The sequence below is a fragment of the Megascapheus bottae genome, chromosome 3, assembly GCF_031878675.1.
Source record: "Megascapheus bottae isolate mThoBot1 chromosome 3, mThoBot2.hap1, whole genome shotgun sequence".
Classification (NCBI taxonomy): Eukaryota; Metazoa; Chordata; class Mammalia; order Rodentia; family Geomyidae; genus Megascapheus; species Megascapheus bottae.
Window position 1 is genome coordinate 21,691,809 of NC_143511.1, and position 72,089 is coordinate 21,763,897.

General features: G+C 36.2%; 1 protein-coding gene across 1 annotated transcript; it reads right to left on the minus strand.

The window, feature by feature from the left end:
• Positions 1-33,180: 33,180 nt before the first annotated feature.
• On the minus strand, positions 33,181-52,452 carry Anxa1 (annexin A1). The gene is made up of 13 exons (XM_090329632.1): positions 52,345-52,452; positions 46,332-46,411; positions 46,125-46,233; positions 45,534-45,628; positions 44,375-44,488; positions 42,808-42,898; positions 40,774-40,853; positions 40,134-40,190; positions 37,936-38,029; positions 37,066-37,161; positions 36,122-36,180; positions 34,693-34,815; positions 33,181-33,489 (listed from the first exon to the last, which is right to left on the minus strand). Exons 2-13 carry the CDS (start codon positions 46,395-46,397, stop codon positions 33,433-33,435), a joined length of 1,041 nt encoding a protein of 346 aa, XP_090185758.1. The 5' UTR covers positions 46,398-46,411; positions 52,345-52,452; the 3' UTR covers positions 33,181-33,432.
• Positions 52,453-72,089: the final 19,637 nt, after the last annotated feature.

Below are 72,089 nucleotides of genomic sequence, written 5' to 3' on the forward strand. Positions count from 1 at the left end.
TTAAAAAGAAAAGTGTGTCATTGAAAAAAAAAGATACCATTTTTAAGAAAATTTGTTATAGCCATGTACATATAGGGTAAGCCCCCTGTGGCTACCTGCCAAATGTTTTGACAGCCTCTGCCTTGTAAAAGAGGAGTGAAAAGGAATCTGCATAACTCGGATAAGAGGATGTTCTACATTGCAAGTGCTACAAGTGGTGACCTTTCTTCTAGTACAAATGACAAAGCACTTCACAAATAAAACCCTGCAATCCGAATAATCAGTCTGAAGTGATGAGGTGGAGACCAAAAGAAGGACAGACAAGAGCAGTGGGGAGTAGTTGGCAATGATAAAGAGCCACTTCAATCTAACAAAGAAAAAAAATGCAGCTATTAGATTAGCAGCTGTCTGCAACTACTGGTTTCTTCTCCATCTCCACATCTCCTACACTCTTTTATTTTTTTTCCAAATGTGTGAGTTTTTGGACAATACTGATTTTGACATTTCCCATAATATAGAATGGCTCAGAAATCATTACAATCAACAATCATTACAATCAACTCTGTGAAATGGCTGGAAGATGCTTAAATGCCTTTAGTGCCAGTCTCACTCGCTGAAGCTAACCTCAGACCATCTCTAGCTTCTGATTAAGCCACCACTTAATGCATTGTAGCTGTGACTTTGATTCACTAGGAAGAAAAAAAAAGAGGGGCAAAAGAAAAAGGGAAAAATTTAATGTTCAATATGAACCAAATGGCTTCCTTCCATGCGTCTATATTCTGCAACTTAAACACCAGCAATATTTTTACTAGTGGATCTGTTGATAAGATTTATTCTGAATTCAACATTAGCGGAAGGTTCTGTATGCATTATCATTGGCTTCTCAATCATAGTGGAGAAATAGATCAGAGTGATGCACCCATGTATATCTGTGATGGAAGAGTTAAAGGCTAATTTTTGAGATGGTCTGGGGAGTCTGTTTATCTCTAAGAGAGTGGTAAGTTGTCACTCAGTGCACCTGGGATTCACTGTCAGTCACTAAATAGTTGTTTAAAGTCAACATAGGTTATCATGGTTTGGATAAGTGGCCACCAAATGTCCATGTGCGGAATCTACTGGGAAAGATGGTAGAACCTAGAAGACATGGGAGAGAGTGGTACTCTTGGATGTACCCATGAGGGTGAGAGATGCTTCCTCTCTTCCCATGCTTCCTGGGTGCCATGAGCAAGCAGCATCTTCGAGCATGCACTCCTGTTATCACTGGCTGCTTTGCGACAGGTCTGAATGCAGGTGGCCAGCCAACAGTGGACTGAAACCTTTCCAACTACAAGTCAAGTTGAATTGTCCCTTCACGCTGTCCCAGTTAATTCCTCATAGTAACACAAGTTGACTAGCACTCAGGCCTTCTCTCTCATTTTCTCATCTACAAACTTACCAGCTTGAGTAATTAAATATATCAGAGATTATCTTATTCCAAATCTTCTATAATTTGTTCCTAAAACCCGGAGGAAATTAAAACAATGCTCATCAAACAAAGCATCTGTTTCTCAATTCCCAAGTCTCTTTTCTCCCTCTTGGAACTTGGATTGACAATTCATGATTACCTCTTGCTCATGGGTTCCAAGCAATAAAGGGATATGTCTTTTTTTTTGTGGGTCATGGGACTTGAACTCTGGGCCTGTGCACTATCCTTGGGCTCTTCAACTCAAAGTTACTGCCCTACCCTTTGAGCCACAGCCCCACTTCCAATTTTCCAATGATTAATTGGAGATAAGTCTCAGGGTCTTGAGTGCCCAGGCTGACTTTGAACCGAGATCCTCAGATCTCAGTCTCCTGAGTAGCTAGGATTACAGACATAAGCCACCCTGCCCAGCTGGATATGCATTTTCTAGACTTAGATATATAAAAATAGGTTTGATTCATGTATTTGTCATTTTTCATAGTATTAGGAAATGCCTAAGACAATATCTTCCAAGCAGGGAAGATTTATTGGCTCAAGATTTCAGAGGTTTTAGTCCCTTGTGGGTTTGCTTCACTGCTTATGGGCCTGTGGTGAGATAAACCATCATGGTAGCAGAAATATGAGGCCAGAGAGAACAGCTCATATCATGACACTTGAGAAGCAGAGAGCAAGACAAGCAAGGAACCTGGAGAATATATATATATATATATATATATATATATATTCTCTGAAGTTACGACCTCAATAACCTTCCACGAGGCCTCTCTTTCTATTAACCCATTCAGGCAAGATGAATAGATTAATGTACCACAGTCCATGGATGAAGTTAGTGCCTTCATGGTCAAGTTATCTTTGAATAGTTCCACCACCTGGAGACTTTTCGATAGTTCCACCAGAGTTCAACAAAGACTCTTCACTATTCCTACTCAAGCCACAACAATTTAAGATTTCCAAATTTAGTGAATACACATGCAGGATATGAGCAAAATTTGAATTTTAGATGAATAGCATGTGTTCTAAAAAATTCTGGGTACCATGAAATATTTCGGGGCACACTTACACTAAACCTCTTCTACTGATTAATGTAAATTTAAATTTAATTCAGCATTATATATTTTATCTAGTTACCATAGTTTTAATTTTCACAATCTCTCTTCTCCCAATGCAGACATCTTAGAAGACACTTGCAAAAGGGGCAGGATTAATAGTTGTAAGAAGATAGGATTTTTGGAAAGCAGGTAGAAGATAGCTTCTATGGAACATTAAATCAAACACAAACCAAGAGAAAAAATGGAGGATCTGTCTCTTTTCCTTCATTCCTCAATCTGAATAAAACGATATCAGCAAGATTAAAAAAATACAATAAATCAGATGCAAGAAAAAAGCCTAATATGCACATTACAGGAGATTGTTTTCCCTCTGGATAATATTCTTCAATAAAGAGGCCTGCCACTCTAAACAATTTGCTCTTCATCTGAACCCTGGGGCTGGGGCAGTCATTGAATGGACCAATTTATTAAGTGAAGAATGTTATTTTAATTTATCTTGCCCATCTTAGACACAATGGGAAAACTCAAATGCCTTCACAAAACATAGAGCAAATATCAACAAGTATTCCAGGAGCTTGAGGCAGTCAAAGAGCAGTACCAGAGAAAGCAAGCTTAGAACCAAAAGCAATCACATAACTCAATTGCCATCAGTGGCCTGGTGGAGGGGGCTGGCAGGGTAAGCACGGTGTTACAAGCTGAGGCTCAGAAAGCAATGCCTTAAGGACTGGTTCTTAGACATATTAACAGGGCTTACACACTGCTTCAGATTCAAGATGACACTGATTTTCCCTTGAGGTAGAGGGAGCGGTGGTCTGCAGTAATTTCTCTACCCAACAAAATCCTCCTAGAAAGGAACACAGCTACCTTCTGTTACTTCCAATAAATGAATACACTGGAGATTCAACTCGTATTGTAGGAAGGAAGACTAAAGTTTGAACCTATCTAGAATCTTGTCACAATCCATTGTTTGTTCCTCATGTAGGCCCCTTGATCTGCCTCTAAAATTGTCTACACCTCTTTTTTTTTCCCTTCTCTTTGAGGAAGAAATTTAAATATTAAACATTTGGCCAAACTATGAGTGTTAGAATTAGCACATGGATCCTATTTTTTCTACAAGTTAATTATTGTTGTGTAGTTTTTTCATAACAAATTACTTCCAGTTCATTTCATAGGATAAAGTGACCAAACCTTCAAAAGAAGTTTATTTCTCTTTGTACCATAAATTCCCATTGTCTAATAAAAGTTAGATACAAAATCATTTGGTTTTATATACTGAGCAAAGTATATTTAAGAGCTGAATCACTTTTCTATCAGCAAAATAACATATACCTGTAGGTAGCTAGTTAGTTATGACTTTTTGGTAGATGTTAGCTATTAGAAACTAGGGAAATTCTGGAAAAGCTACATAACTTGAGTGGAAAAAAATTAGAAAACCAGTATATTCGAGCTATTACTCAGAAAGGGGGTCTCTAAAGATAGACCTTTAAGGAAAAGATATAGTAAAAGAAAACTACACTGGGTCAGGAGTTTGGCCTAGTGATAGAGTGCTTGCCTAGTATACATAAAGCCCTGAATTAACTCTTTAGTAACACAAACACTGCAAAAGCCAAAAGTGGTGCTGTGGCTCAAGTGGTACAGCACCAGTCTTGAGAAATCTCAAGGACCATGCCAGACCCTGAATTCAAGCCCCTGGACTGGCAAAAAGAGAATAAAAGAAAAAGAAAACTAAATTATATTTTTCCTATACATTTAGACACCAAATTATTATCTGAATCGAGTCTCCACTGTAATTCCATTTGAAAGAATGATTGAAGTCACTTTTGAAAAACTGAGCAACACAAAAGAAAGCAAAACAAACAACAAAAACAACTAATTCTAATGAGTGATAAAGAAGATGACCAAGTTGATTCATAAAATCTTCTTTTCTGCAAGGCACTGATGGCTTATACCTGGACGTTTAGCTACTCAGGAGGTTGAGATCTGAAGAAAGTGGTTCAAAGCCAGACAGGGCAGAAAAGTCCTTGAGACTTTTATCTCTAGTTAACCACTAGAAAGCCAGAAGTCAAGCTTTGGTTTACAGTGGTAGAGTGCTAGTCTTGAACCAAAACAACAAAGTGAAACAAAGCAAAACAAAAAGCTCAGGGACAGTAGCCCAGCTTTAAGTTCAAGCCCCAAGACTAACTTGAAAAAAAAAAGGATTCTTCATTTCAATATAAGACTAAAAAGATCTGCTTTTTCATCTCCAGGTTCTGCCTTGAACTCCAAAGCAGTCCTGTACACCTGCTTGTTGCTTCTTAAACACACAGTCCATTCCATTCCAGACCTTTTATCTTGCTACACCCTCTGCTTGGAACGCCTTTCCTTTGAACTTTCCTACTCTTCTCATGCCTTTATCCAAAAACTTACTCCCTGCTGCACTATCTAAATGATATTATTTGTATATAAAATGACCCCAAAGGCTATTGACTCAAAAAAATGGTACTCATATAGTATCAAATTTGGTACTCTTTAGAGGTGATTGGTTCCTGTGAGTGCTAATCTCAATGGGCTTATCTACTGATGAATGCATCATTGACTGGACTATTAAGAGATTGATTTTAATGGAAGGATTAAGTCAGTAGAGGCATGACTCTGAAGGATTTATTTTGTCCCTAGGACTTTCTTCTCTTTTTATACCACCCCCTAGTAGCCAGGAGAGCACTATATCTTCTCTACCATGATGTTCTTTCTTACTTCAGACTCAGAAACATTGGGCTTACTGTGATCGAAATTAAATTATTTTTCCTTTAAACTGTTTATTACATTATTTTGTCTCATAGTGGAAACAATGTTGGATACAATGTTGAACCAGTTTTCTCCTTCTTCCACTCCAGCCTTGTTATTTGATTTTTATCATTCAATTAGATGGTTTAGCTCTCACTTTAGAGTCAGAAAGATACAATTATATGTCTTTCCTTTTAATCCAGCTCTTTGTCCTTTACTAGAGACACTAATTTTTTCTTTGCTGTCATCAACTTATCTTTCTAGGCCTTCTACTATTTTTTTCCCTTTCCTGATATTGTACATGCATTTTTAAATCAACAAAAACATTCAATGCTGTTTCTTTAAAAATAATAAATAATATTTCATTTTGTTTCCTAATTCTCTGAAGATGTTGCAGTTTTTAAGGTTTTACATTATTTTTACTGATTGAATATTTGCTTCCTGGAATTCATTATGTTGGTTGGTCTGTTTGATGTGTCTTTATATCAGTGGGCTCCTGAAAACACCTCCTTGGATTTGTGTTTAAGTTTCTAGAAATCTTGATTAGATTTTTAGCATTCATTGAGAATCCTAGATTTAAGCAGGGTGTCAGTGGCTTATGGCGATTATGGCTATTCAGGAGATAGAGATCTGAGGATAGTGGTTCAAAGCCACACTGGGAAAGAAAGTCCATGAGACTCTTAACTCCAATAAACCACTCAAAAACCAGAAGTGATGCTGTGCTTTAAGGTGGTAGAGCTTAGTCTTGGGCAAAAAGAGTTCAGGGACAGTGCCCAGGCCATGAGTTCAAGTTTAAGCCCCATAACTGACAAAAAAATCCGATTTGTCACTATACAGACCTCTTTGGTCTATTTAGGATAGGATCCATCCTAAAAAAAGTCTATGAATACCAATGAAAACAAAATTATGATAGGTGTCCAATTTGGCAATACTACATAAAGCATTATCCTATAGAAACAAGAGCTATATAATGAGTAAATATTGTTCTTAATGTACTATGTTATTTCTCATGCCTTTTGTTTTCCCTTGGTTATTCTCATATTGTTACAGTATTTTACCTTGTAATCTGGTAATATTATATATATATATATGTTTATTTATTTATTTATTTTAAACAGGAAAAGGAAAGGGGGGAAACAAGATGAGGGGAGGGGAGAGGTGAAGGGAAATGGGGACAAAAACATGAGAAGGGGTATAAATGTGTGTGAAGTAATTCTTCCTCTATCTGGCAAATATAACTGTAACCCCTCTATTAATTACAATAAAAAAATTTTAAAAGCAGTATCCAATATCCATACAATATGAACGGTTTAATGTTCAGACATTATTTTCTTTCCATCCAAAGATATAAATGATGTAAAGCTCCCAAATGTGGAAATATTACAGAAAGTTGTTTCCACTGCACTTCTTCCTTTCATAGACTCCAGGATATTATTCCTGTTTCAGAAATGGTAATATATAATAATAATGTTAGGATCAATGCTTCTCCAACTATGTCAATAAGAAATTAAATATTTGACACAGTTCATTTCAGGCAACATAATTTTAAATATTTTTGGCCATTATTATACTATTTTGAAGCTAAGGAACTTACAGCAGACATTACATGTAGTCTCCTTTTGTCATTATTTTACTAAAATGGCCAACTTTGACAAGAGTTAAGCTGTTATATACTTACAGCAAATTGCATTGTTTGGGAATTTATACTAAGGACCAACTCGAATCTTCAGCTAGTGAGCTGTGTCACTTTAGAAGTGACATTTCTTCAAGTTTCAGGCTACTTGTATATAAAAATGGACTAATGAGAACTCAATTATCAAAGCAAAGGCAAATACACTGCACATTTAGAAAAGCAACTGGCACATATGAAATTAAAGGCATCATATTGTTGCATTTATTTTATGCACTTATGACAAAGATGAGTTTGGTACTGCAGTTAAAATCCAGAAATGACAGGATTCCCTTACATGAGAATATTTTTGCTAATGTTGGCCTTTAAATTTTCACTTTTATTTTTTGCTGTTTTTCTCCATTTCATTTTCCATCGCCTTCTTTTAAGGTCCTGCTGTTGCTTGCATTATTCTGTAGAGCAGAGGATGTTAGTAGTATAGGTTTCTATTGTATTTTACTTTCAAAGATGTGTTCTCAGACCCAAAATGTAGAATTGAATTTCTCTTTTTTTGTATTGTCAACTTTTCTAAAAGCTTGATTTATTTAACTGTGCACACATGTATTGCAAGAACAAGGCTCTCGCAGTCTTCTTGAGATAATAGAGATCTTTCAACCTCTGCATAATTAACAGGAACTTGGCTGCTTGATATTTACTTATCCTATCGCTACCTCTGCAGCAATAGTGGAGGTAGGAAAGCTTAGGCATTCTGGAGATATTCATGAATTTTGCTGAGGGATTTGGGGTTCAGAGTTAATGGACCAACCCTGAATGCTTGTATCATTTTTCATCTGCTGGAGACAAATTATCATTCTCAATTCCCCCAAGACATCCATGTTGCTACTCTGGCTTCATCTCATGTTAGTAATAGAATAAAAAGCTTATCCTCTGCTTCTGAGAGGAGTGTTTGAGTTCCATTTTGCACATGGAACTCTCTTACCATCTTAGAGTTGGTACTGAAAATTTCTTACTATATTATTTTGATGTTTTTACTGAAGGAAGTAGGTGGCTCAAAATACAAACGCATTTTCATTCCTAAGATGGTTACAAAAATGCCACAGACTGGGGGGGGGGTTACAAAATAAACGTGTATTGTGTTGCACATCTGGATTTGGAAGTCTTCATAGACAAGTGTGATGGAGGGGCCACACTGCCTGAGAAGGCTGAGCTTCTCCTCTTCTAATAGATTCTTAGCTTGTGGTAAAATGACTCAAATTGTTTTTCGGTTCTGAGTGCCCCCTTTAGGTAAAGAAAACAATTGTCAGGGCATATCCTCTCAGTGTGATTTAAGAACTTCAACATGCAAACTGGAGGAAGGGAAGTCACAAATCCACACCTTACACAATTGAGTTCAAAGCTTCCTTTATTAATCAAGTACTCTCTTCTAAGAGTCTGTTTTCAAGATGAGTCTCTAATAGATGAATGCATTTCATAAGATGTTCAAGGATCTCAAAGAACATTAAGTGGTAAGAAATACCATAAGGAACACAGAAATGAAACATACACACACATGTTTATGTACTTATATATATATATATTGCATTACGATGCTTCTGTAAAAGTAGACAATATTATCCTTTCTAGTGGAATATCTGAGATCTACAAGGGTATGATATCAAAGTAATTCAACAACTAAACTGTGCAAAGCATTAGGTTCTTATGTACTATATGTATTAAAAAGCCACAGGCTCCTTGAGTCTATGAAAACTTCTAGACTATTTCCTGAATGAACACCTAAACTTGAGTATAAAATTATGACCCTACTAACATAAATTTGGATAAATTTTCAGCAACTGTTGAAACCTGACATATACATCATAAAAGATGGAATTTAGACTCATGCAGCATTGTACATTCCTGCAAAATTTAGAGTACTGAAAGCTCACCCTTGACCCTGCCAGAGAACTAACTGAGGACAATGAGTAATTAGATTTGGGAGGGGGTAAAAAAAACATTTTACATATAGTAAAGGAAACTTTATTTGGGAAACAATGTGCTTCATTGAACTATATTTCAGTACAGATTGGATTGCAAAAACAAAAACAAAAACATGTTTGTGCCTAACAGAGTTAGTCACAGAGCTGCTTCCCCAAAATTCTTTGTTAAATGATTAAAAATGATGTAATAAGAAATCCATATTTGTCCTGTTTCAATTTTTTGCCATAAGCACCATTTACTATTAATTCAGTTAGAACTAGTGACTAAGAAGAAATAAAGAAGGGAACAGTTGAAGAGAGAAGGGTAGGGGGAAAAGAAGAAGAAGAGAAAACAGGATAAAGGGGAGATAGCAATTTTCCTTTTCTCTTTAGCACACTAGCCTGCTTCTTGAGAGTTTGTCCTAATTAAAATGCATTTGCTCCCTTCGACAGACTTTGAAATGGCTTTCAAAAATTCAACACATGCACTTAATGTAAAATAAATGATTAGCTAAAAGAAGGAAAAAATCCGAGAGGCTGAGTCATGACAAGAAGTCTCAAATCCTATTGGCTTATTTTGATTGCATTTGCAATACCTGATGAAAATGTGCAAATCAGCCCGTCTGCATGAATCAGGCTTCCTGTTGATTGTGTGGCAGAGTTGCCAGGCACACAACACATTTGTTTTCCAGCACTGCATGATGAACTCACAGTGTTTTACCTCCAGGTCCGAAAGTCCTTAATTTGTTCTTTGAGGAACAGTCTGCTTTCATCAAGAGGCATGCTTTACTTGATCAAGCAAAGCTACAGAGAGTGGCATTAAAGAAACAGAATCTCAAGTTAAGATTAACAAGAGAGCATGTGCCCAGTATCCACAAAACCATAGCAATTGTTACCTTCAAATTTAACATATTAAGTTTTGATAGCATTCTCCAGGGAGAAGAAACAGAAGCAATGTGGGGTAAGAGGGATAATAATGATGAATTTATGCTGTTAATTAATAGCGATTGCATAAAGGAAGTAATCTTAATCACTGGGGAAGGTACAACACATTTTTTGTATATTTGTTTGTTTGTTGAGCCAGCACTATGGTTTGAAATCAGGGTCTTGAGCTCTTGCTTGACTTTTATTGGTCAAGATTGGCACTTTCCTATTGGAGCCATACCTTTGTTTTCAGGGTACAACATACTTAAAATAAACTTTTTGGTAGAATATCATTTTTTAAAAACCATTCTAATTTTGCTAAATCCACTTTACATGTGTAAGAGGACAAGAGTCATGTAGGCATGATAAGTATTGCTTTTCAAATTGGCAGTAAATTTCCATGCATTATTAGCCTGTTGCCAAAAACCGTGCTACTTCCACCACCTACAGGCATGACAGGTAGGCAAAAAAAATATGGCAGCTGCTCAACCTCTCTCTTCAGAGCCTCCATTCCAGAATGAATTAGTCTTGCCAGGTGATTGTGATGATGGTGAGATTCTGAGACTCGAATAAAGGGAAAATAAAAGCGGTCCATACTGTTCTCAGCATTGGGACAGGTGTTTAGAATATAAATATAGATCAGAATTAGAGGTTCACAAGGGAAGAGAATCAAGAAATGCAGAGAAAATCTGAAGACTGAGGAAGCATAAAGGGCTAACAACAACAAAAAAAGCAGATGACCTAATACCCAATTTAAACCCGGAAAGAGAACAGTGCATGTATAAACACCTTTACCATTGCACTAGATCTATCAACAATGTTGAACTATCAACATTGGGAAAAACTATCAAAGAGTGGAGAAGTGACCCTGGACTGAAGCAAAAAACCTACAGCAGAGATGTCAGGATAAACACTCATGGTGACTCTTAAGGTCAAAAACAAGAGAAAGGGTAGCAATTCACCTTAAGTAATTCACCTTCTATCTGCAAATATAATGTAACCCTTCTATTAAATATAATAAGAAATATATTCTAAAAAAGAAAAAAAAGGTCAGAAATTGAGATCACCATCTGAGCTGACATTAAGAGATACAGTGGGGCCCAGAAGAGATCCACTGCAGACTCTCTCTCTGTGTCTCTTTCTGTCTCTATCTATTCTCTTTTCCTTTTCCTCTCTGTCTCTATTTGAATTCATATCATTTTCTCTCTCTATTTGTGAGTATGGGTATGCTTATCATTTATTATGTAGAAATAACTAAATGAGAATTTGAATCTAAATCTCAAATTCAGGTGCCTAACATTTCTTTTTTAAGTTTCTTCAGATGTAAACATTGCCTACTCTTGCCAGAACCACAGTGTGCTCCACTGCCAAGGGGATTTTTTTCTCCTTTCTACCCTACAAAGCAGTTCTGACAGCCAACTTCAAGACTATGAAAGGCATTGGTAGATAACCCCAGTTTTTACTTACTGTAATATGAGCAGTGACAGTGGGCTTGCATACATCTCTGGACTCACTAGGTGCTCACTCTCATGAACTGTTTTTTTTTTCTCTCTCTCATAACCACTCTGCAAACGGATTTACTGATCCCATTGAAGAACAGTAAAACAAAACCCTCAGAAGCTGAGTTCCAAAATCGCACACAGCCAAGGAAACACTTCCCTGAGAGCAATGATTCTTTCCCATACAGACATTCATTTCAACCACAAAAGCAGAAGTCAGCGAATCTGCAACAGCCTTAGTTTCTCCTACTCCATTTTTGCTTCTGATCAGAGGGAGGTGATATGGTCCAGGGTTAGTAATTCAGTCTTTCTATAAGCAAATTAAAAGGCCATTTAACAAAATGAATACCAGCCAGCTGCAACATGACTTGACTGCCAGGGTGAGGAGAGGATGGAGAACCATGAGAGGGGCCTGGATGAACAGAAAGAGGAATAATGTATGCGTGCACTAATAAGATTTAGTTCACAGACACAGAAATGGGATTGGAATACATGACAAGGCAGTTAAGAGAAGGGGCAGAGAGGAAAGGAAGAAGTAGTGGAAAGGATGACACTGATGCAGCTGCTGTGTACACACAGATGCATATGCTCAATTGTAACCCCTTGGTATAATTCCTTGAAGATAATAGTACATGAGATAAATAGTATTTTTTAGAAAAGAAAACATCTAGAGGTATGATATTGGACTCAGACTAAGAAGGGATTATGTATGAAAGTTGCAAACAGAGCTCCACGCATGCTGGGCAATTCCTTGGCACAACATTTTTTAATCAGAAATTATAGATTCATAATATGCTAATGAACATTCACACACACAGTATGCCCTAGAAAGACTCTGTGGAGAAAAACACTACACTTCCATTCAGTTCTGAGCAATCTACCAAGTGAGATCATACCTTGGTTCAGCTCATCATACATCAAATGGCATTGTATTAAAATTAGCTTCCTTTTTCTTTCTCTTTTTTCTTCTTTCCTTCCTTCCTTCCTTCCTTCCTTCCTTCCTTCCTTCCTTCCTTCTTTCCTTCTCTCCTCCTCTCTTTTATTTCCTTCCTTTCTTTCTTTCTCTGGGCCCATCTTAGGGTTTGAACTCAGGACCTGTGTATTATCACTGAGCTTTACTTGCTCAAGGATAACATTCTACCACTTGATTCATAGCTTCTTTTCCAATATTTTTAGTAGTTAATTGGAGATAAGAGTCTCAAAAACTTTCATACCCAGTCTAGCCTCAAATCATGATTCTCAGATCTCAGCTCCCTGAGTAGCTGAGTAGCTAGGATTATAGATGTGAGCAAACAACATTTGCCTGGAGAATTAGCTTTCTTTAAAAGACATACACATATACACCAATTATAAACAGTATTTCAAATTGCATAATATAAAATCATAGCCAGAGAAGAATGGGATCTTTATACAAGATTGTGAAGCTCACCCCCTCCCCAAATGTAAGTATATGCAAAAGCTCAACAAATCACAATAAATTAGGGAAATTTCATTCTTGCTTAAGTTCACAGTCAATCACAACTTTTTGGGAATGCCAGTTCCCAGAGGACATGCAATCAATAATGATTACTAGGATAATAAGCACATAACACCCTCTCAATACATGCTATAGCCAGGTTGATGTCCTATTCAGAGTAACAGCTGTAACTGTCAATGGGGTTTACATAAGTGTGTGTGTGTGTGTGTGTTGCGGTGGGGGGGACAACTATCTAGTCTAGTCTCTCTAGTCCTTCTTCCCCAGAGTAATAGCAGTTCAAAAGAATACATCAAACTATTCACTATTACTATTTCACTAATTGCCACCCTATGTTACTTTGTCAAGTGATGGGAGAAAACCCCAAACTAGTAAAGGATTGACCACTGTTAGCATGGGCCTCCCCACTCCTTCTAGTACCCCCTACAGAGCAGCAGTATGATCTTGGTGCAGTGTGATCACCTTTTCCTTTTCCATCTTTCTCTTTCTAGTATTAAAATAGATTGAGTTACTTGTCAACTTGAATCTATACAACCGGTCCCCTGTTTCTCATCCGTCCTTCGGAGGAAATCATTTTGTGTCAGGCTAACACATGGGGCACTAATGTCCATGTGGATCTAGAGGTATGTCTTGTCTACAAGATCACCCAGAAATAGAGTTTTTACTGCAAATAGTATGTTGCAGTTCCCTTTATCTGTACAAGAGACATTTGAAAGAATCCCAGTAGATGCCTTGCAATCAAAGCACAAACACACACACACACACACACACACACACACACACACATGCACACATGCTAGCTTCTATTTATATATACTAATTTTCCCTTGTAAGTGTATCCTTAGGATTAGTTCTTTTCTATAAATTAGATATAATTTGAGAGTTATAGCAAGAGAATACAGAATAGTAGAACAATTATAAAAATAGACTGAAATAAATTTTCTGACATTAATACTCTTGAATCGAAACCTATTATTAAGTAAACTAAGGTAAACAAAGGCTATTATATGAAGAAATCTGGTAACCAACATGGCTACCAAGGGACTGATAGGCAGGAAATATGTATCATGGATACACTGGACAAGGAGATGATGCTTTGTATCTAAGTGGAATAGAGCAGAAAAGAATGCATAAAAGTGTTTTGAATAACACACACCTGTGTGCTAGTAAAAATTTATAATTGTTTTTTACTTCTGAAATGATAAGTTTAACATCTGTATAGCTGAAACCATGGGAAGCAAAACTTCAGATAAGCATAGAGAACTACTTGCATGTGTAGAGATGGGAGCCTTTCTGAAAATGGGAGAGCACCACCTAGCAAGCACAAAGCCCTGAGTTCAAGCAATAAGAAAAAACAAATCAAGGAAGTGGTAAGTCCACTTGATTTACTGAATAATGTTTTGCCAGGTTATTCATGGTTGATCACATGTAATTCAGTTATGTAAGTAGAGAGGTAGACTATAGATACCTACAACACACATGCATGCATGCATGCATGCATACATACATGCACACATACATACATACACAAATATATAAAATCCACATTCAAATTCCACTTCATTTACCTATAGACAGCAAGAAAATGGATCTATACTTATGAATGCAAATACACACACACACACACACACACACACATACACACACACAGGCACACACAAAGCTGGCATTGCCCTTGTGCAATAAATATCACATGTGCTTTCAATGTGTTACTGGTTAAGTAATTGGAAAGTGAAGATGAAGATTTCATTGCAATATATTCTGTATCCATACATCATTACTAAAGAACAAGAATTCAGTTAGACAAGAATAGTTGATACTGTATTACTATTTTAATGATCTTTTTGATAATAGTACAAAAATCATCATCCTATTTGACTAGTGGAGGGATGTAAGATAGCACAAACCCTCCATAGTTTCTATTTTCTGGTAGTATTTCTAAAAGGAAAGAGATTCAGAATCTTATCTGTTTGTGTAACTCTGGGGATTTAATTTTGTATGTTGTGGATGCACTAAGTAAAAGCGAAGTAGCTTGAATTAATGATAGTGCTGAAGTCAATGTTATCTTACTTCCTGAGTGTTCAGTTCCTCACACTAGACTAATAAAATGTTGCCTAGAAGCAGTCATTAGAGAAAGTACTAAATAAGAATGTAAATAAGAATGAGTCACAATTTGTAGTGTATTGATTGTTTTAAGGGAATATTTCAAAGTACAATTTACATAAACTAATTAAAGAGAACCCCAACCAACTTCTTTATAACGATAAAATCAAGCCACAGGCTCCAAAAACTAGGGACTAGTAGTCAAACAAAAGTTTGTAGGAATTTACATAAAAATGTGTCATTATGATAAATGCTCTACTTTCTCGAGTCTAGTACAGTATGTGTTCTACCAGTTTGGAGAGATAAGAGAAACAGAGTCAATTCTCTACATGTAGATATAGATACATAACTATACTTTGTTAGTACTTAGCACAGAAGACATAAATGAATTTTGTGTAACTGCTCCTGCTCACTAGAGTCTGCAAGAATCTTACAAAGCTTGAAACTTAGAACTTCACACACAAAGAAAAAACAACACCAACATGCTAATCACACAAAAAAATGATCCCTCTGGAAATAAAATGAAGTAATAATAAATTGTCATGCCAATTTTAAATATATTTGGATTTGTGGAAGACAAAATTGACTTAATAGACAAATACTTTTGACAATTATGTTCATATGAGAGTTACAGCCTGATGCATAGATTCCTAGTAGGCTAGAGATGAAAAGCAAATTAATCCAGAACCAAAACGGAATCTTACTTATCAGATATCATGGCAGGTAAGGCTTAGAAATAAGGGTGTATCCATTCCAGGGTATTAATAATAAAGACTAAAACCATCATTAAATTTTAGGAAACAATGAACTTGAGTTCTGTAATGAGCCACGTCCCATGCAGACAGCAATAGGTGGTAAGAGCTGTGATTACATTGATTCCAGATAATTGACTGCTGATTCTATGGAAGTAGTTTGTGAACTCATATAAGAAGACAGGTTTCTGCACTAGAATTAACTCCAAATGGAACAAAGACCTCAAGGTAAAAGCTGACACACTGAAAACTTTACAAGAAGGAATAGGAGATACACTAGGCCTCCTTGGCACAGGTCGAAACTTTCTTAATAAGGACCAAGAATCACAACAAATCAGAGAAAGGCTGGATAAGTGGGACTGCATTAAATTGCAGAGCTTTTGTATGGCAAAGGACATAGCTAGTAAATTAATTAGGAAGCCTACAGAATGGAAAAAGATCTTCAGCAACCATACAACAGACAAAGGCCTCATATCTAAAATATATCAACAACTCAAAAAATTGAATCACTCCAAAACTAATCTCCAAAGTAACAAACATCCCATTAAAACATGGGCCAATGACTTAAAGAGAGTCTTCTCTGAAGAAGAAATAAAAATGGCCTATAGACACATGAGGAAATGCTCAACATCTCTGGTCATAAAAGAAATGCAAATCAAAACAACTCTAAGATTCCACCTCACTCCAGTTAGAAAGGCCAGGATCAAGAAAACTAACAACAACCGGGATGTGGCCCGGACGGATCACTACTACACTGTTGGTGGGAGTGCAAACTCATTAAACCACTATGGACAGCAATATGGAAGTTCCTCAAAAGGCTAAACATAGAGCTCCCCTATGACCCAGCAATTCCACTACTAGGCATTTACCCAATTGTCCAGAATCAAGGACATACTAAATCCACTAGCATAATGATGTTCATTGCAGCACTATTTATCATAGCAAAGATATGGAACCAACTCAGATATCCCTCAGTTGATGAGTGAATCAACAAGATGTGGTATTTGTACACAATGGAATTCTATGGTGCTGTCAGAAAGAATGACATAACCCCATTTGTTAGGAAATGGAAAGACTTAGAAAAAATCATATTAAGTGAAGTAAGCCAGACTCAAAGAAACATAGGCTCAATGGTTTCCCTCATTTGTCATAATCAGTAGAAACCTTGGGCTCTGCTAGCAGAGATTTGCAATAGAGCAAAACCTAGATACATAAGACCATATAGTATGACGCTAAATGAAAGGACCTTTAGGATATAGAAAGAAAAGCCATATAATGAGTGATTGTTGTCCTTAATGTACTATGTTATCTCTCACCTCTTTTGCTGTCCCTTGGTTATCTCATATTGTTACAGTATCTCACTTTGTTATCTGATATAATGGATATATTTGTATTGGTTATTGAAATTGGATAGGAAAGGGGGAAAACAAGATGAGGGGTGCATGTCGGGGGGAGGGAAATGGGGACCAAGACATGAGAAAGGGTATCAATGTATGTGAAGTAATGCACATTCTATCTGGCAAATATAATGTAACCCTTCTATTAATTACAATAAAAAATATATGGAAAAAAAGAAGACAGGTTTCTTGTTTTGTTTTATTTCCAGTAAGAATCAACTCTGTATTTTTAGTTAGTAAAACTCACTAACTTATTTGGTTATTTATTTTTACTAGCAACAAAATTCCTCCACTTTGATTTCTTGATAATTTTTAACATAAGCCTCAGAGAATCAAACTGTACTCAGCCTCCAGGCCCACAACACCAAAGACACAATAAGTAATATAATTAGCTCTGTCTGATAAATATTCAGAAGTTGGATCTCCAGGAGAATAGGCTACCTGGATTGTTTCTCTAAAAGGATTTGGTCAAATGATTTTGGTTGCTCTATGATTTTTCCTTACTGAGAAAGAACCGCAGTTGCTACCATAGCAAATTCTATTTCTATCTTCTTGTTCACCAATGTTACAGAATCATCAGTAAAAATGATATGTGATATTGTGGGCAAATAATATCATCGGCTGGAATGAATTCAAATGCAATGAGTAGAACCAAGGAGGAAAGTGTGAAAACCTATTCAATGGAGCTAGTCAATGGACTTCTGCTGAGATGGAAAAGAAGGAAGTCAGGCTATATTAACATGAACTCTGGTCAGATTGCCAGTGACATGGATGCTTGAGTTACGGAGGAGTGTTTGAGTCTACCAGCCCTTTTGAAACTGATATTTAACGAAGCTTTCTGAAAACATCACATATGGTATGTATCAACCTATGACACGTGGCCAACAACAATGCACACAAATTTAACTTGGGAAGTCAGATATAAAGGGCCTATGAAGCTATTAACGATGTGCGCTATTTCACTGTAGCAACAATCTACAAGTAATTAGGCACGATATGGTCAGTGGATAGTTTTACCACCACTATGGCTGAGGTCATAAGTTAAGTCCAGAGATTTAAAGGATGGAAGGGGATGATGTAGGTGTTGGAAAGTGCTGGAAAGAGGTCTTCTAATCGACTTGATATCTATGTAACATTAGTTACATAGATATGAGAAGTCCCATAGAATATGAAGCTCATGACTGTTATGGGAGGTGTTTTCCCTGAAGAAAGAAGTCAACAGAGGCTATGGGAGTTATGTCACCCAACAGAATTGGTTACAGTCAGTAACAGCCTGGCAGGAAGCACAGAGAGTGATGATGTCCATGCTACAATTAAAGTCTTTCCATCAAGAGACTTCTGTCCTCCTCGAAACAGTCACAATGAGAAAGTCTGTAAGAGTGTACCACATTACAATTTGAAACTGAGATGTATTCCAAAGTCTCCCCCTTCCCTCTTCCTCCCTCTCTTCCTGCCTCCCTCCCTTCCTTCCTCCCTCTCTCTGTCTCTCTGTCTCTCTGTCTCTGTCTCTTTCTGTCTCTCTCTTTGTCTCTCTCTGTGTCTCTCTTTCTCTGTCTCTCTCTGTCTCTGTCTCTCTCTGTCTCTGTCTCTGTCTCTGTGTGTGTGTGTGTGTGTGTGTGTGTGTGTGTGTGTGTGTGTGTGTGTTTTCCTGGGATATCATGAGATGAAGAGCCTCCTATACAACATACCTATTTTGCCATGAGTTCTGTCTGTCTGATCACAAGCCTAGAAATTAGATACAAGAGAATCAAGTGACCCCTGAAAAAGAGGAGTCAAATAAAATGTTCCTTCCTTAATTTCATCAAGTATTTCATTGCAGCAATACAAATTTCATCAACACACAGAGATACTGACTGCAAAACACAAAACAACTCAAAACCTAAAAGCAAACAACAAAAAGAAAAAAATGTGCTAAAGACAATTACCATTATGGCTTAGAAAATGAGCTTAGCATTAAATAAGAGATAATAATAACAAGTATGGCCAGTTGATTTTAAAAGGAACAAGGAGAATACTGCATCTAAAACATGAAGTCCAAGTAGTTATTACACTCTGCTCTGAAAGGAGCTCCCATTTCTGGAGAGATTTTAAGTGAATTTTCATATTGGGCTGAAGCATTCAGTTCTAGAGCATGCTATCTCTAATCTTATGTTGCCCAGGGGAACTTTCTGTGATGAGATAAGCGCTTTGTGTCTGTTATGTCCACTCTGCTAATCTCACTTGGGCACAGAGTACTTGAAATGTGAAACTGAGAAAGTGAACTTTCACTATATTTAATTTAAATTAATCAAAAGTTAAATTCAAATGATCACACAAAGCAAGAAACAAAAATATCAAACAGTACAACTCTAGAGAACAGGGAATTATGATAAATTTTAAGCAAGGAATGCCAAAAGAAAACCTGGGTTATTAAATTCATAAATTGGTAATAGTATTTAGGGAATTGATGCTGTATTGAATTTATAGTTGACTTAGGGGAATTGATACAGTTAAAATAATGCTCTTCCTATCTGGAGCATGCTGAATTGATGAGTTTTCTAAGGATGTTTAATGCTTATACTTCTTTCAACAGGCTGTTGTATATGTATAACAATGGAGTTCATTGTAATAATAAAAAGTGCAGAAACACAAAGTTCACCAAAATGTAAAGTGGATGGAGAATCATAATGCAGTAAAAGGGAAAGAATGGTAGCTGTCTCACCGATTATGAATAATGTGAGATAAATAAAGTGAGACACATAATGAAGCACTTAGGAAAGATACAAGAGCAGCTTAAGAAGTGTGGTGTGTCTAAGATAGCACAACAATCCAAGCAGAGATGTAAGCGCTGGCTTCTAGGCACAGGAAAGTCTTAGAAATGTTTTCCTTTGCAAATCAGCACAATGTTTTCCTCTGTGGAAAGAAGGCCTCTGGGTGCTACATGAGTGATTTCTAAGGTGATTATTAGTCTGGTTATTTGTCAGGCCCTTCATAATCATTCATTGAGCTGGGAGTGAATATTTTACATACTCTCCAAAATGTGCATCACAGTAACATCAGAATAAGGTTAACAGAAAATATATACAAAGTAAGACATAATTGAAAATCATCCCAATTAAAATAGAGGTGACATCTGTAATATAGGTAGAGGAGAGGTGGATAGATAGATAGATAGATAGATAGATAGATAGAAGATAGATAGATGCAAATTTCCTGTAGCTCGTCCTATTCAAGAAACACAGCCAGAGTGCCTCAAAAGGCTAAACACAGAACTCCCCTATGACCCAGCAATTCCATTACTTGGCATTTACCCAACCATCCAGAATCTAGGGCATACTAAATCCACTAGCACAACAATGTTCATTGCAGCATTATTCACCATAGCAAATATATGGAACCAACCTAGATGTCCCTCAGTTGATGAGTGGATCAACAAGTTGTGGTATTTGTACACAATGGAATTCTATGCTGCTGTCAGAAAAAACGACATTGACCCATTTGTTAGAAAATGGAAAGACTTAGAAAAAATCATATTAAGTGAAGTAAGCCAGACTCAAAGGAACTTAGGCTCAATGGTTTCCCTCATTTGTCATAACCAGTAGAAACCTTGGGCTCTACTAACAGAGATCTGCAATAGAGCAAAACCTTGATACATAAGGCCATATAGTATGAAGCTAATTGAAAGGACCTCCAGGATATTGAAACAAAAGCCATATAACGAATGATTGTTGTCCTTAATGTACTATGTTATCTCTCATCTCCTTTGCTGTCCCTTGGTTATCTCATATTGTTACAGTACCTCACTTTGTTATCTGATATATTGAATTTATTTGTATTTGATTATTAGAAATTTGATAGGGAATGGGGGAAAACCAAGATGGGGTGGGGGGGGAGGGTAATGGGTACCAAGACATGACATGCGAAAGGGTATCAATGTATGTGAATTAATGCACCTTCTATATGGCAAATATCATGTAACCCTTTTATTAATTACAATAAAAAAATAAAAAAAGAAACACAGCCAGGTTCTTTCCTCCAAACCACTAAATCTAGGCTCACTTTGTGACTTATTTTAAATCCAAAATATTAAACCTACTTTTCATTTATATATCTCAGAATATGTCCTATGCATCATTGCACAACAAAAAGAAAACCTTACATTCATCTGCTTAAAAATGTTTTTTTTTTCCTTACAGGAATCCATAGTATCTCTCGATTCATTCCTGTACCACCGTTAATAAACTAAGATTTCCTGGTTAGGAGTCAACAGCCAAAGGCTGAGGCACCAGGGAACAGCAGTCACAGGAGGCAACTTGAAATCTCTTTATTCCCCTGCCCCCACTAATGGGTTTATGATGATTAAGTTGGAAAAGGCTCCCCAGAAAGGTGATGTTTTGACAAAATGAGCTTGGTTGTTTGCAGCAGTTCTGTAGTGGGGGCCTTGTGTGTCTCTCAGTAATGCAGATAGAACTTCATGATATATTTAAATCCTTTTTCCGCAAACATTTCCCTGATTTGTTGCCAGGCCGTCACTGAATTTAGTAATCCAGACAGATTACCAGAGGGGGCCTATTTTTAGGGTCCTTCTGTTGCTGTGGCAGGAGCAGCTGATCGGATTATGTGTCTATCCTACCCATGTAAAATGCATTGAGGCTTCAAGAGAAACCTTCACTCCACTCCTGTAATTACAATGTCAGGCTCGTGGCTGGATATTTCTCTCTGAATTTATTTTGCAGCTCCGTTGTGGCCGATTCATTATTTAACTCATGAGATGGTGTGTTGTCTTTTAACTTCGCTCTGTGCCTTTGAAACAAGCTCAGTATTGTGGGTATGGGTATGCTGGGCTGGGGGGGTTGGTGGGGGGTGTAAGCTGGACTACAGTCATGCCTGCTGTGGGTCACAGATGACATACATAATTTCTCTGATTCTCAGGGCAGAAAAATAAGTAACCTAGGCTTTGCTTTCTCCACTAAACAACAATACCTCCACCTAGTGGCTACCGTGAATTAATCGTGCTATTATTTCTTCACTCATTATCGTGACACATGAGCAGTGCTTATATATTTTCCTCAAGATGTAATCTTTGTTTCACCTTCACAATGGAAATGTTTCATTCATCAAATCACCCTGGACCCATTCTGTAATCTTTACAAGTGAACAATGCCACACCACCACCAACCACTTGGTTCATATGAAGATAGAGTTGCCTGATATCTAGATGCACAAAATGTGTCTCTCCAAATTATTTGATGAGTTTCTTTTTTTTTCTTTTTCTTTTTTTTTTTACAATGAGGAAGGCAGATAGAAATTGTAATAAAATATCAAGTTGAATTAATCTTGTCTGGAAAGCCTTTGCCTTTGTCTGAAAAGTAAATTACCCAACAAACTTCTCTTGGGGGCTGGGAGTTTGGCCTAGTGGTAGAGTGCTTGCCTACCATGCATGAAGACCCAGTTCTATTCCTCAGTATCACCTACATAGAAAAAAGCCAGAAGTGGTGCTGAGGCTCAAGTGGTAGAGTCCTAGCCTTGAAAAAGCCCAAAGATAGTATTCAGGCCCTGAGTTCAAGGCCCCGGACTGGCATAAAAATCAAAACAAAACAAATCAAACAAAAAAACAAACACTTCTCTTGTCCCACACAAGGATCTTTCATAAATTTTATACCTGTGTCATCCAAGTAAGATTGCACATATTATACTCAGTTAATCAAGTTAACTTTTTTTCCTTAAAGAAGCAAAGGATAAAGCAGAATGTTAAACGTTTCCCTGAGGGAGGAGGTTTTTGTTGTTGTTGGTGGTGGTGGTGGTTTTCTCTATCATAACATTGCAACTTCAATCTAAAGGCTCTGGCAATATGAAGTCAGTCATTTTAAGCACTTTTGCAAACATTCTCAATTAAACCGCTGTTTAATTCAAGGAGGACGATGGTTTTAAATAAGGTTCCAGCTCATAACCAGCTTTACAGCTTGCCCAAAGAAATCTGTTTACATTGATGCAAACGCAATCAGAAACAAGGCAGTGCAGGTGACCCCCTAAACACAGTTGCCACCAGGGGGCAGCACGAGCATAGGCTCAACAAGCTTTGCAGCCAAGTCTGAACCCTAGCTTTGTGGTGTCAGGGGAATGTGGGATTTCCAACTGCCAATCAATCAAGCATGTGTAAAGCCTTTTGCTTGTTCGTTCTTTCTTTCTTTCTTTCTTTCTTTCTTTCTTTCTTTCTTTCTTTCTTTCTTTCTTTCTTTCTTTCTTTCTTTCTTTCTTTTTGGGAAGTGCTGTTTTGGCATCTGACTGCTTAAGAATTTCAATGACTCTGTAGCCTTGCTAAATCTTTTCTCCAGCTCATACCAAAGTCCAGTGAGTGGCTTGTTGTCCCCACCTTCCTTTCCTGTGTCCCTCGCTTCCCTTTTCTTTTCCAGCTTTCTGTTTCGCCTCCGCTTTTCATCTTTCTTTCTTCCTTATATTTCCTTTATCCACATTTCAGTCTCTTTCTTGTCTTTCCTTTTCCCCGCCCATCAGTCTCCCAATTCTCTTTCTTGTCTCCTTACACTAATACCGCTAGCAACAAAAACAGCACCAACTGGGTTACAATGAAAAATAATTGCGTTTAAAAAAACGTGACAGAGCCAGTGGCTCCGGTCTGTTATATACCTAGGATGCTGAGATCTGAAGATCAAGGTTTGAAGCTAGCCAAGGGCACACCAATCCCAGAGACTTTTATCTCTAAGTATAAGCAATAAGATAGACCTGGAAGTGCTACTCAAGTAGTAGAGCACCAGTCTTGTGCATAAAAACCAAGTGAGAGAACAGGCCCTGGATTCAAGCCTCGGAACCTCTACTACACCTTAAAAAAAAAATACTATTCAATGTTTTAACAAAACTGGATGTAAAAACTGTGGCAGAAAAAAGAAAATATTAAAATTGGAATATCTGAAGTAAGGATATACTGGGGAATTGCAATTATTACAGAAGCTCCAAATAATGGTACAATTAAGAAACTTTTATGGGAAATAGTGGCGTCATACAGATTAAGAATGGTAGCCTCTTTATCTTTTCATATATAATTTCTGGAGTTAACCAACTAGTAGATAGATCATGTGCTTAGCAGGAAATATAGGGTCTATGTAACAGAATAATGTGAATTTTTCATGTGCATTAATGCCAAGAATAAATGTAAAGAGAATATGTAATTTCCTGATAGAGTGTACATCTTCAGAATCCCTGAATGGTTAAGACTTAAAGATTCAGAGTAACTAAATAATTACGTCAATCCATATGACATCAGTAGGCACATCAACAGTAAGTTGTACCTTGGCAATTTAGTTTTCAGGGACCTTCTTATTTCTCCCTACTGTGTCAAATAGACCTAGCTCCATGCTAATTGTCATAGCATTCAGAAATATCTGTATTTTTAAGGTGACTTTAAACAAAATAAAACCAAGAGCCCAATGGTAGAATACTGCAAGAGAAAAATTTTATCATATTTAAAAGCAAGAAGCAGTCCCTGAGAATGCTTTGATTCCACATTGTTATGTTCTACATACAGTAATTGATTCTGACTGCTAGTTACAGCTGTTAAAACTCAGTAGCGTGCTGGTCTGATGACTGGTAATCCATGTCTGCAGTTTTAAGACCCAGTTGCCAAATTAAGGACAATCTCAAGTTCAAGAACAGCCTGGTGACTACACTGTGAGACCGTATACCAGAAAAACAAATACCACAATGTTTTCTTTGGCTTGTTTTTATCCTCAAGTGTAATCAACCTCACCACCTTTCTTTTTGCTGTCAGTAGAAAGGAGGAGACTGGTTTGTGGTCAATAAGCTTTTCAGTTTCTCACAGGCTTATTTTCCTTGACAGCCTCCAAGTTCACTTTCATAGGGGAAGGGCAGATGCAAAGAACAGTGCTGGTTTACCCTAAATTAAGTGGACAATAGCTGAGTAAAGTTGGGGGTCTGTCAGTCAATGCTCACACATTAGCTTGAAAGGGCATCAGACAGCAAATAGGAGATGATACCACAGCCCAACCACCCGATCCTAGCTAATAATGCCATTTAGAAAGCATTCCAAGGACACAGAACTTGGGGGATGGGAGGGAAAGAAGAAGAAAGATTGGATCATGTACCTGGAAAAAAATAAAAAATAAATTTCACCGAAGGAGAGTTATAGAACACAACTAAGGGAAAGAACCATAAATGGTTAGCTGTGTTTTTTTTAAATTATTAATAAGATCACTACTAGTTTTTTGAGACCATTCCAACATTCCAGTATTAATGAAAGTGAAGAAGAGAGCACTAGAATAGAGGCATATACTCTTTTAGGAAATATGGAAAGAATAGAACAGGAGTGCTTCATGTGATTTATAAAACATTGGGCTTCATTGATCATATGCAATGAAATAGACAGTGGTAGCCTTCCCCTCTTTTCCATAAAATTAAGAAGTAAGTGAAATAATTACTCTATATTTCCATACTTTATTTCTAATACATGCTTTTCACAGAATTTTAAACACATTTAAAAGTTTAGTTACATTAAAAATCTGTGTGTCTCTAGGAAAACCTTACAAAGATTCAGAATAGTCTTTTTAGTTCTATCCCACTTCAGGATATAAATTGAACAGTCCATTCATTTAAGGGAGAGTTTTAAAATACTGCCACTAGATGACAGCAATGCTCAAAAATTGGAGAAAATCAGAGACAAACATTTTCTATCCCGAGTAAACATTTTAAAATAAATTATGAAATTAGATGCTTGAAATAAACATAGATAGGACATTATTGAAGTTTAGAGATGACATATGTATGAAAAACATCTACTGGCATACCAATAGTACTTATAACATCAATTCTCTTGAGAAAATAATGGAAATATTGAAGCCAAAGAGTTAAAAATCAAAATTAATTGAATGGCTTTTTGTAGTACAGTTGAACCCCCTATGATGTCCTTTGAACAAATTTTCAAGTTTTATATACCAATATGAAAATCATCCCCAAAATATCATGACTCAATTCTGGGCTTTCTGTCAGAACATAAGAAGGTTCTCCAAGGAGTGATAATATGGGGGTTCTGTTTTTATTTAGTTATTTGGTATTCTTCATTGTAACACTGTCTTTGCCTTTCTGGTACAATTGTTCAGAATAAGAAAAAAATATTAAGATGGTACATAAATGATCTCACATAATAATTGTATGTTAATTCATGTAATGGCAGTTTTACATTTTACTAAAAAATAAGTACAGTTCTTCGTGTGTGTGTGTGTGTGTGTGTGTGTGTGTGCGTGCCAGCATTTTATTTTTAAAAGGCTGCAGCACTCATTGCTATCAAAGATGAATGCAATAATTGGATACTGGAGTTGTTGCCTGTGCAATATAAACAGCACCACAAGAGCATTTTGGTCAGGGGAAGCCAGAATGCACCATGGATGTGCATTCCATACCAAAGAAGAACCCTGGAAGTAGGCTTCATGCTGAGTGCAGGGGACCAGAAGCTCCTCCCCTCCCTGCCATTCACATGGTCTTCCCCTACACATCCTCCAAAACTCACCTGTTAGTTCCCAGCAGGGGCAATGTCCGCAGTACCTGCTGGTTCCAGAAGCCGTAGGAGTTCTCTTACTTTAGTGTTGTGTAATCCAGACCCTAATATTAATGGATCTTTTTCATAAATACAGCGAATGCATAATTGAGAGATGGCAAACTGCAAATGAACTGCTTAGGAAAATAAGGCTAGTGCTGTATGAAATGCCCTATACTATCAGAATTACGACTTCATTGCCAGCTACTGCGAAGATAAGTGCCACACAATTGTTTTCCACTAAACCCACCAAAGCAAAAACAAAGAAATGAAGAGAAACAGAGACAAGGAGTTTGGCCTAGTGGTAGAGTGCTCGACTAGCATGCATGAAAACCCAGGTTTGATCCTTTGGCACCACATAAATAGAAAATGGCAGAAGTTGTACTGTATCTCAAATAGTAAAACTATAACCTTAAGAAAGCCCAAGGACAGTGTTCAGGCCCTGAGTTCAAGCCCCAGGACTGGAACATGACCAACATAATATTCATTCTCTCTCTCTCTCTCTCTCTCTCTCTCTCTCTCTCTCTCTCTCTCTCTCTCTCTCTCTCTCTCTCTCTCTCTCTCTGTATATCTGTGTATATATATATATAGTGTGTGTGTGTGTGTGTGTGTGTGTGTGTGTACAAACAGAATAATGAAACCAGTAGAAATTATTTTAAGATGGGAAAGGAATTTAATAGGCTGTAAATTACAGGAAGAAAGACAAAAATAGAGATTTAAATGTGGAGAATCCAAAGGGAAGATATAAAGATGCTAGATAAACCAGGATACAGATATTTAGTGTATAAAAGCAAAAGTATTTGAAATTTATGACTAGTGTACATTCTTCCAACACAGAAGTTTTAAGGGGCACAGTGTCCATGAGAATGGAGCCACAATAATTGTTTCCAGTTAGAGGAAAGTGCCTAAAAGCTTATTTCCATTAGACTAGCCAAAACCAGTCTTTTTTGTTGTTGCTCCAGATGTGTAGTTTGTTGATGACTCAGCTTGAGACTAAGCCATGGAAACTAAGGCCCTCTTTGGCCTAACTCCCAGAGTCTAAAAATACAATGTCATGTTCTTTCGATAGATCACAAGATTTATTCCACTATTGCTCACAGCTAATTACAATAATAGCTACTTCTCTAAATCCCAATTTATGAGGTCCATATGGACTTAGTTACTCAGATAGGAAACCAATGGTATGTTGAAAACTATAAAGGAGAGTCTTGGTGGCTGATTAGTGAAAGAGGTTATGGATCATGCAGTGGTCTTTTATCTGTGGAATGTTCTAGAATCCTCCACCTGAAGCTCTGCCATGTGTGACTGAGAGGATTCATAAACAGCACAGAGCTCTAGCCACTCCACTCCTTTACCTATTTCTCCAGCTATAAGCATTGCTCATCACTGTTCCAGGCATCTTCAATTCCTTTTCTTCCTCCTCTTGGTAGCTCTAGACCCAGTCAGAGTCTTTCAAACATCCTTTGGTCCTATGTCTTGTTAGAGTTCTGGGTTCAATATAATTTGGCAGCAAGTCTTGATAAGTGAATGTATTCAAACGTGTTCATTTTTTTCTTGTCCCATAGTTAACATTATAATCCTGTTCCTTACATTGAATCCCTATAGTTCCCTGTGCACAGAAAGGGACAGTTATGGAAGGAGCTCTCCACTGCGTCACAGGCTGATGCTATTGAATTCAACCATCTGAACTGAGTCAAGAAGTGAAGAAGATAATTGATCACTGAGTTTACTACGTGGGCGAAACTGTGTGGCACTTATCTTTGCAGTAGCTGGCAATGAAGTCATAATTCTGATAGTACAGGGCATTTCATACAGCACTAGACTTATTTTTCTAAGCATGGATCATGATATATCTCCCCACGGTCGCAGCATCTGGGTCCTGAGATTGGTTGTTGTGCTCTCTGTGTACCCCATATCCATGAGCTCATTTCATTTTTATCATGATCATCCATATCTTCACTGCAACAGTGAACCCAGGGACACATCATGAGGTAAATGCTTAGGCCTAACCCACAGAGCCAGTGAGCGGTGAGACCACAATCTGAATCAGTCAGTGACCGACCTTACATGTAGGGTAAAGGTAAGAGTTCGTTGATCAGAAAGGAATTGATGACAGCAACTGCCAGAATTGCCAGAAAGGATGTTGTTTCCACATGAAAGCCAAAGAAGGGGTTGGAAGAGTGGTTCCTTTGGATACTAAGTCAATATTCAAAATCTTTACTGTTTAAACAGTAACTGCCTTTTGGGTTTCCAGTTACAAAAATTTCTCTATCTTCTTGTATTTTTGGCCCAGCCTCCAGCAGGTACACAACTTCAATATATACGTATCTTCTCACATCACTGAGACTTTGAGATAGACAATGCAGTTTGATGGTAAGAACTATCTTAAGTTTAATCACCACACATCTGTGTTGTCTTTGGCATCATTGTAGGTGGAAAATAAAATTTGATTTAATTAGTTAGCTTGGCCTAGGGATGCCAATGTCCTCAGTATGTAAAAACCACTGGCTTATTTTAAGAATTTACTCTTAGGTGGATTGATATTAGCTGTGCAATGATCAAGTTCCAGTCACTTCCACTCTTTTATGTCTAATTTGATAGACATTAAAACAGCAGGTGGTAGTATTATTCTAATCTTTTATCTGATGCAAGATCATCACTTTGGGACACTAATTGTTATCTTTGTGATTAATTAACAAATGGAAGAGGGATAATTGTAACTCAAACCTCTATCGCTGTACTATCATAATCCTATATCATAACAAATTATTAGCAAATGTTTCTTAATCTCCTGGCTAGCAATACTTTATGATGTTTACAGAGAAAAGCACTATGATTAATCGTAAGCTTTGCTTACAGAGAACAGTCTTCTGAGCTAAGAAGTGCTTTTGCCAAACCAATTGAACATAAAAATGTAATTCTTGCATGTGCTACATAGTACAGAGGTGTACAATGCTAAAAGGGCTTGTTGAGGAATTCAGTGTATGTCCTATAAAGTTAACAAGAATGCAATGAGATAAAATACTGTTTTGTATGAAGTAAAGAGTCCTTTAGGTCAAAGGGAGTGAGGAGGGAAATAGGAATTGCAGATGGTTGATGGGGTGATGTGTAGAAAGTACTAGAGCATGCTGCTCCTGAATAATGGAGAGCTGTGTGGAAACCAGACCATGTTAAATCTGTTTGCCTCCTTAAAAAAATCTATTCCTAAGAATAAATGGGACCCATTCAAAACATGTTAAACGTGTGTGTGTGTGTGTGTGTGTGTGTGTGTGTGTGTGTGTGTGTGTGTAGAGAGAGAGAGATAATGATATTAATGATCTGGTTTGATAATAATCAGACTTCATTAAGATGCTTGTTTTATTCTTACATTTTTGCTGTTATTTTAATACTTTGTTTGGGTCATTATAATTTAATGAAAATGAATGCAAAGAAATTTCTAGTCATAAGGGTATAGATCATTTAAACTCAATCCATCAGAAGTAAAAATTCTTTAAGTAGTTAAGTGACACCTCATCAGTTTTAACTGTCTTATAGAAATAATTGTGGTTGATTATGCGTTCACTTCTAATCATAATCATAAAATTAAACAGGAATTGTTAGGAACAGTAGTATGACCTAAGTATTATGGGCATGGCTATGATGAGTAACCTATTAAGGGTGGAAAAAAATGGGAGTGAAGTACAGGATATGGCTTACTGCTAGAGTGCTTGCCTAGGATGCATGAAGCCCTGGATTCCATTCCTCAGAACCACATACATAGACAAAGCTGGAAGTGGTGCTGTGGCACACATATGTGTGTGTGTGTGTGTGTGTGTGTGTGTGTGTGTGTGTGTGTATAATACTATAGTTAGCCATAGTACTTAGGGATATTTCATCACAGCTTTAGTTCTTTAAGCTTGTATTCTTCCCCCAAAATATAAGTGCAATGCTTTATTTGATTTTCCTAAATTAAGTATTGCATAAAGTAGGTAGAGTTCTATATGCTATGCTGCAATATATCATGAGAGAGTCTTGAGTATAGCCAACTAATCCTAAAACTAATGAAGTGTTTAATTCCTCTGAGCCTCAGTTTCCTTATATACAATTTAGAGAAAATATTCTCTCACATCTCTAAGACAACTACAGCTAACATCTGAAAGTCTTTCAAGATACTGCATGACTTCTGATTTTCCCAAGGACTCCAACAGAAGGGTTACTAATATATGTGTAATTTTTGAGCTCACATTTTAGATCCTATTTTACCTTTTTCATTGTATGAACATAGCTACAGAAAATAATGATGAGACAAAAAATACTTGTAGAAGAAGAGAAGACAGCTACTGAGTTATAGGAAAACTTAATGATAATGCTTCTGGATAGCATAAATATAATCCCAGGATTTAAGTAAAATAAAATATTTAAAAATTGCATATAAATAAAGTTAACTAGAGAGGGTAATTATTAGAATCTTCAAACTTTCCTTTTTTCCAATAAAAAGATTCTAGTGATCTATTTACCATAGCAAAGATATGGAACCAACCCAGATGCCCTTCAGTTGATGAGTGGATCAACAAGATGTGGAATTTATGCACAATGGAGTTCTATGCTGCTGTCAGAAAGAACGACATTGCCCCATTTGTAAGGAAGTGGAAAGACTTAGAAAAAATCATATGAAGTGAAGTAAGTCAGACTCAAAGGAACATAGGCTCAATGGTTTCCCTCATTTGTCATAATCAGTAAAACCTTGGGATCTCCTAGCAGAGATTTACAATAGAACAAAATGTAGATTCATAAGGACCTCCAGGATATAGAAAGAAAAGCCATATAATGAGTGATTGTTGTCCTTAATGTACTATGTTATCTCTCATCTCTTTTGCTGTCTCTTGGTTATCTCATATTGTTACAGTATTTCTTCTGGTTAGCTGATATATTGTGTATATGCGTATTTGGTTATTTGAAGTCGAATAGGGAAGGGAGGAAAACAAGACGAGGGGCTGGGGTGTGGGGAGAGAAATGAGGACCAAGACATAAGAAAGGGTATCAATGTATGTGAAGTAATGCACCTTCTATTTGGCGAATATAATGTAACCCTTCTATTAACTACAATAAAAAATATATAAAAAATTCCAGTGACCAAAAAGTCAGAATCAGTTTTCTAATATGCAGTCAGAAATGGGCATTGAGCCTGGGCAATGTCTAGAATATGTCTGAAGATCTGCATAGAGGGTTAGGAACACTTAGTTTTCTACTGTGTCCTCCATTTCTGGCTTATAAATTTCAACTTGACTTGTAGAAAATCATGGCCAGCATTGAGAAATGGACGTAGACTGGGATTTTATACATCAGTCAACCATTACGGTATGCATCAATCAGCATTGCTTGCCCTTCATTTTTAAATGCCATTAACACTTCACCCTTGACCTGAAGAGATAATTTCACCCTATGACATCTTCATGTGTCTTTGGGTGACCAAAATTGCCCCTGAATGAAGACCTGTGGCTAAAGTTATTTATGATTCGGTTTCCAGTCTAAACAGTGAGTAAGGGCAGAAATAGATTTTAGGAAGAAAAATAAAAATCTACAGAGAATAAATAAATTTGTCTCTACTTCTCTTTGGCCTTCTTTTCTTTATCTCTTTGGTACTGCTTGAATAAAGATGCTGCCTCGAACTCTGACAACCACTTTGTAAACATGAGGTGATAACCATCATGAGAAAAATGCCCAAACGTCTCAAATTTCGTTCTCTATCTTTCAGACTTACTGGGAATCAACAGAAGTAGTTTCCTGGATATTTTGTGAAAATAAAAATCCCATTTATTTAGATCTAAATACATATAAACAATAAGATATATAAGTACATATTGAGTACCACAGGCATAAAAATGTTAACTCACAAAATGGGTACAAACTTACTTAAAAAATGTATAACCATACTAGTTCAGGAAAGAAAGGATAAAAATAAACAATATAAACAATCAAAAAAAGGCTGTGACTTGAATAGTTTGTCAATGAGACACCAATGTATAAAATAAAAATAAATTGAATATTATTATAATTTAAAACACTCATTCTGTGAAATACTTTGTTTATGAAAAAGAACGCTATGTATGGAAAGAATGAACTTAACCAAAACCATATCTGATTTTCTAGATGATGGAAAGAATTCCAAGCTCAGCAATTTAAAAACATGAATAAAATACAAAATAGTGACAGAATCAAATGCTATCAAGAATGTAGACCATGTTTTTGATGAACAAGTAAAACATTTCTGTAACTGAAAAGCAGCATTTTGTTATTGTTATTTGGCTTTATTGGTGGTGGTAATGAGGGTTCTTTAGAAAAATGAGGCATGCAATTTTGAGTCATAATAATAACCCAAGTATGAGAAATTTTATTTTATGTCCATACTGGCCTATGCTATACAGAAGATTTTGACTGATAATACATATATAAGATATTCTATTGTTACACAGATCTACCCTCATGAAAATCTGTATTTAGAGGAAGAAACACTGATATGGTTTTCAACTTCTGTAAATACATCCTTTGATCTAGCATGTGAACTCTATGTCATTAAATATACGGAATTTTGGATCTCTACTCCAGGCCTTCATTTGAAACCAACTAAATTACACAGAAAAGAAAATCACAATAAAAGAACCACTACTCCAACTTTCTTGTAAAGAAAACCACTTTATTTTCAACTGCATAAACATCTTTCTCAAGTATTTTTTACCAGAACAATTTATGTATTTTATCATTTGTGTTATACATATTTAAAAAAAGACATCTCTACTACATAGTTGTGATATAAAATGATAGATAGGCTACAATATTATTTGTATTTATTTTTAAGAAAGCAGATGGTTATGTCTAATTCTGATGGAATACTTTCCTAATTATGGCTATGTACTCAAAGGAATGCTTAGCATCCTTCGCAGAGTGCCACCAGGATTTTCTCATAGTCTCCCTTGGTTTCATCCTGTTGGTACAAAAATACCCATCAATTAGTACTATGTAAAAGTATAGTCAATATATTGTTCTATAATAAAATAAATATCATAGTTGTAGAGTTAGTTACAGGTCAGCCATGCATCAATGTCTTAACTTTCTAGGATCTTTGACCAAAGAACTCTACATCTAATTTAAACAATACATACACAAGCAGGTTATATAGTTCTCTGAATTATGTTCAATGTTTGAAAAGTTATTTTCTGAATATGAAATAGAATACCACAGAACCAAATATAACAGAGCACAATCTAACCTTATATCTGAGAAAATATCTGACTCTTTCATGAGAAAGAAAATTATAGGCACAATTTTCTTACCTATTCTTGATTGATTTTAACTATTAAATACAAATAATGTAATTTAAGCAATTTATTTTTCAATAGGATCAAAATCCTTGACTTCTACGTTCCTTTCAAAACATAATTTTATAACTAATTTTAAATATGTTCCGTATTTCAAAATTATTTTTAGTGGTACAAAGTAAAATGTATACATGGTACTTTTAGTAACCAATTCCTTATCTTCTATTACTAATTGTACAAGGAGCCGCGATGTCTGTCTACAATGGAAGAAATTATTCTTTTTTTTTTTTTTTTGCCAGTCCTGGGCTTGGGCTCAGGGCCTGAGCACTGTCCTTGGACTTTCTCAAGGCTAGAGCTCTACCACTTGAGCCTCAGCACCACTTCCGGCTTTTTTTCTATGTATGTAGTACCGAGGAATCGAACCCGGGTCTTCATGCATGCTAGGCAAGCACTTTAACCACTAGGCCAAGCTCCCGGCCCCAAGAAATTATTCTTTAAAGAAATTCCAATGCATCTTACCAATGGGTACATAAAGTATTCATACTTAACATATACCAAATTATGATTATGTATTAGATACACTGGGTCAGATCTTTTGGTTTAAAGATGTTATAAAAAGAATCTTCATGGGCCAGGAGTTTGTCCTAATTGTAGAGTGCTGCCTAGAACACATGAAGCCCTGGGTTTGATTCCTTGGTTATCACATAAACAGAAAAATCCAGAAATGGTGCTGTGGCTCAAGTAGTAGAGAACTAGCCTTGAGAAAACTTGAAGACAGGGCCCAGGCCCTGAGTTCAAACCCCAGGACTGGAAAGAAGAAAACAATAATCTTCATTATTAAAAGCATAATTGTAAAAGTCACAACATACCAGAATGGCTTGGCAAAGGGAGATGCCATACATCTGCTGATAGTATGCCTTGATATCATTCATGTCAACTTCCGAGCGGGAAACCATGACCCTGATCAGTGTCTTATGACGGGTTCCGGCGCCCTGTCCAAAGCAAAACAGAGCTTACACTTAGAGAGAACCCCTCTCGCGGAAGAATAGGATTTTAAGGAGCTTTTCCACCCTTCTATATGTTCCTTCTAGAGAAACACACACACACACACACACACACACACACACACACACACACACACACACACACACACCAGCAATAGTAATTATGACTAGCGAGGTTTTTTTTTCTGAAATTGGCAATATGATCATTACTGCATCTAAATCACAACAGTATGTGGTATTTTATTCAGCTTATGATGAAAACCAATCATCATAGTAGGGCTTATAATGTGCTGCCTGATTCTATGACCTCTCCCCTGGTAACCTGGACACTCTTATTTATGTGTGCCATCTTTCAACCTTGCATATCCCTACTCTAACTAACCTCAGTCCTGTTCAGACTTCAGGTATTAAGTGAACTGACAGCAAGGCTCCATTGATTGCTGAGGTCTGGCGCAAATGGTCTTCCATACAATCAGACATGTATTGTTACCCACTGAAATGGCCCCCGAGACAACAACAGGCAAGGGAACAGCAAACAACCAGATTTGTCATTGATCTCAGGTATACAAGAACATGACTATCAGTTCATGATATCATTTATTAAATCGCAATCTGTCTTCTCTCTTTCTCCCTTTCCCCCTCTCTTTCTCACTCTCACATGTGTGCGTGCGCACACACACACACATTTTTCTCTCTCTCTCAAATCACACCCTAAAATGAGAATTTTGTCTCACTTTTCTCTCTTCCAAATTATAACCTAAAAAAAAAAAAACTTTTACCATCCTTCTTTAGGTGACTTGGATTTGAGTAAAACTTTTTTTTTGTGGGTCATGGGGCTTGAACTCAAGGCCTGGGTGCTGTCCCTGAGCCCTTCAGCTCAAAGCTACTGTCCTACCCCTTGAGCCATAGTCCCACTTCTCATTTTCTAGTGATTAATTGGAGATAAGAGTCTCAAGTTCTTTGTTCTTTAATGCCGAGGCTGGCTTTAAACCGTGATCCTTAGATCTCAGCCTCCTGAGTAGCTAGGATTATAGGTGTGAGCCTCCAACCCAGCTTGAGCAAATCTTATATCATGCAAAACTCATTTACATGCTCTCTTTATAGTCAAATCTATACATATTTAAAACATGTCATATATAACAGAAATATAATCTAATAGAGTAGTGTATTAACTCTTGCACTGTCTCGAGCATTGATTATAAGAGGAGGAAAAATGTGATTTCTAAACAACCATATGTTTTCCATATTATTCACAATTTCTGCTCTTAAGCAATGTGTGGAAATAGAAGGATACCTTCATTGCCTGATGTAGCTTCTCAGCAAAGAAGCATGGTGGGCTTGTGGCACATTTCACTGCAAGAGAGGCAGATTTTAGTCAGCATGCTCAGGACAGGAGAAAGATGCATTTGAAAGAAAAAGTGATTACAGAGTTTTGTCCACAGGCTTCTATCACCCCCTCCCAATATAGTATATTGGGTTTATTGGAAGGTTGACATGGTTTCCTAGCTATAGATTTTGAGTATTCTTTCTTCTATCAACTTATTTTTAGTGGCCTTAAACTCACATCAGCTTTAATAATCACTAAGCATACCTGGCAAAATGTAGGGAAAACAGAATGCATTAAAGGCCATGGAAATAAATGCTTGATTCAAGTTGTAGCAACTTTCTTTGAAAATCCTAGGAGAGAATAAACCTTAAATATAAATCAGTTGCCCCAACAAAATACTAGCAAGTGTATTAGTATAGCTACTTCTTATCTTGCTATTCAAAAGAAGCCCATAAGATGTTTTTTAGAAACATAGAACTCAGGATCCAGCACAGTCCTACTGAAAACGAATCCACCAGCTAACATGATCCCCAGTTTGGAAATTTTGGAAGCCAATCCAGACTTACTAAATCAGATTCCCCTGGACTTGCATAAGACCATTGACAAGTCGTAGACAGGAACTTGTAAGAGACCATTGTCTAGTTTTACATCCTGTGCTTTTAGTGACAATTCTGAATTGCTCAAGCATTCTACACAACTTGGAGCACATATTGCTTATCATCAGTAGATGTCAAGTAAACATATCCTGACATTAAGAAGGGGATGCGCTTTCTTTGCCAGTCTTACATAGTGCTTTTATTTGAAATATAGGGTTAATTTTGATTTGTTTAGTTCTGATTTTTATTAAGTAGAGGAAAATGCTGATAATATCATTTCTACTTAGACATTCTTCCAGTTGGGTGACTACCTACCAATGGCCGTGAGACATCTCTCAATGTCTCCTTTCAGCTCCAGGTCCAGGGCTTTATTCATGTCATGCTGACTGTACTTGGTGTACTTCTGAAACACTGAATATTTGATTCAAATGAAGACATGTAGGAAACATTGCATTCTTTAGCAAACTTCAGCAAATTCAGAGCAACTGACTAAACAGATACCTTTGGATAACTGACCTTCCAGCACCTGTTGGAACCTATTCACAAGATGCAAGATAATGTGGATCTTGTCCTAAGAATGCAACTCACCCAACTATTATGGTATTGTTACATCTTTAGACATGAATGTTTGCACAGGCAGTTACTGGGAATTGCATGTGCTTGATAACCATAACAATGACAACTATAGTACAATCATCATAAAAATGGATTTTTCTCCTATATGCATGTCCACAGAAAAATAAATTCTTTTATTATGAAATAATAAACCAAGTCATCATGACTGTACTATTGCTTTGGCTTCTAAAAAAAACCTTTTGTATAAAGGCAGAACTTTTCTTTGAAGGTTTGCGTCCTTATTTAAATACCTGCATATCCTTTTCTTCATTGAATTTGTCATGTTCTTTTGTTTTACTTCATTATAACTTCATCTATCCTACTCTGGATCTATCTCTTGGTCATATCTATCATAAATATTTTAGCAGAATAGAAATAGGAAAAACAAAAAAAAAGATATTTCATATGTCAGAGTAAAATATGTCTACTGTGGAATGGTGGCTGCAAAGTTGGACAAATGGTCAAATAGCAATCATGGATACCAATTAAAACTTTTTTTTCTTTCATTTGCTGTAAATAAAGAAAACACATCTCCCCAGGATCACCCTAGATTATCTTTTCCCTTGTTACCTCTGCGAAGATGGGGATAGCTTCTGGTAGTCAGAATGGTATTGAACACATTCACATCAGTCCCCTTTCTCCTCTCTCCTGCTTCATATAAGGCCTGTCCAAGAAATAAAGAAAAAAGAATTGATATATAGGCAGGAATTTCAGATCTCTTCTAAGAAATTCTAGACAATAGCTTTGAGCTTAAGACAATCAGGATAGGCTGTGCTAAGGTTTCAAGAATGTTACTCTTTTGTCAGACTTCCATGAAATCTCTCAATATACTGGTAATATTAGAACCTGGATAAAGGGTTGCAGAATTAGATTGTTTTTAAAAATATGCTCTATATCAAGACAACTTCTTCTTGAAATAGACTTTTTACTCCTTGTTATTCAAAAAGGTACTTATAAATCAATACTCCAACCACAAACTAGACCTGCCACTTTGATGTTATGGTTTCAAATTGCAACTTTGAGATTTAAAAGCTCTGTAATTTTAGGCAAATATTTTCACTTTACTAAACCACAGACCATACTCTCCTATAAATGAAAAAGATACTCTCTCTGCTTTGTAGTCAGAATTATGCTCTATTAATTCAGAAACACTGACATCAATCTTCTTCTATGGTCACATTGATTCATGAGCCCCATAAATATAAATTGACTGTATCAATCTGAGAAGTATATTTAGAAATGTCATAAGAAAGTGGAAATCAATTTTAAAGTGGGAAATTATTTGAATGCTAACTGTTGCTTTTTGATATATTGAATGATTGCTATTAAAATAATTAACATTTCATGGTACAAAATTAATTGGAAGCTAGGCACGGTGGCTCATGCTTGTAATCCTAGCTACTCAGGAGGCTGAGATCTGAGGACAAAGGTTGAAATTCAGCCAGGCACAAAAGGACCTGAAACTCTTATCGCCAATTAACCTCTAGAAAATGGGAAGTGGGGCTTGGCTCAAGGGTTGGGCAGTAGCCTTGAGCTGAAAAGCTCAGGGACAATGCCCAGCCCCAAGGGTAAAGCAGAAACCTTGAGCTGAAGAGCTCAGGAACAGTGCCCAGGCTGAGTTCAAGACCAATGACCCACAAAAAAATTATTGCACATTTAAACAAATTGATCTTATGATTGTACATTTAATCTTTCATAAAGGTCATTAACATCTGCTGTTTAAAAGACAACACTGATGTGGTGGACAAAAATGGCTCTTTTTTAGCTCATTTTAGTGCAATTAGGTAGAGAATTTGATCCCATGAGGAAAGCATAAGGCAGGTAATAATTGGATAATTTTTAAGACAAATTCTATTTCCTAAAATATTATGGTTTTTCAAATGTTGCTAGTGTATTGGCATATAAATAGTGGTCATATCCCTGAAATTATGAGCAGAAATATATTTGAAGTTGTTTAAATGCATTATAATTTACATCATTATTATTTGTATTAATATTTTAAAATATACACTCATGTCAGCAAAACCAGTCTAGTAATTACTGTTTAGGAGTATGTTAAATGTGTTTACAGTTTCAACTTCATTTAAAATCATTTCTTTTCTCAAATGGATGTGGTATATGCCTAATGCCAGCACTCAGGAGGCTGATGTAGGAAGGATCTTGAAGTGGAGACCAGCTTGAGCTACACATCTATCTAGTTGTGAAGTTAGCCTGGACTACATATCTTAAAAAATAAATAAGTAAAAACCAAAATAAAAATAAGATCAAACCACTCTTTTCTCTCTATTTTGTGTGTATATATATATAATTCAACATTTATGAAAACAAGAACAAAGATTGAAAAGAAAGAAAAAAAAGTAGAAAGAAGGAGGGAGGGAGAGAGGGAGGGAGGGACAGAGGGAGAAAGGGAGGGAGAGAGAGAGGGGAGAGAGAGAGAGAGAGAGAGAGAGAGAGAGAGAGAGAGAGAGAGAGAGAGAGAGAGGGCATGCAAACTTGATTCCTATGAAATTTCTTAAACTCTCATTTAATCTCTGCTGTAGGAATGAGGAAGTCAGTTGAAATCAATAAGGAATACATATTTTGCTCCTGAGCCCCAGAAAAAGCTGTGTGCATAGTGGACAGGAACTTAGTGTCACTAGGGAACAAAGATTAAGTAACCACTGTTTTCCCAGAGGATCTGAGATTTTAGTTCATGTAGAAGGCATCAAGTATTGAGCCCACAGAAGGGAAAACTTGTTTCTAGCAGTAGTTTCTGAGCTTTTGCTTACTCTGGCATCTGTATCAGCCAAGTCTTCATTAACACCCAAATCCTCACTTCGGTTACCCTGCAAAAAAAAAAATCCATCCTATTATGAGGTTTTCTGTAGTATGTATACACGTGGTTTACTTAATTCCTTAAGTATTAGACAACATTGTCTGAGGAAAAGTGCCAGGAGGAAACCTTGTCATTTGCAACCACATGGGTAGACCTGAAGGACATTATAGGAAGTGTAACAAGTCAGGAACAGAAGGAAACATCATGTGTTCTCATAGGTGAATCATAGAGGTAGTAGAGAGTACAGTGATGGTTAGGGGAGGGGCTGGAGGGAGAGTACAAAGTATAAAAAGCCTTCAAATGGGCAGGCTCTCATATCTAGCCAAGTGACCACAGTCAATAATAAATAATGTAGCACATATTTCTAACTAAGGGACAAAGGTTCAAATATCCCACTCTAGATATCAACAGGTAAGTAAGAAATGAATATGGAAGTTAGCTTGATTCATCAAATCTACATTATGTATGAAAGTTTACCAGAACAGTGGATTCCCAAAATTTAGACAGAGGGTTAACCATCCACTTCCAGAGAAAGCTCAAAGAAGTTTCCTCTTTATAAAAGGTGAGGCATTTCGTAAATACTTGACTTGTACCTTAGCAAGAGAAAGTAAAGCCTTCTGAAAGTCTCCAGATGTGTCAGACGCAATGTCTTTGGACAGATCTCTTTTCAGTTCTGAGGGGAAAAAAAGATTTTTCATAAACTCTTTTAAAAATGGCCTTTGAATAGGATAACAATAATTGGCATATTTGGATTAGCTTGCACTGTCAGAATGCTCAGTGGACCAAATAAATGATTTCTAAATATTGAAATCTTTATTTTTATAAAAAGGAGAAAAATTAGACCAGATGAAACTTTAGAGTAAAAAAAATCTATTTCTTTTAAGACAGTGGGAATAATCTGACTAGTACTATAAATGTAAACCTCTTTGGTAAAGCTTAGCTAATAATGATATCTGCTTAGTACATATTATCAAATCATTAATTCTCAAACTATTTCTGAGATATAATATGGAAAATTTAGGCAATACTACAAATAGACCCTTCACTTAAAATGATAAAACATAAATTACTTTTTTTGCCAGTCCTTGGACTTCAACTCAGGGCCTGGGCAATGTCCTTGGGCTTTCTTAAGGCTAGTGCTCTACCCTTGAGCCACAGTACCACTTCCAGCTTTTTCTGTGTATGTGGTACCAAGGAATTGAACCCAGGGCTTCTTGCATACTAGACAAGCACTCTTCTACTAGGCCACGCTCCCTTCCCCATAAATTTCTTTTAAAATTAAAATTATTTTACATAATGTTGATTTAATATTATGTGTTCACATGTTTAATTATGTCTGCACACAAAAAACTACATAAAAATACTGTACAGAAAAAATTAATCTTAATTTATAATGTCTTAGAGAAACAGAGTAACTTGTATTTGGCATAGTAGAAATAAGGATTTTTTTTAATTAGACAAAATAATAGTGCTCTTGTGATCATTATCTCTGATAAGTAGCTATCAGGTACATATTCATTGTAAGAATTGCAGAAAATGAAGATAAAAACTTTCTTATTTTTACTCCTTTACTAAGTTTCTGTGGGAACACTGCCCATGTGAGAACCAAGCAGAAAAGTCCTCCATAGGGGGACATTGGTTTGGTAAATCTAAAACGTTAAGAGCCGTGGGAAAGTAGAAAATAGCAAGAGTCTTACATTTATCATCTATGCAACTCTGAACATAACATTATATGGCATGTTTCTTTCACTCAATAGGTAAGCTTCCAAGACTCATTCTTCCCCACAGATCCAACTACAGATAAAAAGCAAGTTGTCATGTCTGCTCATACTGGTAAAGCAAAGGTTCCTATAAAGAATCACAGTACCTACTCCTCTTGTAAAATGAAAACACATGGTTGATAAAATCAATAGCAGAATTATAGAAAAGGTTTCCAGGAAAATTTTCAAGTCTCCATTCAGAATTTTCCCTTACCAAGACATGTGAGCATGGATTCTAAATGAGAATTTTCTAGTGAATCTCAAACTTTAGGGTGGTGTGGACTTAGTTCCTCATAATTAGTACCCAAATAAGTTGAATGTCGCCTGTTAAGTGTGTGTGTGCACTCAGTAGACAGGTTCAAACAGTAAAGAAACAATTTTCCAATGTTCCCATGATTAACATCTGCAATCACTTTTAGGAAAGAATATAATGCCAGGTGCTAATGGCTCACATCTGTAATGCTAGCTAGTGAAAAGGCCATGATCTGAGGATGGGTGATTCAAAGTAAGCCTGGGAAGAAAAGTCTGAGACTCTTATTTCCAATTAATCACTTAAAAAAAAATCTGGAAACAGAGCTATAGCTCAAGTGGTAGAGTGCCAGTTTTAAGCAAAAATAGCTCAGGGATAGCCTCTATGTCGGAAATTCAAGCACTAGCACAAATACTACGAGTACACAAAAAGGTAAATCTATTGGGAGGGGATGGGCTGAGGAAAATGGGTATAAAAACATGAGAAAGGGTATCAATGTGTGAGAATTAATGCATCTACTATCTGGCAAATATAACTGTAACTCCTCTATACAATACAATAAAAATATAATATTTTCTTCTCAATTAAAATTAAGACTATTGGGCATTATTAATTACCTTCTCTGTAGACTCTGTTGATTTCTCTGATTTCTTTGTTACTTCTAGATGCCAAAATTTCAATCAGAGTGTCTTCATCCGTTCCAAGTCCCTAAATTAAAAGCAATTAAAAATATATATAATCATCTTTGTTTAATACAAGAAATTAATTTTTGTACCATACATTTTGCAGAAATGTTTTAGTAACTTTGTCTGTAAATATATGTATAAATACTATTCACAAAAAATGTATTAATAATATATAATAATCACAAAATTTGTTATATCTGTCTACAATAAAACAGGTTTTTAGTCACTATCTGAGATAAGGTATCAAAAATGTATGTATTTAGAAGGTATGGGTGGTTGATGCCTATAGTCCTAGCTATAAAGATGGAGGCAAGCTCAGGCAGAAAAACTTATTTTTTGCCAATCTTGGGCTTGAACTCAGGGCTTGAGCACTGTCCTTTCTCAAGGCTAGAGCTCTACCACTTGAATCACAGCATCACTTCCAGCTTTTTCTATGTATGTGGTACCAAGGAATCGAACCCAGGTATTTGTGCATACTAGGCAAAGACTCTACCACTAGGCCAAACTCCAGGCCCCCAGACAGGAAAAATGTTTAAGACACCTGTTCAAGCAATATCTGGGTGTGGTGAAGCACCCATGTTACCCTTAGAAGAAAAGTTGATATTGGGAAGATTGTGTTTCGACACTAGCTTGGGCAGAAAATGATGAGATCCCATTTCTAAAGAAGCAAGCTATAACTTGGAACTGTGGGAAGTCTAAAGTAGGCAGGTGGTCAATAGAGCAAAACCTAGATATATAAGGGGATATAGGATGACACTAAATGAAAGGACCTCCAGGATATAGAAACAAAAGCCATATAATGAGTGATTGTTGTCCTTAATGTACTATGTTATCTCTCATCTCTTTTGCTGTCCCCTGGTTATCTCATATTATTACAGTATTTTACCTTATCTGATATATTGTATAAATGTTTATCTGGTTATTTGAAATAGGATAGGGAAGGGGGGAAAACAAGATGAGGGGCTGGGCTGGGGGGAGGAAAATGGGGACCAAGACATGAGAAAGGGTATCAAGGCTTATGAAGTAATCCACCTTCTATCTGGTGAATATAATGTAACCCTTCTATTAATTACAATAAAAATTATATGAAAAAATGAAGTAGGCAGGTTGGCATGTGTCTTGATGGTGAGAGTCCATCATAAAAATAAGCAGGAAAAGAGAGTTAGAGGTATGACTCAGATGGTCAAGCACAGTCTAGAAAATATGAGGCTCTGCATTCATGCTCCAGAACTAGAAGAAGAAGGAGATAAAGGAGAAGAAAGAAGAGGAGGAGGAAGAAGAAAAGGAGGAAGAAGCCAAGGCGATTTGACAGTGAAAATTACAAGGAAGATAAAAGTAGCAATATTAATATTTTTCATGTATCTGTTTTCATTCATTGAAGTATTAACTTATATGCATACATTCGCTTAATTGCCACTGACTGGCATGCTTGTCTAAGGCACAAGCAAACTTATATACATGATCTTGAGAGAAGACATTTGCCTAACAGTCATTTTACCTTCATGGCAGCACGCAGTTCATCAGCATCAAATTGGGCTGGAGTTTTTAGTAGGGCTAAAACAACTTCTTCAAGGTGACCCACAAGGGCTTTCTTCAGAACTTCATCCAGAGGCTGCAAAATGGATTAGAAACAGGACTCCTTGTAAGTTATGGGCTCTGTTACACAGCAACCTGGTATTATCTGATCTTTATGTCATGTTGCTACAGATTCTTAGGCCTAGCCATCTTTCATGGGCCTTTTCCCTTCACAGTGAAAAATATACCAGATATTTAGGAATGTCACCTTATTCATTTCGAAGAAATTTGATAAAATTTACTGAACCCACTGTTAACTTCTGAAGTACAAAGCTCAAACTGAAAGAAGCCATGTGTTAATAAAACAGTAGTAAAAAATACACTAAAAATTGTTTCTTAAGGTTTCAAGGCTCTGAGGTTTATACTCCCCAAATAAGCACAGTAATAAAAATATTACATTTAATTCTTTTTGAATTTCAATGACTAAAGGAAAGCTTACTCCCATGTGCTACAAATTATAACATAAAGATCACCTTTAAAAAATCACATTTATGGTACATTTACCTGCAAATAATAGAAACCAGAAATATAGAGTTGATTTTACATTTTAGCAGATTCCAAAACAGTGGTTTATAATGGTTTATAGTGGCTATAATGCAACATATTAGGAAGCAAATGGTTCAAGACGAAGCCCAGTCAAAAAACCAGAAACTCTATTTGAAAATAACTAAAGTAAATAAAAACAGGTTAACAAAGTAAGATGTGCTTACCTACCTAGGCTATAAGTTCAAATCTCAGTACCACTCAAACTCAAAAAGCAACTAAACTTTAGCAGAAAAATCATCTCAATCAAAACATATTCCTTCTTATCTTTAGTCATCTTGATGCTTATTGCACTGATACTGAAGAATTGTTTTCAGTACATAGATCTGAGAACTAGCAAGTATATGAAACCAGTAAATGTGCTAGAATTGGTTTGATTACAATACATGAATACCATAATTGGAGTCTTACAGATAATGGGGAAAAATAGAAACATATAACAAACCCTCCCTTCCACCCCTCAAAAAACCTAGTATGTTAGTTCTAAATCTATGTTATGGGTCATATATATGAATTTCTGAATTCACCACCACACCCACCTTTCCTTTTTCCTGAAGGTAAGCTGCCTTGATCTGCTGGCGCTGAGCGTTGTTCCTCTTAGTGAGAATATCGATGATGGATGCTTCATCCACACCTGGAAATTAGAATCTTTGGATTTATTGTATTTTTTCCCACCATCAACAACTGACATTAAAAGATTCATCATCCGGATAGCCTTCCTTAAGTTCTTAACAAACTAGGAAAGGAAGTCCTAAACTACTTTTCAAGCTGAAGCCCTTAGAAAGATATTCAATCCATTTCAAAGGCAAATGAAAAGCCCATGCATTGTTCCTGGGCTATAACTGCAGTGAATGATCAGAGGTCAGACCCTTAATGTGTTGATTCACTATTCAGTTTCTACTAGAGAAAAAAGAAAAATGGTTGTAGGAGTTCAGCTCCTACTGGCTCAAATTTCCCTTAAGAACTAAAAATAGAAATACATCTTTAATTGACAAAGATATCTCTTTATCTCTCCACATGGAAGATTCTTTCCATCTTTTTTTCCGTCTTCCAGGTCTGTTTTGTAATGTCTATTTGGATAATAACTTTGCAATATTCAGGAGCGAATTGTTTTAAGGAGACATGCTTACCTTTAACCATTATGGCTTTGTGCAAGGCCTCAACATCGGCAGATGGATTGAAGCTGGGGTAGGGTCTCACTGCTGACCCAGGACCACCTTTTGATGATTTCACACTATTCTATAAACAACAGAGACATAAATTAGTATCTTTCCACTTCTGTTGCTTTCTATTTTAAACTGCTAAATAATTCAATCACTTTGTCGTTCACTACTTACAACATACGCCTGTTCTTGAGTGTCCATAAACCAGGCCTGCTTGAGGAATTCTGATACCATTGCCATTTTGTAAAAAGTGTCTGGAATTTAAAGAAAAGAAAGAAAGAATAGATGCTTTAATTAAACATGCTCATTGTACATACACATATCCCCCTGTACCCACAAAACAAAGCATTACAGAATAACTTTGTCACTATTTCTTGGAATTATACTAAATACTGTAACAAAATCTGAATTTTATTTTTTTAAAAACTATCTTTCAAAAGAACTCAGGGCCTCCAAATAGAAACTGAGCTCTAAGGATCTTATCACTACTATAAGCCAGCACACAGGTTGAAGAGAGGATCAGGTGGCTCACCTCATATTCTAAATTTAAAGATCACTACCACATGCCAAGCACTGAGAGTGAAAAACCATGAAATATTATTTGCCTCCAAGAACCTAGATACTCTATGTGCACTCTATGAGAAAAACCACAAGAATGAGGAAACTCCTTAAAGGAAGTGCCAGATAAGCTGAGCCTCTCTTGAAATAACAAGTCAAAACTAGAAGCTGAAGAGAAGAAAACTGAGAGAAGTCGCGCAAGTCGCGCCTATTTGCAAAGCTGAAAAAAAAAGTTAACTGAAGAAAGAAATGTTGATAGAAGCAGAGGCAACAAGAAGTTTAAAGATATACCCAAATCTTTAGGGAAACATTAATAAGCTTCAAATATTAAAGCAACATTGTTCCACTTTTATTTCTGAAAGTTCATTTGTGCTGCATCCCAGAGAACAGCTAGGAGTTCAGCAAGACTGAAAAGTAGAGATCATTTAGTAACACATTAGACAATCTGTGTGCGATTAACCATGGCCTATATTAAAGAAATGGCTAGAGAAAAGGCATTCATATGTATAAATTAAAATAATCTGGGACAAATCACAGGACTAGATTGAGTCAAATCTCAAAATCCATTGATTTCTCCCCAAATAAAATTTCTCTGTCTCCTAGGGTAAATTTATTTTAGAACCTAGAGTAACTGATATCTGGCATCTTCACCTTTCTTCTTTTTTGGGCTACCTGAATATTAGTGCTGCCTGTGTGTCCTACACACACACCTAGAAAGGATTAACCTCTGGGTTGTTGATTTTTGTCTAATAAGAAGCTGTTGGACAAAATTTCAGTATTCACATATGCCTAGCAAAGAAACATAAAGGAAATGTCTCAAATTACTCTCATGGTTTGATGTTTTTCCTTAGTAGAGCATCTATAATTTTAAAACTTTAAGTGTATTAAAAATCAGTGTGGAAAGTGGGGCTGTGTCTCAAGTGATAGAGCAATAGCCTTAAGCTGAAGAGCTCAGAGACAGTACCCAGACCCACAGGTCAAGCCCCATGACCACGCCCCCCCCAGAAGAAAGAATAGCAAAAAAATCAATGTGTATCTGTTTTCTTCACCCACACCCATTATCCCCACCCCCAATGACCAGTGATCCTTGGAGAATATGCTTTTTACAGTCTTTGTTCAAATCTTGCTTGTTCTTGCAAGGTCTTGTTCAAGATCTCTCCTCACAGATCTTTTGTGATATGACACTGGAGATGATTAGCAGAAGCCCTGTGATGGCATGTAGAAAGACAGCCTCTCTCTCAGTTTAAATTCATGAGGAGTAAACTCATAAGGTGACTGATTCCTTCAGTGTGTTCAAATGTTTCAGTCCACGTCTGCTAAAAAACAACTGTAGTTCCAAGTACTGTGGTTAAATAGTTGCAGGAAATAATCTAAAACCAGAAACAATCTCCATTTAATTATCATGATTTTAATTACTCCTGTCATTTGTGAGAAGAACCATTATATTGTGCATTCACTAATACAGGATCTTCTCTCCAGAAATGGAAAAAGTTGAAATGATTTCTTAAGATAAAGTCATAATGTGCAATTCTGTACTTCCTATTACAGGCTAATTTGATGCAATGATTGTTGGCACATGGAATTTCATACGCAGTTGCTTCACTGGCATACCTCAAAGTTCACAATTCAAGCAATTTCAATTATTCACAACTTATACTGTGGTCTGTTCTTACTACTAATAAAGTAGGATCTTCAAAAATAAACAAAATATTTAAAATATTTTATTTTACTCCTTTGAAAATAGAACAAAACAGAGCTCATAGGCATTATCAAGTACAAGATCAAAAGTGAATCTATATTCCCAGATACTTAGGTGGTAGAGGCTAAAGTATCTCAAGTTCAAGACCAGAGTGGGCAAAGGTGCTGATGAGATCCTGCCTCAAAAACAAAAACGTAAGCGTGGTAGGGAGTACTTGCCTAGAAGGCCCTAGGAACATGGGGCATTCTGATAACCAGAAAAAAAAAAGACTGGGGAGGGAGTAAGGTAAATTCAAAATGAATTTAATGTAATTTACTATGTGTTGTTTGTTTACATCTCGCACTTAGTCAAGTTTAAAATACAAGGATTATGGCAAAATTGCTCTGAAGGGGAAAGATTTTATCCTGGCTTCTAGTTAAGTGCCCAAAGCTACTTATATGTATAAACAGAACTTCTGCCCAACTTTGACACACCTTATAAATTCAATACCAAAATGTATTTTGGCCAAGGTTTATTGCCTAGCTAGTTTAATCCTTAGACTCCAAATACAGTCCTGTGAGTTCACAGATTCTTTCCTTCTTTCTTTTATTGTAATGTTTAAAACTTAAAATTAGGATTGAACAGCATTTTCTATAATTGTAGCTCAACAAATGCTTCATTTCGTGCACATCGACCCTGAAATTCTGAATTACATCAACCAGTTGGAAGATGAATTGGGCCAGGCACACATGAGCACATCCATCTGGAATCTAACGTTATTCTATATGTTTTTTAACCAGTGGTTTCTTTACGGTCATGCACTATTTACCAGTCTTAATTTATCTGTCATTGAAATTTGGCATATCTTTATATTTATGTATTTGAAGAAAGTTCCTTTTGCTTCCCCATAGCTACCAACCTTGTGAAAGTTTAGTTCCAGAATTTATGACTGAGGAATCTCAGGTCTGTGCTCCACCATTACCTTCTTACTTACAATAATGGTGTTGCTATATTAATGGCAAAACACAACAATTTTTAAATCTGCATTGGATAACAGCAGAGTCACTCTACAGGAAACAGCCTTTGAACTTGTATCTTGGTTACTTGGTAGAGTTGTCACAACACTACTATGGGGGTAACCCAAACTCCTGATTCTTGCTTAGCACAATGGCTTCACCATTATTAATCTTATTTTTAATCTAGAATGAATGTAAGTCTCAGGTTCATTTCCAGCCAGTGGTATCAAGAATCATCTTCAGATTCCAAATTCCTTTACATTAGTGACAGAAAAAACAATGACAAGATCAACATTATTTCCAGCTACTCAATTTGAGAATAGAATTCATTCAGTCAACCCACGAAACCTGTGACAAACTGTACTGTATCCTTGGGCATGTGTTTTCAAATGTTTTATTCTTGTGCACAGTTTTATGTTAAATATATATCTCAGAAGCTATTCTTACAACAATAGTCAGTACAATGGATGGCTTTGAGAAACCACTGCATGAAAGGTAGCTTGTGGGTGTGTTGTTTTAGGCTTTTGGAGAGGGAGTTTCCAGGGCATGGAATGCATTTTCTTCCTCCACACCCTGTTGTCTTTTGCCTAACTGCTACTTCTCAGTAAGGATTTAGCTTAGAGGATTCCTAAAATCTCCATAAAAATCTTTCCCTGGATCCTCTGCACTGAACTGGGATACTTTCCAAGCATTTTGCCATTAGATGGTCCTTTCTTTCGATATTGGCACTTTTCAGGAGAGCAATACAAATAGCCTGTCCTCTGTGAACCTCTAATCTCAGGCAAAATTCAGGGCATTTAATACACTCATAGTAATATCAATTCACAAATACTGTTGCATTGTTAGCATTTTAAGAAACAAATATCTACTCACAAATATAAGACATAGATGTAAGAACGAACCTCACTTTTAATTTATTTCTTTCCTTTTATTTTCGTTCTTTCTTTTCTTTTTGTGTTCATTCTGAGGCTTGAACTCAGGGCCTACCCTTTTCTGCTCAAGGTTCTTGCTCTGTCACAAGTCTATTTCTAGCCCTTTTGGGTAATTGGAAATAAGAGACTCACAGACTACTTCTCACACTGACTGGAAGCTGCAATCCTCAGATCTCAACCTCCTCCTAGAACTATTATTAGGATTATTGGCTTGAGCCAACTATTGTTTAAACCAGCAATTAGAATTCAAGAAAGTAGCAAACTTGTCTTCATTTAGGAAATAAAAATGGTGGAATAAGTAGTACTTTCTTAAGATTCATATAGCTCTGAAGTGCAATTTCACCTCACTTCAAGGGGATGGAGGCACACAAAATAGTCTAATGAAGGAAGGCATAGATAAGTTGGATCTGTTAAGCATTTACACACACACACACACACACACACACACACACACACAAATCTGTCTAATTTCTAAGGAAATAGTTTCCTTGAAGAAATGTTGATTTTTTATCACCAAAACAGGTCCATTATTTTTACTCTAATTTTAAGACTGTAATAAATTAATGACTCTGGAGACAATTAAGAGCAATCAGCTCAGCCAGTTACTATCTCTTAAATCAGCCTTACATATGTTTTGATGGAAAAAATAGTTCGTAAGCAAGAAACTCTAGCTGGCTCATTAATAATGTAATTATAATTTTATCCACATCAGTCACATGTTGGGTTTCTTCCAGAAGTGGTTGGACCTGGGGCTAGGGTGGCAACATTATTTTTTGTGGGAGAGGCTATCTCTGAGTTAGAAGCCAGCATTTTACCACAGTCCACTCATTTGCAATGGGACTTTTCCTGACGGTTACCAAAATACCTTCCTGTGAACAGAGGAAGATAGGGGGACATTGGTCTTTTTCTCAATTCAAATATAATTTTAAGGGAAATCATAGCTAGAAGGACCACATTATATGACCTGTCACCAAAAGTTAGAAATTGACATGCCTCAACATGGGCTAACAGAAAAAGTCCTTGATTTTAAGCCAAGCATGGATATAAATCATGAACTCTTATTTTTTGCAAATATATCCAACACCAGTAAAACTATAGATTTGCTTTGTGCTTCATTTGCTAAGGAGTTTTACGATCATGAGCTCATTCAACAATCCAAGTGGAGTAGTTTTTTTTTTTTTTCTTCTTTCCAGTGGGCTCTGACATTCTCATGGGATAATTCATCTGACATCACCCATGAAATGTTTCCTTTCTCCACTGGGTTTTCAAACCAGCCCTGGAAAAGCCTGTCTGTGGCAGAGATTACAAGAAGAATGTGGTCACGCCCTGTTTTTGTGAAGTGAGTAACAAGTGGACCTTCTCAGTTGGCTGAGTAAACATAACATTAATTTCAAAGCATTAATTAAAAAGTGAGCAAATACTACCCTGAGGTATGAAATCTATTTACTTTTCTTTACAAGACAGGAAAATAAATTATGAACTTCCTGCTATTTTGAAACAAGCCTGCTTGGAAAGCAACTTTGACACCCATGTTTCTCCAGCTCCCTCTAAACAAACGTCCCCTAACAAAACCCCCCTAAAAACACCCCCTAATAAACTCCTCCTCAAGCACTCCTTCCCTAACAAGATACCTTGCAAAATACACATTCCAGGGAGGAGAAAAGGCAACACACATTCTTTGTAGGATACCAGAGGCTAAGCACATTCTTTTCCTTCTTAGCTAAGGTAATTCAACATCTGTGCAAAGAAATTAACTTAGTGTAAGTTTTGAAATTGCATTTCTTAACTCAAACAAAACATTAAAATTTGTGAGCCCTAACACATAAATACCTAGTGTGATGTTACTCATTGTCTCATCATTCATAAATCCTATAGAAGTAGTAGCTTTTAACTGTTACAAAACTTAACACACACACAAAACAAACTCAAAGAAAAGTTTCTACTGCTGTGAGAAATTTTTTCAAGACAAACAAAATTAGCTTAGAGGAAACATCAAGGCTTACCGTTTTATTTTCCAACCTTCTCACAAAGAACTCAAGAGAGGTTCTCTATTCTCAGAAGGTTTCAGTGTAGACGTGGAGCTCCAGATGTCTGGTTTTATAGGATTTGAACAGAGGCCACACCTAGCAACCAGAAGTTAGTAATTGGCTGCTTTTTGTTTGAAGTAACAAGCTCAGCTTTGTCCAGAAACAAAGTGAAACAAGCCTTGCAAAATTACTCACCAGCTCCACTATGTCTTGCTCAGCTGAGAGCAGAAAGGAAGTGGAAAAGAAAAAGATATTTTTTTTCTTTCCTCTCTTTCTTTTGCACTTTTAGTTCTAGAAGGTACAAAATGCAGTTTAGTTTTAATTTTACAGCGTTGTCTGCTCCCATCTATATACAATTATTGGCAATTTCCGCTCCATTGAGCAGATCAAAGAATTAAAAGGTCATTGACCTAAAAACTAAAAACTCATGAGGGGAAAAAACTTTAATAGGTTTAAATTCCAGCTCCATGTATAGAACTTGCTACCAGACTCTGGGCACCTACTTTCCTGAACTGTTAGTATATTCTTACAGGAGCAATATCATCTACTCTGTAGATTTCATTTGACAACTGTGAAATAACATGTATTTGTAAATGTTAACATTATACACTGATAGATAATTTTTTGTTTTTCTTTTACTGGAAATGTTTCTGCTTTCCAAATCTAGCTTTTATACCTCCGTAGAACTAAGCAATACACAGGAAGTGAAGTAAAATTTTCAACAAACCTAGTGCGAAAAGTTTGGCATTGTGAAATAAGCATTAGGAGATGGCCAATTTGCCTTATTTCTTCTGTATACACATCGTTTGTACTTATATTTTCATTTATAAATAGCAAATCCTTGACATTGTGGAGTAGTAGAACAATTTAAAAGAAGGGAGTAGAGCTATGGCTTGAAAGGATTAATGGATTAGCAATGATCACAAAATTAGTATCACATGAAAGTTCCCACCCCCTATAAGGAAGGGAAATTTATTTCCGTATTCTCAATAGTGATTCATTCTTATTCTTTAAAAATCCTTGCAAGTTAATGTGTGATGTATCCATCAATCTATGTACAAGTGTGAATTCTGTCACATCATGGCTCTGCTTATTTTGTGTTCTAAGAGCTTAATCTATATCCTCCTTCCTCATCTAGAGCTCAGGCAATTATATAGTTCAGGGTTATAAAAAGCCATAGAAATGTCCTCGTTAAACTTGAAATATTTATAAAGCATTTAAAACTTTCAATGTGGATTTCATAGAAGCCAATACACCCTTACCTAGGAAGCTTATTTAATACAGTTAAGAAAACAGCCATCGTCAGAAAAAAACATTGCCCCATTTGTAAGGAAATGGAAAGATTTAGAAAAAAATCATATTTAGTGAAGTAAGCCAGACTCAAAGGAGCATAGGCACAATGGTTTCCCTCATTTGTCATAATCAGTAGAAACCTTGGGCTCTCCTAGCAGAGATTTATAATAGGACAAAACCTGGATACATAAGGCCCTATAGTACGAAATGAAAGGACCTCCAGGATATAGAAACAGAAGCCATATAATGAGTGTTTGTTGTCCTTAATGTACTACATTATCTCTCATCTCTTTTGCTCTCTCTTGGCTATCTCATATTGTTACAGTATTTCACCTTGTTATCTGATATATTGCATATATGTGTATTTGGTTATTTGAAATCGGATAGGGAAGGGGGGAAACAAGATGAGGAGCGGCGTGGGGGGAAGGAAATGGGGACCAAGACATGAAAAAGAGCATCAATGTTTGTGAAGTAATGCACCTTCTATCTGGTGAGTATAATGTAACTCTTCTATTAATTACAATTAAAAATATCTGAAGAAAAAAATAGCTATCTTTATTATTGAAATTTGCTACATAAATTCTGAAAACAAAAATAAACTAGTCAGCATCTACTAATTAATTTGATGGGTATCTTTTCAAATTGATCTTGACAGATGTAAGCTTCTAATGCTTTATTTATGCTGCCAGCTGAAAAGGAAAGTGATAATTATACAAAATCTGGTTAGTTTTTTTTTTATTGTTTGAATTTATACTGCTAATTTTGGCAATGAATACTTTAGAGTCTGTCTACATAGTAACATTCAAAAATTAAGGAAAACTTCACTTTTTTAAATTAAAAATCATTTTATTAGTATATTTTAAATGCATATGGGATAGTGGTGATTATTTTAACATTTCTGTATATGCTTACATTATACTTTGACTAAATTCCTTCTCTCCAGCATTCTTCCTTACATTCCCTGCCCCTTCCCAAAGTGCTTTCAACGGGTTTCCTGATTCTAGTACTTACACATCTAGGAAGTATGCCAATTGTAGTTACCTTTCTTCACAATTTTCGTTTCCCTTCCCTGTCCCACTGGAAACCACCTTTGAACAGAACCCAGCTTATATTCCTGTCATTCATGTTTGTAAGTGTTTGAAGTCTTTTCACTGTGGTATTTCAAACATGCATATACAAACTTTTCTATTACTCTCTATAACTCCCTTGTATCTCTGTAAAAGGAGTATGGAGGGATGTCACAGCCCATCTACAGAGACATGGAACATTAAAAAATGTCCAAGTTGGATGGAATGAAGAAATGAGTCAAACATACAAAATGGATCAGCTTGAATGTAGATATAAAAACTGATTTCTCAAAAAAACTGAATTCTCCCCATATTCCTGGGTGCAAAACTCAAATCGTGGTTTGAGAAAGAGACAATCAGTCACTAGAATCCATGAGACTGTCTACAACAATTGATAATATCCGATTTCCATTGTTAAATATAATCATCTAAGAAAAACACATATTCTTGCTTTATATTTGAATGAGCCAAATTGCACTACTTTATGCATTCATATTTACCATAATTAACCCATAACAACAAAAACAAGTGTGGTACATAAGGTAGCAATGAGAGAAAAACATTTAGAAAACATTTTTCCAGAATTAACTTCCACCTGTAACTCTAAAGGGGAGAGGAATGTTCCAACAGAAGAAAAGAGAGTCAGTAATGCAAGAGATGGCTGTGAATAACCTGTTGAAATCACTTACATATATATATATATATATATACAATAATATGAAGTGGATTTGTAGTGATAAAAGAGCAAAGAGCATATAAAGGGTTCTATCATTAACAGCTACAGCAGTGAAACACTACACACTGTAACTGCACAGATATGACTCACCACTCTTACTGTGTGTAGAAGATGGTGATTCATTAGCTTCTTTGTTTCAAAAAGAGCATAGGCTAAGGAAAGAGCAGGCCAGAAATCCAGTGAAGAATAACCTTTGCACACTACATTGTCATATCATATTTAAACAGATAGTGAGGAGAAAGAAAAGGCCAAGCCTCACATCTCCCTCACCTATCACAGCAGAACAAGTTTCTAAAAAAATACCCAACTTTACTAAGATGTCTCCTCATCCTTTTAATTAAGGATGTAAATGCATCACTGTGTGGATGGAAGACAAGGTAAGGTATATTCAGAATCACGAAGGACTGCATTTTGCTGAAATCCCCAAGTCTCTCCACAGCTTGTCCCCCACCAACTATTTACAACCAATGAAAATTACTATTTTTATTTCTAATGTTTTCTCAATTGAATCATAATATCTAAGTGATTTTCTCCTCAACCTCAACTTAAATCTTTCTCCCTCACTCCCTCTTTCCCTGCCTCTTTCCCTCCCTCTCTTTTTTTCTGTTTGTTTCTCTCTCACATAGATACATACACATTTAGTAAAATTATTATTTTTCTTTTTACTTAGTTATTACTAATGCATGAAATAAAACAATATTGCTAATGAAATAGTTGTAGTAAAAGCAAATATTGCATCTTTATTGGGCCTTCCTGGAAGAAAAAGAAGACAACCCATCTGTGCAAGCTGAAGAAAGAACTGAAGCTCCCAAGTACATCAGGCACAGGATTCTCTTTAACCCGTTGATGGATTAACTTCCATTTTCCTCAGTGGATTCAATGAGAGAGAAAGAAGAGCTCCACCCTGTTGCCAACAAAGTGAGACAGGATTTGAAGTACCTGAGAATAGATTTTTCCTTATCTCAAGGAAACACAAATGTATCCATGGAAGAGGTTCCAGAAAAACACTGGGATTTGAGGGATGAGGTGTTCAAAACCCTATCATTGTTCTCAGTGTACACTTTTTGAGGTGAATTTCAAGTTAATTTATATCAAAGGGGTGCTATATTTTTTTCCATTCTAACACTATCACTCACTTAGCTACCACACAATAATTGCTAGCAGATTGTGCTAAGACCTTATCTCTTTTTCTCTATACATTTTCGGTAGTGGGTTAAAAATATTATCTTACACAAGATAAAAACTCAAGTGCAGTGATGGCTTAGTGATAGCTTACTAGGTGATTTGACAAACGTGGGTTGATTGTTATAAGCCTACAAGCAGGATCGTGCTATGGTTCACATTTTATTTGTTTGTTTTGTACCTATCCAATAGATAGGTAACCAGTTTGAGAGTTGGGGAAGGGGAGAAAATTAAGATGTATGCCAAGGTCAAAAGGTCAAATTATGAGTTTTGTTTTAAAGAGATCAAAGCAGATATTTAAATCCAAAATTGTGAAATTTCAAGATTCATAGATCAAGCTCAAGAGTCAAATTCTTTGTGCACAAATGTTTTCCTTAATCTTTCCTTATCTGTACTTTTAAAGTGAGTTTATTTTTCTTTCACGATTCCAAAACACTGGTAGCAAAACTCTTTGAGGAGAAAACATGCATAAATACATAGCATGATAATATCATTTGATCAACAGATTTTTTTCAAAGGCCCAGATAACAGGAATTTTCATTCATTGTTGGTAGGAATGCAAAAGCACACAATTCTTTGGAAGACTATCTGCTAGTTTCTTGACAATTTAAATATAGCATTTTTCCGTGCAATCTTGCAATCATTTTCCTACTTTTTCCTCCCAAAATAGGAAATGTGCATCTACACAACTCTCTTCTCCAAAAAACTCATTAACAACAATTTATTCATAGTTACCAAAAATTTGAAGCAAACATAGCACATTGAAAAAGATGAGAGAATAAGCAAACTAGGATATTCATGTGATGAAATACTAGTCAAGGATCAAAAGACATGTTACTAACACCAACAAAGATACAGAAGAATCCTAGGTAAACATTGCTAGCTGTAGGAAATCAGTATGGAAAGCCTATGATACATATATATATATATACACACACACACACATACACACACACACATACACACACACATATATATATATATATATAAACTTATTCCAACAACATGCATTCTACAAAAAGAGCAAAAGTAACAGATCAGTGCTGTATTATGGAAGCAATACATGGTTAAAAACAAGTAAGTAGCACATAACAAATATGAAAGCAAAATTTTAATTCGTTTTTATAAACTCAGATTTACTCACCAGAATGGGTTATTGTTTTTCTTTCATTTCAGTCTTTTTCAACATTTTTAATGCATTAGTAAAGACTCATGTAATCATAGCTCTTACAAATGATTCAGAAAAAAAAATTACACAAACACATACAAGCAAACAAAAACCTAAGAAACAAAAACAGCAAACTGAACAATCCAAGGAAAGCATACATATTCAAAGACACAAATCCATATTCCCAAACAAAGAGAGAAGCTGTTCTGATTTTCAGTAATTAGAGAAATGCTGATTGAAACACACTAGTAGATGTACAAGAGCCATTAGAATGGTGATGACCCAAAGCTTGCTCTTCTACCTTCACTGGCAAGATTATGCCAAAAGATGCTATAAGGATGGATTAGGTAGTATTCCCCCAGGTACATGAGCCCTGTGCTTGCTTGTTGGTTTTGAAAACCAGTTGGTTCCATATCTTAGCTATGGTAAATAATGCTGCAATGAACATTATTGTGCTGGTAACTTTAGCATGATCATGCTTCTGTTCATTTGGCTAAATGTCCAAAAATGGGATTGCTGGGTCATAGAGTTCTATGTTTAGTCTTTTGAGGAACCACCATACTTCTTTCCACAGTGGCTGAACAAGTTTACACTCCCACTAACAGTGGAGTAGTGTTTCCTCTGGTCACATACCTGCCAGCATATGTTGCTATTATATTTCTTGATAATGGCCCTTCTAACTGGGGTGAGATGCCCCTCAGTAGATGAATGGATAGAGAAAATGTGGTATATCTACACAATGGAGTCCTATGCTTCCATCAGAAAGAATGACATTGCCCCATTGGTAAGGAAATGGAAAAATTTGGAACGAAAGAAACAAAGTTTCATGGTTTCCCTTATTTGTAATAATTAGTATATATCTAGGATTGACCTAATAGAAGATCACAATGGCTCAACAGCTATGTAAATATGACCATGTAAAATGATTCTAAAAAATGATCCCAAGATATGGAAATAAAGGGTTTCTTTGTGATTATTGAATGTTTTTAGCATACAATGTAAGGTTATTTCTTTTTTCTCTCTTTTTTTCTTTTCCCCTATGATTTATTCCCTGCTGTCAATGTATTTTATTTTTGGTACCAGATCTAGTGTATATACATTTATCTGAATTGGGGAAGGGAAGAGGAACAACAAAATGGTGAGACAAAAGAAAAAGGGTGAACCAATGCAGCAGCAATACTCATAAGCCCATATGTTGGAAATGAACGTCACAACCTGGGGAAGGGTTTAGGGGAGGGAAAGTGGGAAAAAGATGTGGGAGGAGGTAACAATGTTTGAGAAGAAATGTACTCACTGTATGTAACTGTAACTCCTCTGTAAATCAGTTTGAAAATAAAATTTAATAATAATAATTATAGTAATAATGGATTGGGGCTCAGGCATTTGTCACTTACTGTGTAACTCTTTAACTACTCAGGAAGCTGAGATCTGAGACTCTGTGCTCAAAGCCAGCCCAAAGAGTTAAGTCCATGGAACTCTAATCTCCAAATTAACTACCAAAAAGCCAGAAATTGTGCTGTGGCTCAAAGTGGTAGAGCACTAGCCTTGAACAAAATAGCTCAGGCACAGTGCCCAAGAACTGAGTTCAAGCCCCATGAGCCATAAATGTGCACATGCATGTATGCATTCACACACACACACACACACACACACACACACACACACACACACACAAACTTGGCAGTGACTATAAAAATAAAATACACACAGAAGAGGATGACTTGGAAAGTCAGGCAGCATGTTGACCAAGAGAATGTAACTCTGTCACAACAGCTGCCAGGTAAGGAAGGAAGATGTGAAAACTGTAAAGATCACAGGATACTTATTAAGAAAGAAATTAACCTGGGTTGAGAAATTTGAAATTAAGAAGATGGAGCTACCTCTTAATGCTTAAGAAACATAGAGGAAGAATGGAGTTTGAGAAGAGAATGGGAGCTGAGGAGGGGCTGATGTTAAATATCAGAAGCACTTGGCTACACATAGTCTAAATGAATGTGTATTCACTTACACACACTTTCACTAAATGGTTAGAAGATAAAATGAGGGCAAAAGTCTCTAATTGTAGGGTAGAAGTAAGAATGGTTTTCTATCTGGCAAATATCATGTAACCCTTCTATTAATTACAATAAATAACATGAGAAAAAAAAGAAGTAAGAATGTTTTTTGGGGGTTGGGGGTGGTGTTTAGAATGACTGAAGTAAGATAATGAAATTGGAGGAGAAAAAATAGCATAAAGGATGAAATAAACTTCAGAAATCTGGACGCAATAGAAGAAACAATATGGAGAAAGATTATTGCCTATAAGACAGGGTATATCTTCTAGAACATATAGGCCACCTCTATATTACTTATTTGATGAGAGAAAAGAAGATTAAAAACAGAATTAATACTCTAAGGGACAAATAAAATATTGAAAACCAGAAGTGGAAATATGACATACACAAAATTTTCAAAGGGAAGATGTTTGGGAAAGATCAGGAAGAAGAGTGCTATAAACAAGTAAAGAAATTAACAAGGAATTCATCCTAAGATAGATTTGTCCCACAGATCCCAAGGAAGGTTCCATACCCGCTAGCTTTCTTCATTTTTGACTTCTTTAAGATTAGTTAAGACCCTCAGTTTGTGAAGGGTGGAGGCTAGACACTCCTAGAGTCAAAGCAGAGCAATGGGTCTTAAATTCTCCCACAGGTAGCAATTACTTTACGCAGCCTTCCAAAATACATTTAAAGCTTATCAGCACAACCAAGAATGCAGAGGCCAAGGCTGCTTACAGACAAAAAAATAAATAAATAGAATTTCCCTCACATTAAGAAAACACCTATTTTTCACTGTTCGGGATGAAGAAGGAATGGAAATGGAATAATGCTGTGACTGAATCTTATCACTGATGATATGAAAAACTGATCATGGTAAGATTTTAGAGGACATCGCCACTGATTTTTGCAGCTCTAGAAAAGGAACCTTAACTGTGTACTTAATAAAGCTGGTCTGCAGCTTATAATTCTCAGGCCTCTATCTTCTAAGAAGCTGAGATCCCTGACATGTATCACCATGCCCGGCCTATCTCTGATTTTTGACAAGACCCTTAAGCAACTCTCACTTCTATGTTGTAAGACAGCTGTAACTGTTGTTGAGAAAGAAAGATGGGCTTACATTTTGCAACATGTATTGCTTCAACAACTATCAGGAAAACAGGGGACAGAAACAAGTTTTAATAACTGGATAACTTAAAATTACTTTCAGTGTTCTCACTGAATATAGACCTATTGTAAGTGACTAATGTAGAGACACTTAGTACATAACAGACATTCTCTTATAGTTTTCAGGTATATATACATATAGAGATAAATCTGTCTATATCCATATATCCATATATATATATATCCATGCAAAGGTATAAGATCATGAAATCATCTTAACTCAAGAAAACAAGGGAAGTAGAACACTGGCAAGCAAAAAAGTTTTCTAGCTATGATTGTGTCTTTAAGCCCAAAGTCAAATATGCAAATTCTAACATTTTCCTTAACTCTGAATTACTATCCATAGTCTTTTTTTTTTTTGAAAGACTAAAAATAAGCAAAATGTGAACAAAGGAACAGGTCTAAATTCCACTTGTGATCGCCAGGTCCAGAAGAACCCCAAGAAATTCAAATTCAGCTCATGGATTTACAGTCAGCAATCCAGAGAATTAAAGGCCTTTCTGTTACAGGAGAAGCTCCTCTTCTGACTGGAAATTGTATCCTGTCGCCTGGTGGAGGTTTTGCATTTTTAAGAGGCTGTGGCAGGTGCTTGAGGTTTACTTTCCATATGGGACCAGAAGGAGTCAGCTGCGGGGGCTAAGGCTTATTTATTGTGGACACAGGTAAATTTGCTCAAAGTCTTCTAGGTGTAAAGAGGATAAAGGCTTAGTTAGGTAGTGAGAGATCACAGAAAATACTCTGGGATTACAAATGATGGGTTAGGCAAATATTCTTTATAGCATTTGATATTTGCAATATGAAAATGAAATGCAGATCAGAAAGCCTGTCTCATAAACTTCTTAAATCAGAAAGTCTCCTAAACTTGCTTTAACCTGAAACATCTAAGCTACATTTCTACTTTGATTGAGAGAGAATTCTAAGTTTAAAATAACTATAATATAGTATTTAAAAAGACTCTATAAACTAGGTTTGTTTGGGGAAAATACTTCATTGAAGAGGATTGTTATATTTGGGTAAATAAAGAGAGAGTATTTTTGTGAACAAACTTGCTCTCTGGAGGAGTTAAAAATTGTCTGACTGTGGTTTGATGAATCATAGCTGTAAAATTTGCCTAGAAGTAAAGAAGGAGGGGCGGGAGCTGGAGGAAGGAGAGCTACGAAGTTCTTTTTGAATAGGAAAATAATACTGTCCCCTTTCTTAAAATACCTATTGTTTCTTTACTAGGCAGTTCCACTTTAAAATATATCAGAAGTTCAAAATAGAAATAAAAGCTCTTAAGAAAACCAGAACTATATTTTAGAGTGTTTTTCACTTTAAGAAGTGGTTAAAGCCACATTCTCTCACCCCACCCCACAAGGGAGATCACTCAGAATTACTTGCAATACTTGTGTCTTGAAAAGCTGCATAATAAATAACAGTGAAGTTGTTCCAGCTATTGGGACACCATATTTTTTATTCATGCTAGTCTTCTTACACAGGCTCAGATAGAATTTTAGCATAGACTTTTGAGCAAGCCAATTCTCTAATGTGGAGCTCTGTCTGTTGAAACCCTTATTGTATTTTAAGACCCAGGTCTAATACCAGTCATCTAAAGCCTAATTTTCCAATTCTCTATTGAAAGAGGTGTTACTTATCTTAAAAACAAAGAACACATTCATTGGCTGAATCTTAAACATAGGATCAGATCACTGGAATTGTAGTTATTTTTTCTCCCTTCCTTACTAGGTTTAAATTTTTGTAGAAAATGGCTTACTCAGACCCAAATTATTCACAGCACCTTGCATATTGTAGTTCCATACCAAAAATATGTTAACTTTCCAGAAACTGTTAGCAATCACCTGCAAGTATTTTCCCAGACATTAAGAATTCTGTGATAAACAAGACAAAAAATTGCTACCTTCAAAAAATATGCACCTTAGTGATGCAAGTTGCATCATCTCAGAAAAGTAAGATGATTCTTTATCTCCCTAAGGGATTTCAATATTCTGTTCTTATATAGTGCAGAGTTTGAAATAAAATTTTTGCTTAAAATGGTGAGTGGTTATAGCCAGCACATCACAAATGGAAGCTTAGCTTATCTGGTTAAAAAGCATAGACTTAGCTTATCTGATTAATGAACATAGTCCCCATTTTAATTAAAAAACAGAGACAACACAAGACAATAATAATTAGACCTTTGAAGCATTCAAATTCAATGCTCTACTCCTTGTGATTATGCTGGGAGTACAGCACATCCAATAGTTTACAATATGGGACGGGAAAGGAAATGTTGGACAAGCCATGTTAGTGTTGTATCCAAAACTAAAAAACAAATTAAGAAGTAATACATCATCACACAGGGGTCAATAAATGCTGGGGCATGGAGCAGGCGAATCAGAAATAAATCCTTTAAATCTAGCTCTAGTAGCATTTGACAACAACTCTTCACATTCTGTGAAATGGGCTGGAATGTGGTGGCTGCTAATAGTTAATTATTAACATTTATTGAGCTCCTCCAATGAACTGAATGAGGGCAAGAAAAAGAATAAAGAAATAGTTTCCATAGGGAGATGCAAGGTCTTGCAAAATATACAACAGATGAGTCTCCATGTGTGCCCAGGAGAAAGGATGTTAAGCTAGGACAGCATTAGAAGATTACATCAAGTTCAGTAAATTAAATTTGCTCTCAATGACAGAGTTATCTTTGGTGTTACTGATTTGCATTTTTAAGGGCATGTCCTCTGGGTCACTTAGGTTTGGCTAATACAGAAATTATACATCTTAGCAATGTTTTTAAATGAAATTCTATCCGTTTTAATTCTTGAGGAAGAACATATGACTCAAATTTATAAAATGAGAGCATGATTTTACATCTATTACATAACAGCAAAATGGCACAAAAATGGGAAGACAACAGATAGCTGAAAATATTATGTTCTTCTGTTCTTTCTTTCTCCAATTTCTCAGCCTGCAATAAAGAGCTACTGGTCCTCATGAGAGTCCTCATTACAGTCAGATCAATTTTTCTTGGGCTCCCAATACTTTTGGTTTCTACTTATACACATTTGGTTACTCTGTGCCCAGGATAGTTACTCCTAATACATGCTACACACTTTTCTTTCTTTCTTTCTTTCTTTCTTTCTTTCTTTCTTTCTTTCTTTCTTTCTTTCTTTGTTTCTTTGTTTCTTTGTTTCTTTGTTTCTTTCTTTCTTTTGCCAGTCCTGGGCTTGAGCTTAGAGCCTGAGCACTGTCCTTGGACTTTCTCACGGTTAGAACTCTATCACTTGAGCCTCAGCACCACTTCCAGGTTTTTCTATGTATGTGGTACCGAGGAATCGAACTCTGGTCTTCGTGCACGCTAGGAAAGCACTCTACCACTAGGCTATACACTTTTCAGAACCCAGTAATCACCCACGTATATTCTTCTCAACTTTCTCATTCAATCATTTCAGGGATCATTCTTAATCATTTCTCATTTAATCATTTGAGTAATCAGTCTTACTTGATGATATAATCTTAATCTTCTTTCTGTTTATATTAGTTATCCTTTTCTTAGAAATTCCTCTAACCTGCATATATATAATGCCCCTTTAATTTAGATGCCAATATTATCATGGTAAATGTTACCATTTCCTTTTTTTCTGATGATAAAGTAAAAACACAAAATTCTGGATTTTTTTCTCAAAAGATGAATTGAGTATTTTATCTTAGATGAGGCTAGTTTTATTTAAAAAATGCAGCCACATACCATAAAACTCAAAGAATAATATGTATTTAGATTAATTGCTAGTCATATATCTCAGTCAGAAATAGAAAAATAAGCTTAAAATTGGGAATTAAGATGGAGATTGTGTTGAAGTTCTCTTTAGTAAGCTGGTATCCCTCTGTGTATATATATATATATATTCACATATTTTCATATCTATGAAATTCATGTATATTATATATAAAATATATGTAGATATAGTTTACTTGTGAAGTTATCTGTATAATTCTGGTTGATTTCTATACCCTCAAACAGCTGGAAATTTTTTCTTATTAGTCCCATCTTTTAGCACATGGTGCCCAGTATACACATATTTTTTAAATCCAGGTAAATTAGCACCTGTTTATAATTCCAGGTACCTAGAAGGCTGAGGCAAAAGGATCTCAGGTTCCAAAACTAGCTTTGACAACATATTCAGACATCAAATCCCTAAAAAACAAGTAAATAAGTGCATATTAAATGAAACATGAATGACAGGATGTCTTAATCACAGAATAAGTTCATTTGGGCAAATACCGCGGATTAAAAAAAATTAGACAAGACCGTCTAGTTTACCTTCTTTTGTTGGAATGAAATCGGATAGGACTGTTTGGATGGGACAAAGCGGAGCCGAAACTGTCCTGTTGCATAATTCAACCCAAGTCCCAAGGTATGGAAAATTGTATCTATGAAATCAATTCTAGTTTCAGTTTCTACACTCTAACATTCTTCTTTCCCCTGTTTCTTCATCTGAAAATAAGATGCTTTACTGTTAACCATCATGTGACAATGATGAAGAATGGCTTTCTTGTATGATAAGCTTTTATAGATGTAGTATTTAACAATCTTTCCGGGACTACAAAGGTATTTAGAATGAACTCATAGTAAGAAAAAGTAAACATCATTTAGATATATAATTTTAAAAACTGAAGAGCAGGTAGAAAGTAAAGTGATGAACTAAGTTAGAGGATTGAAGATAAAAGAAGTACTGTTAGTACCTGTCTGGCTTGGACAGATTATTAAATAAGGACTTCATGAAGCCAGTACAGAGATATCTGAAATTAAATGAGCCAGAAGGAAATTCAATCTTCCTGGCAAACTTGAATTAACTCTCTTTGTTTCTCTAAGCTCTGGTTAATACAAAATACATCTCCAGTTAATCAACAGTCTTTCTATATCCATAACTCTGAAACTCTGAAACATAAAACGTTCACCGGCATGGTTCTCAGGTAGACAGGAGACAAGGGAATGAAACAGCAGTGTTTAGTTTGTCTACCTGAGTTCCTTGTGGTTTAAGACTGAAACTCAACAGAGTCCACCCTGTTGTTTGTACTCATACACATATTGAGATCTTCAGGCAAGCTTGAACTTCTCTGAAAAGGACAAAGATAAACAAAGAAGGGCAGAGACTGAGGAATGTCAATCTCTATCTAGTAACTTGCAGGGCTGAAAGAATTCTCATTCTCCAAAGGTTATCTATGGAGCCAGTGATCCACTCGGTTGTAGTAGGTACATTTTGCCCCCATGATACAATTTGATCACACATGAAATATGCATGCTCTATGTCTCATGTATGATCAAGCAGACCACATGTATATATGAAACATGCATGCTGTAGAGCAGAAAAAAATGTGTCTGAAGGTATGCATACTTGTGTACATCTGACAGCCATCAAAAGCAAACAATATTCACAACTACTGATTCCACACCAAGACAACAATATCTTAATTTTCTCAATACATCTGTCTAAATAATAGATGTCATCATTTGAGTTGTAAAACATTGAGACATGATAGATAAGTGCATGGGTCTGGATTCTAGGGACCATGTTATACCTTAGATACTTTCTTTTATTCCAAGTCCTGGGTCTCGAGCTCTGGGCTTGGGCAATGTCCCTGAGTTCTGTGTTGTTTAAGGCTAGTACTCTGCCACTTGAGACACAGCCTATCTTCTGTGTTTTCTGTGATGAAACGAAAATAAGAATTTAATGGACTTTTCTGCCCCAACTGGCTTCAAGCTGCTATCCTCAGATACCATACTCCTGAGTAGTTAGGATTGCAAGCACGAGCCTGTGGCATCTGGCCTTCATTAGATACATGTATCTTGATTCATGTTAGTACCTTTCTGAACATTTCAGAGATGTCATCAAGAAAAATAAGGCAAATATTCATTTAGGAAGGTAAATCTAACCATCTTATTTGGAAAATATGACATTAAAATTGTGCTTACTCGCTTCTAGTGAAGTGATTAATTACTAATGATTCCCTATAGAATATTTCTAACAAAAAGTGTTTAGAACAACTTCATTTTTTTTTTGCCAGTCCTGGGCTTGAGCTCAGGGCCTGAGCACTGTCCTTGGACTTTCTCAAGGCTAGAGCTCTACCACTTGAGTCTCAGCACCACTTCCAGCTTTTTTCTATGTATGTGGTAACGAGGAATCGAACCCAGGTCTTCGTGCATGCGAGGCAAGCACTCTACCACTAGGCCAAACTCCCGGCCCTAGAACAACTTCATTTTTTAAATGAAATTAAAAGGCCTAGAATTTTCTTTTTGAGCATGAAACTACTATGCCTTTTAAGTTAAAAGGAAAGAAGTGAAACTCTGCCAGTAATACTCATCAACAGTAAAAAGATTGGTTTTCTACTTTATTGTTTATAAATTCCTTCCCATATATTTATTACATCCACACAATTGTACAAACAAGAAAGGAGGTACAAGTCAAGTGACCATTGTGCACATTTCAAAACTGAAGTCCAGGTAAGTTGGAATTAGCTAAAGTCCTTTGGTGAGAGTCATGGCTTGAGTCATGCTCAACCTTTTAGAACAAAGATATTTAAAATGAGATATCTGTGCCCGCCTCACTTTAGATATTTACAAATTATTTAAAGTTCTAACTAGAAAACAACATTATAGAACCAACCATGAAATCAAATAATGAGAACTAGGAATATGGCTTAGTGGTAAGGTTCTTGCCTACTACGCATGAGGCCCTGGGTTCAATTCCTTAGTACCACATACACAGAAGAAGCTGGAAATGGTGCTGTGGCTCAAGTGATAGAATGCTAGTCTTGAGCAAAAAAAGGCTCTAGGACAGTGCCCAGGGCCTGAGTTCAAGCTCCAGGACTGGCAGAAAAAAAATCAAAGATGAATCTGAAATATGAGGACTTTGGTGATTAAGAGTCTACACATGACTGTATTTTGAAGCTGGCAATCCTTCCAAGAACCCCTGTACTCCTGCACCATTCTCTCAGAACCTGAACCACAGGCATCCAGGTTAAATCCCTCTTTTGGAGGGTGTGAGAAAACCAAAAGCACAGTTTTCCACCTAACTAGGGTGTCATCACTCCATTTCCTGTACAATTCTTGAAAAACCAGCTCTTCAGGGACTAGCACTCATTATGTGTTCATACTTTTCAAAAGTTCATTCCTTTGGAAAACTGTTGAACTTTCCATAATTTTTCAGACCTGGGAGTTGAAACAAAGCGAGGTGATGAAATGATGACTCAGCTGGACTTGTCATTATTTTCATAACGAAGGGAATACCACGGCAAGGCAAAGGCACTAAGCAAGCCCCTCTTTTGTCTCTGGAGAGCTTTCCTCTTGGTTAATTGTCCTTCAACTTCATCTTATTATCTTTATCGTATACTGCTCTTTGCATTGACTTTTAAAATTTTTTTTGCTTATATTTACTAGTGTCATTGTCTATAAATAAATACTTAGATTCTAACTTCCACAAAATTCTTCAGAAAAATAAATGACTCTGCAGACAAATTCTACTGTCCTTTCTATTATAAAAATAATTATAAAGCTCAGAAATTTCCCCAGGTAAAGGTCTGTTGTTTTAAAAAAAATACATTAAATTATGATTATATCTGAAAAAAATCAGAAAAACAATAAAGAATTGACTGAGCTCTCAGGGCATATATTATAGTTTATTTTACGCTCATGTGGTAGGAAAATGGTATGGCTTATTCTGCTTTCTTGTTCTTTAGAAAATCAATTCAGTAAACTTCTTACTTTTCAGAATGCATTTAAATAATTGATGCCATCATCCATTGTAATTAATATATTATTTGTTTTAGAAGTTAGAACATTTATGATGTAAATGATTTGTTTACAATAATGACAAGAGAACAAGAACGATCTAATTTTGAAAAGTGCTAAAAACGACATCGACCCATTTTTTAGGAAATGGAAAGACTTAGAAAAAATCATATTAAGTGAAGTAAGCCAGACTCAAAGGAACTTAGGCTCAATGGTTTCCCTCATTTGTCATAATCAGTAGAAACCTTGGGCTCTACTAACAGAGATCTGCAATAGAGCAAAACCTAGATACATAAGGCCATATAGTATGAAGCTAATTGAAAGGACCTCCAGGATACTGAAACAAAAGCCATATAATGAATGATTGTTGTCCTTAATGTACTATGTTATCTCTCATCTCCTTTGCTGTCCCTTGGGTATCTCATATTGTTACAGTACCTCACTTTGTTATCTGATATATTGAATTTATTTGTATTTGGTTATTTGAAATTTGATAGGGAAGGGGGGAAAACCAAGATGGGGGAGGGGGGAAGTGTGGGGGAGGGTAAAGGGTACCAAGACATATGAAAGGGTATCAATGTATGTGAATTAATGCACCTTCTATATGGCAAATATCATGTAACCCTTTTATTAATTACAATAAAAATATTAAAAAAAGAAAAATGCTAAAAACTACATTTAGCTGGGCACTCATGTCTCATACTAGCCATTCAGGAGGCTCAGATCTGAGGACTGATCTTTTGCCAGACTCTGGCAAAAAATAAAAATAAAAATCTTTGAGACTCTTATCTACAATGAACTACTACTACTACTAACTACTACTGCTGCTGCCTTTATTGAAGCTGTGGCTCAATTAAGCCTCGTGCACTAGTAGAACATTAGCCTTAAACACAAATGCTCATGGACAGCATCTAAACCCTGCGAGTTCAAGCCCAGTACTAGCATAAAACAAACCAAACCAAACAATAGCAACAACAAGTCTTAAGAACGTTGCTAATTGTAGCATGACAAACACCCTTTTTCTTTTTCTTCTCAAGTTACCTTAGCTGAAAAAACAAAAGCAACACATCTCAAGAAGAAAAAAATTATGTTTCCATAGATGCTGGATCTTGAGAAAAAAAATGCAGCAATGGTCTGCACATTGGCGGCTCACTTTGCAAGCCTCACTACCCAGAAGACTCAGGTGTGAGAATCAAAGCCATCCCAGGCAGGAAAGTCTGAGAGAATCTCATCACCAGAGTTCAAGACTGAATTCAAGCCCAAGGACTGGCACACACACACACACACACACACACACACACACACACACACACACACACACTACAGGAATCATTTTTAAATGTAAAACTAGAACAATTTAGTAAAGCTTGTGCTTCTCTTTAGAGAAATAAATTTGAGAAAGAAAAGAGCAATAGGAAATCTCTAAGTTGAGCTGGGTGAAGTGGTTCAGCCTGTAATCCTAGCTATTCAGGGAGCTGAGATCTGAGGATTTCAGTTCAAAACCAGCCCAGGCACTAAAGTCTGTGAGACTCTTATCTCTAGTTAACCCCTAGAAAACTGGAAGTGGTGCTGTGGCTCAAGGGGTAGGGTGGTAGCCTTGAGGTGAAGAGCTCAGAGACAATGCCAAGGCCCAGAGTTCAAGTCCCACCACTGCCAAAAACAAGAAGAAAAAAAAAGAAATCTCCAAGTTGAACATTCAAAGGCAGAGGCCATTGAAAATCCCTAATAGCCCAAAGTGGCACCAAGGAGTGACCAAACTGGCTTATATATCAGCATGCTTGCAAGTAAAGGAAAATGTACGCTTCAGAGATATTTTAGGAAATTTTGAACATGCTATGTGTGATGTTGGCCTCTGCATACATATAGGTAGGTCAGATGAGAACACAGGAAGTGTCCATCAGAAAATACTTTATGATAGGATTTGCACTGAAACAACTACCATGGGTGTCATGAATCCTGACTGAGGAGGGCTTTGATGATAAAGAGTAAGACATATTCTGGGAAAGAAGGTGCAGCTTGCTGCAACTTGCTCATTAGGGTGGGGCCATGATTATCAGCCAAAGTACATTGATGTCACACATGTAATGCAATCATCATGCCAGTTGTAATCAGAATACTGAATATCTTACAAAGACAATACCTTTGCTAAATGTGGTATATTTAATAGGAACCACAAGCACTCTTAGGCATTGGGGTGGTGCATTTTTGTTGGCATCATATCACTTTTCTGTATGATCCATAGTTCTTTTTTTCAGTATTTCATTTTATTTTTATTATCTAAGTAGTTGTACAAAGGCACTTCATTTTAAGTTATCAATTTAAGAGTATGATTCATTTGAATTTGTCCCATGGAATCATAAGGATAAAGCCTTCTTTCTCTGTCCCTTTACTACTTTGTTTTTAGAAAGGATGGAAATCACTCACCCAGAAACTTCACTACACTCCAGTGTAATGAACTCAACTTGACCTTGACAAATCTTTTTAATTAAATTAAATAGTAATTAAATTAAACTACACTTGCAAAAATTAGACTAAAACTAAAAGTAGTAAAACCAAAAGAAAATCTTTAGCAAAAGAATCACAGGACAATTTTACAAAATCAGGCATTTAAAAATGAATCCGTTGTTTACAGAGGAAAATAATGGCACTGGGAGAGGATTTCCAAGACATTATTTCACCATCTAAAATCATCTGTCTTTCATGTTTGCTTTGGTCTATCTTCACAAGTACAAGTAAAAATAAGCATTCTTTGCTTAAATCCATACTGTAGAACATGATGTAAAATTTCATTAATATTCATTTTGAAAGATAATCCTTTGAAGAGTGTTGTGAACCAGATACCGTTGTGTTTCTGATTTTACATGAATTCTGAAGCTGATTGACCAACCTTATAAGGTATTACAGTCCCAAAGTGAGAAAACTAAGACTTACTCTCTTTCAGCCATGATTAAAGAAAATATACACAACCCTAATACAAACTTCTTTGTTCTTTCTTATAGAACTATATTTTATTTTAGGTAGGGTTTTCCCCATTCCTGTAGAGTGGACGCAAGGTCTGACGGCTATCTGTGAACATTTTGCCCAAGGCTAGATCTCTGTCACTTGAGTCACAGGAAATCTGCTGGCTTTTTTTGGTGGTTAATTATAAGGAAGAATTCCATAGACTTTTCTGTCTAGCCTGGCTTTGAACTGCAAGCCTCACATTTCAGCCTTCTTGGTATCTAGGATTATAGGTATGAGTAATCAATTATTGACTAAGTTATGGGAATTAAATGGCATATATTGCTTCTCTTCCTTTGCATCCATG

What these genes read in the sequence shown, in the direction of transcription:
- Anxa1 (XM_090329632.1), bottom strand. Translation starts at nt 46,397, where the DNA reads ATGGCAATGGTATCAGAATTCCTCAAGCAGGCCTGGTTTATGGACACT. An exon ending in CAACAGAGTCTACAGAGAAG is followed by an intron (nt 40,854 to 42,807) that starts GTAATTAATAAT and finishes TTTTCCCCTCAG; the next exon opens with AACTGAAAAGAGATCTGTCC. An exon ending in TGGCTGATACAGATGCCAGA is followed by an intron (nt 38,030 to 40,133) that starts GTAAGCAAAAGC and finishes TTTCTTGGACAG; the next exon opens with GCCTTATATGAAGCAGGAGA.